Source organism: Macaca nemestrina, chromosome 10, assembly GCF_043159975.1.
Source record: "Macaca nemestrina isolate mMacNem1 chromosome 10, mMacNem.hap1, whole genome shotgun sequence".
NCBI classification, from domain to species: Eukaryota; Metazoa; Chordata; class Mammalia; order Primates; family Cercopithecidae; genus Macaca; species Macaca nemestrina.
Window position 1 is genome coordinate 143776529 of NC_092134.1, and position 70947 is coordinate 143847475.

Consider the following 70947-nt stretch of genomic DNA (forward strand, 5'->3'; position numbering starts at 1 on the left):
GACTCCGTGTCAAAAAAATAAATAAATAAATTTAAAAGATAAATAAATAAATAAGGGTTCATTCTTGGCCAGGCACAGTGACTCACGCCTGTAATCCCAGCACTTTGGGAGGCTGAGGCAGGCAGATCACGTGACGTCGGGAGTTCAAGACCAGCCTGGCCAACAAGGTGAAACCCCATCTCTACTCAAAATACAAAAATGAGCTGGACATGGTGGTGCGCACCTGTAATCCCAGCTACTTGGGAGGCTGAGGCTGGAGAATCACTTAAACCTGGGAGGCAGAGGTTGCAGTGAGCAGAGATTGTGCCACTGCACTCCAGCCTGGGTGCAGAGCAAGACTCCGTCTCAAAAAATAATAAAATAGGCCGGGCGCGGTGGCTCAAGCCTGTAATCCCAGCACTTTGGGAGGCCGAGGCGGGCGGATCACAAGGTCAGGAGATCGAGACCACAGTGAAACCCCGTCTCTACTAAAAATACAAAAAATTAGCCGGGCGCGGTGGCAGGCGCCTGTAGTCCCAGCTACTCAGGAGGCTGAGGCAGGAGAATGGCGGGAACCCGGGAGGCGGAGCTTGCAGTGAGCCGAGATCGCGCCACTGCACTCCAGCCTGGGCAACAGCGTGAGACTCCGTCTCAAAAAAAAAAAAATAATAAAAAATAATAATAATAATAATAATAATAATAAATTAAAAAGAAGGTAGACTTTCGAGTCTGACAATTAAGAGAGGCCAGCCTGGGCAACACAGCAAGGTCATGTGCCTAAAAAAATAAAAATACATTAAAAGTGTGTTGAATTCATTTAAATCGAACAATGTAGATACTTCGACATTTTTGGCCCCATTGTTTTACATTCGTTGGTGCTTAACGGTAGTGAGCAATCGGGACTATTGCTCTCCTCTGTTCTGCACCTCAGACAGCTGCAGTCTGTTCTCCACCCCCTCAGGGGTCTCCAGTCCCAAGAGACTAGGTCAGTCAATGCTGCTTCTCCACAACCTTGTCCTGTTCTTTCCACTCCTTAAAACGAACTTTAAAAATAGAAAACCACAGAAGTATTTTATAAAAATTAGAAAATGTGAATAAGCAAAAAGAAGAAAATTAAAATGCCTAAAGAAGATACTGAAACCAAGTGGTAATTGAATCACTCCAGAGCCACCAGGGTTTAGGATGTGGCATGCATCATTTTATCTCCGCTTTCCACGTGGACTCCTACATCTGTCTTAGAACACAGCGTTCTGCTGTACAATGTGTCACGATCATCAGCTGGGCCCAAGCGACCTCAGCGTCGCTACTAATAACCTTCCAGGGACCCATCCCCTGTCTGAACCTGGTTTATTTCTCAAATCTTCCGCCAGAGACTTGGATTGTTTTCACATCTTCACTGGAACAAACACTGAAATGTTTATCCTGCGTGTCTTATGCATTTACCGACTTTCTTCCTTCCAGTTAGACCTTGACTACCTTTGAAAACCAACTCAAGGCCGGGCACGGTGGCGCGCACCTGTGGTTTGGGAGGCTGAGGCGGGAGGATCACTTGACCCCAAGAGGTTAAGGCTGAAGTGAGCTCTGATTGCACCGCCGTACTCCAGCCTGGGCCACACAGCGAGGCCGCGCCGCTAAACAAACAACTCAAGGTCTTTGGTCTTGCATCGCCGGGTACCTTCCGAACTTACTGTATAAAACATCAACCCCTCCCCCCCAAAAACAAACAAACAAAAAAAAAAAAACACAAACCCACACACACAAAAAAACTATAAACTCCACAACGGCAGAGGATGGACTGTGCCCGTGCCAGGACTTGGGGTGTTCAGTCATCTCCCAGCCACCTTTTGACCAGGTCTGCGAGGATCCCACCCCCGCCGCCGGATCGCCCGGTTATGCCCGGAGCGCCGGGGGTCACGGAGGTCAGCCGTGGTCAGGCTGCTCTAGGCTTCCCCTGAGGGAACCGCCCGCAGGGCCCACCTGGGTGGAGCCCCCGCCAAGGCTGAGGTCGGAACTCCGCCTGGACCCGGGCGCGTCCCCTGGGGGTCTGTTCCAGCGGCGCCCTCCTCCCCCGCGCGGGGAAAGCGCTGCGCCCCGCTGAGCCGCGACCCCAGCTTGACTCGGCTGCGCCTGCGCCGGCGCCAGCACCAGGGCGGGCAGCGCAAGGTCACCCGTGGGTCAGGACTCCCTCGGCTCGGCTGCAGGGCGGGGGTCACGGCGCCCTCCCCCACCCACCCCGCACCCCGCGATCCGCAGGCCTGCTCCTTCCAGCGCTCGAGAACGCAAAGCTCCAGGCCTTTCTGACCCCGCACTGCGCACCCCAGAAACCCCAGGTCCCCCGGGACGCCCGGGACTCCTCGGACCCGCAGATGCCACGTACACCAGATCTCCCACAGACCCCTCAGCTCACCAGGCTTCCGCGGTTGCCCGGGAGGCTGAGGGGCGCGGGTCCCCGGGACGGCTTGTGGGCGGGGCCTCGCGGGGATTGGCCGCGGCCTGGATACTTTGTAGCACCCGCACCTTCTGCGCTGCCCCGCGCCTCCTCGCCAGCCCCGGGTGCGCGCCAAGCACGTGCGCCAGGGCTGAAGGGGTCCCGGAGGGTGAGGGGCGCTCGGGCAGGGGAGGGTCGGGAGGGTGAGGGACGCGCGGGCAGAGGGGTCCTGGAGGGTGAGGGGCATGAGGGCAGGAGTCCCTGAGGGTAAGGGGGCCCCCGGAGGGTGAGGGGGGCGCGGGGGCCGGGGTGAGGCTGAGGGCGGAGCCTCCCGGGCTGGAGCCCCAGGCAGCAGTTTCGGCCTCAGGGAGCCGCGCGCCAGAAAGGTAGGGAGGCGGGGGCCATGGAGGGGGGGGTCCCGCCACAGTCGGGGAGCCACGCAGAGCCACCTCCCGCGACCCTTCCCCTCCATTCAGGCGGAGCCGGGTGCCCCTCAGGGCACTGGGCGGACAGGCCAAGGTACCCCACGGGAACCTTTTTCCTTCCTGAAATGGCAGGAACCCCGCCCCTCCCAGAGCCGGTGGGGGTTGGCGTTGCAGGAAACCCAGGCCTGGGAGCCTCCTCTGCCCTCCTCCAAGGCCTCTGCAGCCTCTGTTCCCCCAAGGGACCCCGGCTCCAGGGCCTCCTGCCCACTGTGGCAGCTGGAAACGCAGAGCCCTGACTCGGGACCTGGGTGAGATGGCGCTAGAGCCCAGGAAGGGTGGAGTAGACGAGGTCGTGTCCCTTGGCGGGGCACGGGAGATGATGCAGGCAGAAAGAACCCCTCGCCAGGGAGCGCACAGCCTAGCTGGTTCTTTGAGGCGTGAGGGTTTACAAACTTTTTGGAATAACAGTGTATTCCGCAGAAGTAAGATCGATTGGGAAAGGTTTTATGTTGGGAAAAGCAGTCACTGGCAGCTGCCTAAATGTCCTCAGGTGAGGCCCCGTTAGAACAAGTCAAGGTTCCTCCTGTGTGGATGCAGGACCAAGCGTGTGATTGCGAAGTGTGTCTTTGACACTGTTTGGATTAAGTATTGGCATAAGCAGTTTCTGCTGTTAAAACAAGTGCCTGTATGTGGATTCAGATGGAAGGCCTTGGCATCTACTGGTGACCCCTGCACACAAGGTCCCTACCCTACTGAGCCCAGAGAAGGAGTGAGATGAAACATAATCATGACGTGTATGACAGCGTGGAGGAAAGGAAGGGCAAGCAGAGCTGAGAGGAACAGGGTGGGCTGTGGACCAGGGTGCCAGGTGGAAGGTTCAGAGAAGTGGAGGAGCTGTTGCAGACAGTACCCAGCCCAGTGCTTGGTGCACAGCCGTGTTTGTTAAGGACTAAAGTATTTTGGGGATTAGAAGGAAATTCTAGAGGATGTCTGCTATGGTGGTGCCCTCTCTCGGAATGTGTGAGGTCTTACTCCTACTCTACAAGTGTCCATGGCTCACGAGCCGTGGCATCACCTGCTTTGCAGAGTGGGTTGGGCGATTGATGGAAAGGACATGGTCAGTGTTGGCCATTCCTGTGACTGTTCTCTGTGTTGGCAGAGTGGCCACGACCCAGCGCAGGATGCAGAGCTTCCTGACTCTGCTGAAGGAGCATGGGGACACCCGCGCACCCCCAGCAGAGCTGGTAACCCTTGCAGGCAGACTGTGCCGAGATTTCCAGGATGACCTTGCCCAAGTGCAGCCTTTGGTCGCAGCCATTCTGGACAGCCCCCTCCGCCTGCACCTGCTGGACAATGCAGATGTGGCCCTGGCGTGTGCTCGTGTCCTGGACCAGCAGGAGCAGCAGCAGGCAGCTTGCCGGCTCCTGGAGGTAGGCCTGGGCTACAGGCGTGGGGTACAGAGAGAAGTAGCAACTTCTCCAGGCAGCCTCCACCCATGCCAGGCACTGCAGTAATACCCGGGAGTTAGTAGGAACCCGTTGGCTGGAGGTCCAACCCCAGGCCTTGGAAAAACGTGGGAGGCGGATTTTATATAAGCTTAGTCCACTCTCATGTTACTGAACTCTAACTAGTTTGGTAATCTGAGTTAAAACTACTCATTCGTCAAATCCCTATTGAGTGGTGATCTGTGACAGGCATGATGCCAACAAAGTGAGTGAATAAAATGCAGTCCTGCCTTTGGAGAGCCAACATCTTAGCAAGGCATTCAGACAGACCCCCTCTCATTCCCTGGCTGCATTGGAGAACTCTGAAAAACAAAAGTATCTTTGTCACTCACCTGCTGGTACCTTCAACCTCAACGCATTAGGCATTGAACCTGACCTGTGCTGATCTGAAGCTATTTACAGTGTTTATTATTCCAACTAATGTGACCACTGAGCGTTTTGTATGCTTGATGACAGGACACTGCCCCAGGTGGTGCTGAGTGGTGCATGTCATGTGCCGGATGCCTGTGTTACTTGCTGAAATCTGAAAAATTCTGAATTGCAGAAAACGTGTGGCCCAAAGGGTTTCCAAAAAGGAATTTGAATGCCTATTTTTCCTTTCTTTGACCCTGTAATACAGTTCATGCATAATTCATTGTGAGTTTACCTTCAAGATACTCAGTTCCTTCCAACACCCCCCCCCCACCAAGCTAGTGTGGTGTCCTCCTGCTCCTCCACCTGTTCACACAGCAGCCAGAGGGAGTTTTTACAATGCAGATGGTGTCATGGTGTGCCCCTGAGCAGTGGCTCCCAGAGCCAGGGCCTGAGCCTGCTGCCGTCCTCTCACCTCTGGCTCCTCCCAGCCTCCTCTGCAGTGGCCATACCAGTCTCCTTGCCATTCCAACTCCCGAGATATTTCCCTGTCCCAAGGCCTTTGCAGGTGTCTTTCCCTCTGTTAGAGGCTGGCGCCTGGCTCTCCGTGTGGCTGGTGCCTTCCTACCCTTCTGGTTTCTACTTTAAATGGCAGCCCATGGAGGTGGTGTCTCCCTCACGCTCCAGTATTGCCCCCTCATTATCCTTTTCTGTCCCTTCTTGTGTTTGTAACTAGAAGGTGGTTTGTCGGCTGGGCGCGGTGGCTCAAGCCTGTAATCCCAGCACTTTGGGAGGCTGAGACAGGTGGATCACGAGGTCAGGAGATCGAGACCATCCTGGCTAACACGGTGAAACCCCGTCTCTACTAAAAAATACAAAAAACTAGCTGGGCGAGGTGGTGGGCGCCTGTAGTCCCAGCTACTTGGGAGGCTGAGGGGAGGCGGAGCTTGCAGTGAGCTGAGATCCAGCCACTGCACTCCAGCCTGGGCGACAGAGCGAGACTCCGTCTCAAAAAAAAAAAAAAAAAAAGAAGGTGGTTTGTCACTGTGCCTTCCATCTGCCTCCCTTACTGCACTGAAGGCCCACAAGGCAGGGCCGCCACAGCCTTTCTCACTGCATGATTGGCTAACACACAGCATGACACCTAGAACCTAGCAGGGCTCAAGGTCTTTCAAATCTGTCAAAATAAATGAAGTAAACAAACGAGGGAGTGCAGAGTTAGAGTTGTAACAACTGCGGTGAAGGCAACCGCTGGCATCAGTGATGAAAAGAGAGGAATTAGAAGCTCAGTCAGGGTGACCCATGAGTATGTCTGAGGAGGTGACTTGTGACTGAGACCTGGGAGGCATGAAGGGACCACCACGTCAAGAACGGGCAGCAACCCCAGCCTGTGCAGGGTGTTCCTGCCCAGTCCTGCCCCCAAGTCAGGGCAGGGGGAGGTTCCCATGCAGGTTCCCTGAAGGCTGCGTGCTGAGAGGAGATGGGGGCACAGAGCCGTCGGCTCTGTGGGGTCACTGCTGAGCAAGACTGGGCCTCTCTGATGCCTCAGAGAGAAAGCTGAATGATTCTCAGCACCTCCCTTGCCAGGATGGTCCAGGCAACACTGTAGTTAAAGGCCAGTGTGGGGCCACAGGGATCACTCCTGTGGCAGATGATTGGAATTGAGGAAATTATGGGAGCCACACAGGAATCACAGGAGACCAGCACCAGGCATCTTCCATCATCAGCAAAGTCTGGTTACGTGGACGGGACCCCTTCATCCCCCTCACCTTAGAATGTGCCAAGTACCCGAGGGGCCAGTACTACTGCTGGGAGACAAAGGTCTTTCACGTAAGACTTGAATCACACATCAGGCCCTCAGATCACACCATGTGGTTATAGCCACTGCTCCACCTCTCCTTTGCTGTTGGCCAAAAGAGAATTATTGGACTTTCCCTTGCCACGTGTGCCTTACCTTTGAGGTACAGCTGGGAGCTGTGCTCATCTTGTGTTTTGGGGAGGGTTGAAGGTTTAAAGGCAGACTGATGTGAGTGCATCTGCCCAAAGTCCGTGAGGTGACCTGGCAGGCCTAGGGTCATACCGCTGAGCCTGCTGAGAATGGAGCAGGGGCCGTCTGACTCACGCCTGCATTGCGTGGCCACACTGGCACTTTGCAAAATCAGTGGATTTGAACCCAGAACCCTGCTCTTCCCATCACTGCCTTCCCCAAGGCTGAGTCGGTTTGGGATGGCAGACGCAGGTCCCAGCAGTGTTCCAGGATGGGCAGGTGGCCAGGGCTCAGTACACTCTTCTTGGCAGGGGTGCCAGGTGCCAGGAGGCAGCCAGGAGCTGGTGCAGCTCTGGAACGACATCCACTACCATCTGGTCATGAGGAGGCTGGGCGTGGCTGCGCTCACCCCGGTGCAGAAGTTCCGCTGCAGGAAGAGGTAACCCAGAAGCCTTTACTTGTGCATATTTCATGGGGATCCCGAGGGATTAGACGGACCGTGCAAACCCCAGAGGGGCTGAAGCAAAGTAGAGGTGAGGAGGTGCGGACGGGAAGTGTCCAGCAGAGCAGTAATAGTCACAGTGTAGTCAGCATAACATGGCTTCAGTGTGGGTCACACCTGTGCTGGATGCTGGTCACTGAGCTGCACTCTCCACCAGCTGCTTCAGTCAGCTGCTGGCTGGAAATGGATGGCTGACCGCAGGGTGACTGAGGCTAAGGCCAGGAGGTGGGCATCCTGATCATCTCCGCCCAGCATCCACCCAGGGACTGGCCAGAAAGGGGGCCCTTGGGCCAGGAACAGTGGAGGTGGAAGGCAGGTGGGAGCGGCACAGCATGTGTCCCCAGGTCATCTAATCCCCACATCTGGGCTCTGGGTGGCCACTGAGGGGCTGCAAGGGCTTTCAAAGAAGTGAGAGTGAGAATGTTGCCAGTGTTAGCACGAGTTACACGCCAGGTGCTCAGAACAGTACCAGGCACATGATAGGCACTAAATAAGTGGTAGTCCTTGTCATCGCCACCATTATCAGCACTAAATCTATGTTACTACTAGTAATTGTTATTATCGCCATCATCACCACTTATGGATGAGGAAACGGAGGCACAGAAAGGGTAACCTGAGGTTCCACACAAGAGAGAGGTGCAAAGCCAGGACTCTAGCCCAGACACTGAGAAATTGGAGCCTTTAAAAAAAATTCAAACAGGGTCTTGCTCCATTGCCCAGACGAGCATGCAGTGGCACCGTCACAACTCACTGCAGCCTCAACTTCCCGGGCTCAAGCGATCCTCCCACCTCAGCCCCCCAAGTAGCTGTGACCACCATGACCGGCTAAGTTTTAATTTTTTGTAGAGACAGGGTCTTGCTGTGTTTCCCAGGCTGGTCTCAAACTCCTGGTAGCCTTTACTCTTCATCTCAGGTGCTCTCCACTGGTCAGGAAAGGGCTGTAGATCTTGCTGTGGACTCCTGACAGCCCAAGTCATGAAAGATTCCTGAGCCACAGGGCCTGGTCGGTAAGAACACTGGTTGCTGGAGGAAGAAGACCTGGGTACCTTTTTGGCCCAGAGAATGTTCTTGTGTGGTACCCATCAAACAGAGTGACGGAGTAAGACAAGTCGTCAGAAGCCCTGCAGTAAATCAGCTGTGGGGTCTTCAGGGGATGTGACTGTAGCCCTCCGTGGGCATGCTGGCAGCCCTCCAGAGTGCAGTGGTGTCATCTTGTCATCTTGTCGACATGTTTGTTAAGTGTCCCCTGCCTGCTGGGTTCTGGGAGGTGCTGGGGATGAAGGCCAGGCTCTGCCTCCATGGAACTGACATTGGGATGTGGACAATGGCCGACAGACGAGGAAATAGAGTAGATCACATAGTTCAGAGAGTGAGAAGTGCTATGCAGAGAATAGGTTCAGAAGAGGGCTGTGCGAGGTTGGCTGCTTTAGATGGGGTGGTCAGTGCAGGCTGGTCCTAGTCTTGGAGGAGAGTCTTGAGTGTGGTGACGTGCCAGCCACGTGCGCAGAAGTTTCCAGGAAGGGGCAGCACATTCAAAGACTTGGGGTCAGAGAAGCTTGGTGTTCAGGGACAGATGGGAAATATTTTGGGGTGTATGTGTTCACAGCCCTTGAAACATGTGAAAACAATTCTTAGCCTGTGACTGTAGGAGAAGGTGGTGGAATGGATTCACCCACCCTGCCTTAGAGGCTGATGAGCAGCAGGAGGACATTGGGCCTGCAGCCATGGTAGCTGCTGGTTTGGGTTATGACCATGCTGATGGTCCCCAGGGGGTGTCAGGAAGGGATGGCATCTGAGTCACACCAGATGCAGATACAGGGATCCGGAGTAGATGCTGGAGTTTCTAAGAGGTTCCAGGCATGGCACAGGGCTGGGATAGTGGCTGGGGAAAGTGGACAGGGTTGTGTCAGGGTAGATTTTGGAGGTGGAGCTGGGGGGTTTGCTGGTGGGCTGAACACATTGAAGGAGGTAAAGAGAGGACTGAAGTAGACTCCAGGGCTCTTGGCCTGTGTGGGAACCACCAGGGGCATGAGGGTTCCTTCACTGAGGTGCACAGGGTCTGGGGAAAAGTTTGGAGAAGGGGGATGGAGTTCTTTTGGGATTCGTGATGTGTGAGACGCATTTTAGATGTCCAAGTAGGCACTGGGATGACACGTCTTCTATAGACAAGTAATATTGGTGCATATGTCATCTTTTTCTTATGAAATATTCAAATCAGCTCAGCACTAGAGAGGAGCATAACCAGCTGGAACACCCCCGGTGTCCAGCTCCAGCACTTCTCAGACATGTGTCCCTTTGTCATCTCTGTGAGTGAACTGATACCCTGGTAGGGCACAGAGAAAGGAGGGGTCCTCTATGCTCAGGGGACAGACCTCTGGGACTTTGCAGCCCAGAGGAGGATAAGGGAGATTTAGCTGAGACATGGCCAGTGAGAGGAAGAGGAAATCCAGAAGTACACAGAGTTCAGAAACCAGTGAGGCTGAGGAGGTGCCAGTTAAGAGGAGAGCTGAGAAATGAACTTTGGGTTTTGTGAACTGGGCCAGTGCTTTTAGTGGTAAGGTGCAGGGATCCAGGCGTGTCACAGAAACAGGGAGACAGTGGCAGTGATCCAAGATCATTGTTTGAGAAGTTCAGCTGGGACGGGAGCAGAGTCATGGGGTAACCACTGGAGGTGAGAAATTTACAGAGCTTAGTAGCTCATGAGAATGACTTACTAGAAGAAATTCTGATGGTGGGAAGCAGGGAGTTAGTTCAGGGGAGCGTTCTTAGTGATGTGAGGGATGAGCAGGTGCCACGGCTGGAGCCCCCCCTCACCAGGGGCCCCACAGGCATTTGGGGAGTGCAGAAGGGCTGGCAGGTTTGGTGGGGGCACAGGTGATGCTTCTCTTCTGAGAACATGTTGGTGAAATGACAACCAGATCACCCAAGGACAGTGAGTCTTGGGAGGAGGTGTTGGGGGTGAGAGAAGAAGGGAGAAAGCTGACGTGGCCATGCAGGGTGGCAGGGGTGTGAGTGCTGCAAGCCTCAGAGGACTCATGCAAGAATGGGGCTGATACCTGGAAACCAGCGATGAACAGAAAGCACTGCATGGGAAAGCACACACAGGGTGGCAGCCAAGTCCTGAGGACAACAGTGTGTGTGTGTGTGTCCGGGAGGGCCATCCACGGGAGCTCCGTGGGCTGAGGACACCTGTGTGTGAGTACGTCCAGGAAGGCCGTGCACGAGGCCTCCATGGGTGAGGATGCCTGTGTGTATGTCCAGGAGGGCCATCCACGGGAGCTCCATGGGCCCAGGAGCACTGCAAGGGCCCACAGAGGGTGCTCCTCACAGCCGCCTATAGGTGTTCTGGAACAGTGTATGTCAGGGCTTGTACATGTCTGTGGGAGACTCTAGTTTTCACTAACTGGAGGCAGAGAGGCAACCCCCAGGAGGAGGCACAGGGAAGGAAGCGTCACCTTCTGCAAAGGGCCAGGCCTGGAGAAGGGAACAGATTTGGAGGGGTCCTGTCCGTTACCACCTCCTCACTGTCCTCACCCAGGAACCCTCCGCCCCCCTCCCTCTGCCCGGAGGGGCTGAAGAGCCGGAACTTCCCCAGAGAGGTGCGTGAGAAGCTGCACGATTTCGCTGTGAGGGTGAACACCAACCCCAGCAAGACTGAGAGGGTAAGAATAGAAGACACCAGGACCCAGGGGGTCCCCGCCTGGTGCCTCCCCCTCCCCCAAGGGGATACCCCCACCCCAGGCTCCTCAGTGGCCCCATCCCCCAGGGTGCTGTTGGCTTCAGCCGCTCCTCTGGACAGGGACCTTGTTGAGAGGGAGCCCCTGCAGACTGTCCTGTCTGCCACATGAAAGGTTTCATTTTCTCACATGGAGTCATAACATCGTGTCTGTGGCCCCACGGCTGCTCACTCAGCACCCACTGTGTGCCAGGCACCGGGACGATGGGTCGAGGCATCCACCGGCCGACATGCTCTCCACTGCACAGTGGGTTTGTGCCAGGCACAGGCAGTGTGGTTCCCTCCACTGGCTTGGGGTGGCCCCGGGCATGTTTTCTGGGTGGACCTAGCAAGGGCCCCACTCAGGGGGACGTGCACGTGTGGCTGTGCAGACAGCCTGACCTGGCCTCACTGCTCAGGGCATGGGGATCAGCCCAGGGAGGTGAGGCCTGCATGTTCTGCTCATGCTCGCTGCTCCCTGCTGTCCTTGGAGAGGTTAGGCTGGACTCTCAGCCCCTTTCTTGGTGTAAATGAGCTGTGAGAGCCACTTCTACACACCCCCTGTCCTCAGGGAATGGAAGCAGGGCTAGAAGTGTTGTTGTTTGGGGGCAGGAGAACTTGGCATTGGAGACAAGCTTGACCCCTGAGCAGGTGTACAACTGGTTTGCCAATTACCGGCGCCGCCAAAGAGCCCTTCCCCAGCACATGGAGCCAGCCCAGCAGGCCACAGCTGAAGACCCTGGTGCAAGGGAGAGGGGTCCTGACCTCCTGCAGCCCTCAGGCAACCCCCATGTTGACTCTGGGTTTGTGGACAGGCCTCAGTGGTCAGGTGAGTGGCCCGAGGGCCCCAGTCTCCTGGTAGTTGGGGAGCTGATTTCTGATGGGCCGGGCCTAGGTAGCCACGCTGGTTACAGGGGTAGCCCTCCCCCAATCAGTAGGTTCCAGGTGTCCCTCTGTGGGAGCAAGATCACAGGGTCTGAGGGTCTGAGGCTCAAGACTGGCACAGGCTGGGCTGTGACTGCCCTTCTGCATTTCGAGGTCACTGTGTGGCCGGGCCAGGAGCTGGGCTGGGGAGGAGGGTATCATGTGGCCAGAGGAGGAGTTGGTGAGTCAGTTTGAGAAGTGAACCAAGCACCAGGATTTGGGGTGTCCTGGGTTGGCAATTAGGGATCGTTGGTTCACACCAAAGATAGGACAAGAAGCAAAAATATTGGGATGGCCCCATGGCAACAACCTTTTCCATCGGCAGGGCTGCTCATACCTGCTGGGAAGGAGGCTGGGAACCAGGGCCTCACTAAGCCTCCCCTCCCATCTCATTACTTTCAGAGGAACGTGAGGAAAAGGGGCCTCCACAGTCCCCACAGACCACCCAAGGACCATGGGAGCCACTGGCCTTAGCCACAGCCTTTCCTGCAGATGAGACAGTCTCAAAGCCAGTGGATGTCAGGTACTATCATCTCCACAGCCATGGAATCATCTCACTTATTCAGTTCCCTTTCCTCAAGTGGAGACTGGGGCATGGAGTAGGCATAGGGGTGACAGGACCCCCACACTGGGATCAGGTCAGACCCCAGGGAGAGGGAAGCCACCAGCAAGGAGCCCACGTCAGGGACTAGGGTGGGGGACAGCCTCTTCTGACCCCACATGTGCTCCTGCCGCCTGACTCATCTCCTGAGTTCATGTCTGTCTTGGATAATGTGGGGACAGACTTAGAAAGAAACACATGCAGGCCGGCCACCTAAAGACAAACCCAGCTGTCCCTGTGGTTTGTTTCTAGTACTTCGTCCGTTTTGATTTTCATTGAGTTAATACTAGCCAGTTGAGTTCCTACTGCACACCAGTGCTGTTTGAGCACCATTGTGCACCCTATGCTCCCTCCTGCCCTGCCCTGAGGGAGGCTCTGCCCACCAAGAGACAGTGTTCTCCATGTCCCCCAGGTCTCTGCCGGGTGGCGAGATGTACCAGGAGGGGCCTGGCCATGATCCTGCCACCCTCCCCGTCTTCTGCCCTGGCCCTGGCCTCTGCCCTCTGGCTGCTGGCAATGACATGCTGGACCCCTCTCTGGCTGCCCCTGAATCTTGGCTGATGTCTCTTGCACTGGCGTCCTCCAAGGAAGTTTCCTTCCAGACTGGGCAGCTGGTCCACAGCCACGGGCTGGACTTCATGATGGGCCCTGCAGACACCGCTGTGGCTGTGTCCATTGCCACCCTTGGAGATCCCAGCCCTACAGGTGGGTCCACTGCAGACAGACCATGAGTTTCAGCACCAGACACTGTGACTACTCAGGTCCTGTTTGAGGGGATAGAAGTGTGGGTAGGGCCACATGGCTTGAACCCATGGTATTTCATTAGACCTGGAACCAATGTAGCCAGAACAAAGACTCTTCCCACAAACATCCCAGATTATTTCTCATCTATTTTAGTGTGTGTGTGTGTGTGTGTGTGGGTGTGTATGTGTGTATGCATATCACTGGAGAGGAAGAGTTAAGTTGAAAGGAAGGAGCTGCCATCCTCTGCTCTCCACTGCAGTCCACTTGATTTATCTGTTAACACCGGGTGCAGCAGAGGAGGCTGAGCTCCTTAGACTCCCCACTTGTCCACCCCCCTTACCTGTAGTAGAGATCCCATGATTTTAGTTTCTAAGTTACTGAAGCTGTAAAATCATTTAAAGAATATGTATTTAGATGTATATTTTGTCCAGAATCGTGTGATTTCTCACTTTGTAAGGAGGAAATTGGCTCTATGAAATTTTTTTTTTTTTTTTCTGAGATGGAGTCTTAGTCTGTCGCCCAGGCTAGAGTACAGTGGCACAATCTTGGCTCACTGAAACCTCTGCCTCCAAGGTTCAAGCAATTCTCCTGCCTCAGCCTCCTGAGTAGGTGGAACTACAGGCACCTGCCACCACACCCGGCAAAATTTTTGTATTTTCAGTAGAGATGGGGTTTCACCATGTTAGCCAGACTGGTCTCAAACTCCTGACCTCAAGTGATCCACTCACCTCAGCCTCCCGAAATGCTGGGATTATAGGTGTGAGCCACTGTGCCCAGCCAAATTCACCTATATTTAATATTCTATGGGTATATACATCTTTTCTCTTCAGCTTTTTTTTTCTTCTTGGAGCCTTTCCATGCCTTTCCTTTTTCTTTTTACATTGTCTGTTTTTATCACATTTTTAACATCTTCCAGCATTTGAAGCATCCCATCTAAAAACTCACTGTTGGGGGCCCTCCATTTTCCTTTTCCCATCCAAGTGACAGCTCCCTAGGCCTGGAGTGAAGCCACTGTCCACAGTGCTCCCATGCTGTGTCCCTGGGTTCACTCCAGGGTGTCCTGAATTTCAGGTCTGGTTCTTTCTTTATTTGACTCCCTTGTTTCGTTTGCCAACGGTTTCAGTTAACTTTGCGAGAAAGAGTGCCTGCAAGATAAATTATCCGAGTCCTCATTTGTTCGAAAAATGTCTTTAGTCTGTTCTCAAGTTTGGTTAACAATTTTGCAAGGACGGAATTCTGAGTTGAAATACTTTTTACCCCTCATAATTTCTTGGAGCTTTTAGATTCTTTTTTTCTTTTTTTTGGTCGTAAAGTTCTGAAATTTCACACTGAGGGTCCGAGGTGTGGGTCTTTTTACTTCATCTTGCTGTTAAGACTTTAATCTTAAAAAATAAGGTCTCCTGACTGGGCGCAGTGGCTCACGCCTGTAATCCCAGCACTTTGGGAGGCCGAGGCAGGCGGATCATGAGGTCAAGACATCGAGACCAACCTGGCCAATATGCTGAAACCCCATCTGTACTCAAAAATATAAAAAAATTAGCTGGGCATGGTGGCGTGCGCCTGTAGTCCCAGCTACATGGGAGGCTGAGGCAGGAAATCACTTGAACCCGGGAGGTGGAGGTTGCAGTGAGCCGAGATTGGACCGCTGCACTCCAGCCTGGGTGACAGAGTGAGGCTCTGTCTCAAAACATAATAATAATAAGGTCTCCTGTAAGCTCTGGGCATTTTTTTCTAATATCCTTTGATAGTATCTTTGATAAGTTCCTGCTTCCATGTTTTCAGCTCTCTCTTTAAAGCACAAGTGTTATTTGGATGTTGGAACTCTGGGACCAGTCTCCCAGAGAATTTACCTTTTATCTTGTATCTTTTTAATTGCATGTGTGTTTTGGGTATTTCTTAAATTCTGTTATCTGATTTTTTTGTTTTAACAGTTGTAGATCTTTTTTTTTTTTTTTTTTTTTGAGACGGAGTTTCGATCTTGTTGCCCAGGCTGGAGTGCAATGGCGCGATCTCGGCTCACTGAAACGTCTGCCTCCCAGGTTCAAGCGATTCTTCTGCCTCAGCCTCCCAAGTACCTGGGATTACAGGCATGTGCCACCATGCTGGCTAATTTTGTATTTTTAGTTGAGATGGGGTTTCACCATGTTGGTCAGGCTGGTCTCGAACTCCTGACCTCCAGTGATCCACCTGTCTCAGCCTCCCAAAGTGTGGGATTACAGGCGTGAGCCTCCGTGCCCGGCCAACAGTTGTATATCTTAAGAGAATTTCAATCCTTCTTTACAGATCTCTGAACTCTTCTTCCTTCATAGATTATGTTACTTTCTATGGATGCAATATCTTATACTTCTCTGAGGTTCCTAATAATAATTTTTTTTAATGTGCTTCATTGACTGAACGCAGGACTGTTGGGACTGTGGATTCTGGCCCTTCCTTGATGCAGGGCCAGAAAGAGGAAGGGATCTTAGGGCTCGCTGCTCTGGAGAGGACTTGTCAGTTTGATCATACTGACCTTTCCTTTTTTGCTGTCCTTTTTATTTAACTGTTGGAGACTCACATGTGCCTGTCTATACTTAACGAGGCTGGAGTGGGGACGGTCACTGGATGTGTTCACACTGGGACAAGAGGAGCTGGTCTTCAAACCTGGGGCCTGCACAAGTGAGGGGGGATGTTGTGTGGGAATCAGCGAAGTCCTCTGTTCTGTCTGTTGAAACCCCTGCCTTCAGGTTCCCTGCTGCTGCCTGGGCACCTGGATGTTCTCCCTCTCTTGAGCTCCTTGGGAATCTCAGCCCCTGCCCCACACCCCAGCTCCCTGCCAGACACCCCATCCCCATGGGCTGCACTTGCAAGTGGACATTGTGCTCATGGCTTTCCCTTGCTCTTGGAAAGAGAATGTGTAATCTATTGCTGTACTATGATGGATGGAACCAGAATGTCCAAACTGGTGCTTGAACATTATTTCTTCTCTCCGGAGTGTCTGTAAGGTCTGCATGAAAGAAGAAATAGCAGAAAGCAGGCACATGGTCAGGAAGGTCCCTGTGACCTAGGAAGGCCCTGGGCAGCTGGGCACCAGGATAGGTGGTCACTCTGCTGTACAGGAAGGAGGACCACATGAGCCTCACCCCGAGGCCTGTTGTTCTGTGTCTTTAGATCAGGGCTATCTTAATGCTTGTTTTACAGCCTAATAGACTCAGGGCAGGAAAAAATCCTGCCTTTTCAGGCCACAACTCTCCTAAATGTCCACCCAGAATTGACCAAATCCACAGTAGCTTGTCTAAGAGCAGGTGATGTTCTGAGATACGCTCTGGAAAGTCACCGGGAGTGGAAACTAGTGACAGCTTATACCTCAGTGGCATCTTGGTAACCTTGGTAGGAGGTAACAGTGGAAACCACCAAGGGCTGGTGGCCGAGCACTCCGTGAACCAGCCACAAAAGGAGACTGAGGGCTCCTAGCACATTCTTCTGCACCAGCAGGGCGGAGCAAGCTGCAGACTCTGACTCTGGCACTGAAGGCACATGAGGTCTGTGATGACAGCAGCGTTTAAAGTCAGCAGAATGCAACCGCATCGTGGTCTCTGGAAGCCTGGAAAGGCTGTTGAGATCGATGGTTGCGACAGTTCCTTCCTCAGAGAGGGAGACTGAGGCCCGGGGACCGTGAGTCTGGTTCACGTGGCCCGGGCTGGTGGGGCCGCAGGCTGCATCTGCTTTGAGGTCTTGGTTGCGTCACACGTGGGCCGTGCTCCTTTCTCCTGCCAGTGTGCTGTGGAATCTCATTACATGCAGGGTTTGCTGGCCCCCCCAGTGGCTATCCCCAGAGCGTGCAGTTGGAGGAGGGTCTGGGCACAAGCGGTGGACAGACAGAGCTACGGGTGGGCAGCTTCCTGGTGACACAGCCCCCACTGCAAGCTCCTGAATTCATCCTCACCCAGAGGTAAGCCCTGAAGAGCCACAGGCCTGGACAATACTTACCACGGGCCACAAGGTATGGTAATGCCCAATTTATAGACTCACCATCCCAGACTGTGCAGATAGGGCCCTTTCCTTTGGATTGCTGAAAACTGTAACAGTCCCCCCCAGCCTACATCTACGAAGAAAAGGGTAGTTTTTCTCTCAAAAGAGCACCCCAAAACATCAGAGCAGATGTGGGCATCCCATTTATTGGTCATCATCAGGGTTCACCCTTCCCCACAAATCACCCTGGACCCCAGCAGCCTCTTGCTAGGGTTTCCTTTTCCCTGAGCAAACACTGTCAGTTTTTGAGCAGAATCAAGATCCCGATTTTCTATTCCGAATTGTAGTTTTAAAGGGACTTGGGGGGTCTGGAACAGCCTCCCTGACACTTGCTGTTGATAGTGTTAGTGCTGTAGACTTCAGAACAGAAGATGACCAGGGCCTTCGGGGCCAGCACAGCAGGTGGGATCCTGCAGAGACAGGAGGGATGGAGGAGTGTGGCAGGGTGGCCTGGGGTCCTCTGGTGGGGAGGCGATCACCCCCACCACTCCTGTTCTAGCAGACGCCCCATCTTCTCTACAGGAGGGCCACCAGGAGCACAGCAGGTCCCGAGGGTGTGGGGTCTCCCTCATCAGGGAGCTGAAACCAGGTTGACTCAAGGCTCGTGCTAGTGAGGGCAGAATTACAGGGGGACAGAGGAGAAAAGGGGGAACGGCCCCTAAATCACATGGTCTGCTTGCTGAAACAGCCAGATTGTGAGAAAATGTACACCACACAGATGGACTCACTTTTCCATTCATGGCTAAGAGCTGACACCAGGCAGAGTCTGCCATGGCCACTGTGTCCCCTGTGTCTTGCCTGACCTCTCCACATGGCCATCTCGACCCCTCCTCTTGCTCCCCCAACTCCCATGCCTCCCCACTCCGATCTGAAGGCCATGCTTCAACCTGAGAACATCAGTTCCTTCTTTCAAAGTGGCTTCGTTGTGGTGTGATTGGCTGTACATGTGTAGATGGAGCACCTGAATTTTCTCAGTGTGACTTTCGCATCCACACGAGGCCACCACTGTGATGAAGGTCTTCAGTGTACCCTTCTGCCCTTCGCCTCTCCCTGGCCACCCAGGACCATGGATCTGCTTCTGTCACTAAGGATTGGCTGCATTTTATAGAATTTCACGTAAATATGGTATACTTTCGGGTCTTTGTTTTGGTCTGGTCTGGCTTCCTTCACTCTGCATGACAACTTTGAGAGTCACTGTGTTGTGGATGCATGAACAGTTCATTCCTCTCTGTGGAGCGGCGTGCCACGGCATGGATGTGCTATAGCTTCTTCACCCTCATCCTATGGATGGGGATTTGGGGGCATCACAGATAAGGCTGCTGTGAACATCCTGTATGTGTATAGTCTGCACACCTGCTTTCATTTCTCATGGTGCATGCCCAGGAGAGCTGTGGCCATGTCACGTGCTAGGTATGCGTTGACCTTGCTGAGGAACCACTGACCCTTGCCCTGAGTGACTGTGCCGTGCATCCCTGCTCTCCCTCCTGCTGCCTGAAATCTTGTCTCCACAGCCCAGGCCTGTTCCTCCTTTGAGGTCTCTGTTTCCTCCACATTTCTGCTCACTGGCTCTTCCATGAGCCTGCTCTGAGCCCTCTATGCAGTTGCCCCTATGACCCACCAGGTGACCCTGCTCTCCGTGTAACATTCCCCTCCTAACACCCTACATACATTACAACCCTGCAGGAAGAGAGTGTTCTGATAAGTCAAGTATTAGAATGGCTCCTGTTGAGGAAGAAAGCACAGCTGGGTGGATTTTGTCACCCAGTGTCCCCTTGAGACAGGGCCTATCCTTACACTGTCTCTTTTCCAGCCCTCTGGAGCTGGCCCCAGCCCCATCTGCCTTCCCTGGCCCTGTGTCTGCCATGGAGCTGAGCCAGGCCCTGCCCTCCAGCCAGGTGAGGCTTCCCTGTGAGCACTAAAGGATTCCCTCTTTACTCCTGGATCTGCAGCTCATGGTGCTGAGGAGGGTTCAGCTCGTGCCACTGGAGGGAATACACCAGGCAAAGATGAACAAGGGACAAGGATGATTTGTGGCTAGACATTACTGGACTGGGAGCTGGGGTGAGGGATGCTGTGGGGCAACGTTCCCTCCTGAGCCCAGACTTGGGGGGGTCTTCCCAAGGTCAGGAGGTGCCCAGGTGGGAAGGCTGATCTTGAGCCTGGAAAGGAAGCCTCTGTGATTAACATTGTGTTTTCTTCCAGGTGCAGTGTTCCAACAGCCAGGCCTCTGGTGATGCCTTCTGGGGAGCCAGGATGCTCCTTGAGTTTTCAGGGAGCAGCCTGGGCTGAACTATCCTCAGGAGCCAGGCGGCACCCCAGGAGGAGCAGGTGTGGATGGTCTGGCTGGTCAACACAAGGAGTTGCAGAGCTTTATCCTGAATACAAAATGAAGGTCCCTAGAGTTCCCCTGGGGGCTCTGCTGAAAAGCATTGATTCTTTCCCACTGCCATGTTTGAATAGTTTGGTTGGCAATTCCCTGTAGTTGAGAAATGTTCATGGGATCAGAAGTCAAAGGTGTCCCACTCAGGCAGCTCTGGATCAGTCAGGCTCCGGGGCACTTGTGGGCAGAGAAGGCCATTCTAGAGAGGGGAGTGTTCCGCTGCTGGCTGCCTTGCCATCTGCCCATGAACAAGGCCAGACTTCTCCACCAAGTTAACTGAGTGAGGTATGAGGAGTGTCCTGAGATTTCTGTGTGTAGGGACTTCGAGTGCTGGGAGGCAGACCTGTCTGCGAATGGCCCAGGCAGGGCAGAGTAGGCTGGGTTTTCCCTTCAGGTTGTAATTCACTGTGTCTATGACACAAATGTTGTCAATTAAAGTTTAATGTTTTGAACTCCCTTGTATTCACTTAACCATGTATCCTGGGCATCTGTCCATGCCAAAGTACAGAGATGAACATCAGCCTTTCCACCCGGGGCCAGCGTTTCATGATGTGGGTGTACATTAATCATGCAGCAGTGTCCGACAGATGGACATCTGGATGGTTTCTAGTGTCTGTTTTATATGCAGCATTTGGGTGGGCAACCCTGTCCTCTGCCCTTTGCCCTTCACCTGGTTATTATTAGGATAAATTCCTGGAAGCTGAATTTCTGGGTCGGTTATGGTAGCCCTAGGTGTGGACTGTGGGTTTTGGAGTGTCTGTGACTGACCTTGTGCTCACCTGACCACGTGCACATCTCAGGGGAGAGCCACAAGTGGTCTGGGCTGAGGTCAATAGCCCTTAACCCAGAGAATTCAGACTCTGGCCCTGCTCTCAGGAGCTCCCAGGCTGCTCTGTGAGAGACAGGAGCACAAATACCAACCTTCCTGTGGGGTCATGGGTGGAACAGGAGGAGGAGCCATGGCTGGGAGATCTGACGGTGGGGGTCGGGGGAACAGGAGAATCTTGACAGAGGTTGGAGAAGGGTATTGTGATAGGAAGGGAATGGGGTAGTGTGGCAAAGAGAACAGGAGCTTTGGTATCTGGCGACCATTGCTCACCTGTGGCCCCATGCATCCCTGGCAATCCCCAGGCCTGGAGAAGCAGGAGGGCACTGGGACCAGCTTCCCAGCCATCCTGAGTTTGAAGAATGTGCTGCCAGCAGGGTGGTGTGGAGTGGAGGGCACAGCTGCTTGCCTACCTGTCGCAGGAGAACCGGCCCCCATGTTCCCCACAGGCCGGCTCCCCCAGACTCAGAGGGCAGAAGCGGCGGCAGTGACTCCTGTGCCTTGGGCTGCTATGGGAGGCACCACCCTTTGGCCCTCCCAGGAAACACACAGAGCCTGGGCCTAACCCAGCCCTGGGCTGGGGCCTTTCCTGCAACCAGCAGGGCCCAGAGACCCAGCAAAGAGGCACTGGGTGCTAGCTGGTCACAGCCAGAGGCCCAGGCTGCACAAGGATCTCCAGGGCATGTTGTTCCCTCCTGTCCTCAGCAGGTCTATCCTGAACGTTCTAGAGTCCTGACTCAGCTGTATCATGTCCATTCTAGAGAAAATGGACTAAAGTCTCTGGAGCCAGCCCTTGGCTAGGACTGGACCTCCTGAAAGGGGATCCCTAGCAGTGGCTGCAGGTCCTGCCAGGATGGAAGCTGGACGCTCCTCACTGTCTCTGTTCACCTGTGAGGAGGAGCTGCTACCCACAGGCCCTTCCTTCCCGTCTCCTTTCTGGCTTTATCCCTGGCCTCTGTGACAATGGCATGTGGCCCCACAGCCTGTTCTGCCCTCACCCCATTAAAGGACCAGCTTGAGTCCAGTGGACACAGGTGAGGCACCATAACCAAGTGGTGTGACCCCTTTCTGTGCCTTCCTGAGGCATCTGTCTAGAGAATGAAGAGACATAATGGCTGTTCCAGTGGATTGACGGCTGGGAGGAGGGGCCAAGAGAGGTATGAGGGGTGGGGTTTGACCAGCCCTGGGCTTTCTGGACTCCAGGGACAGCAAGGTGGGGGCTCAGGGCAGCTCCAGTGACAGCAAGGTAGAGGCTCAGGTGCAGCCCCAGGGACAACGGGGTGGAGGCTCAGGACAGTCCCAGGGACAGTGGGGTGGAAGCTAAAACAGCTCCAGGAGACTGAGAACTGATACCAGGACTTCCAGAGTGGAAATGACCACCCAATAGCAGTGGTGGCCCATGAAGAGCCCTACTTCCCTGACTCGCCCTCTCGGGTGGGCTTAGGAGGCAGCTGTGGTCTGGAGAGAGTGGTGGATGGAGCATGCCTGTGTTCCTTTCCTAGGGCTGCTGTAACAAAGCACCACAAACTGAGAGGCTTAGAGCAATGGAGATTTGTCGTCTCCGAGTTGGGAAATCCAGGAGACCGAGTCATGCTCTCTCTGAAGAGTGGGAAGGATCGCCCCCAGGCCTCTCCCCAGTTCTGCTTGTTTCTTGGCTTGTGACATCGAAGCTTCAGTCTTACAAGCCTTCCTCCTTGTATGCATGTCTGTGTCCAAATTCCCCTTTTTTAATAAGGACACAATCATAGTGGATTAAGGCTGGTTGTAATTACTTCATCTCACATTTATCATCTGCAAAGACCCTATTTCCATGTAAGGCCACATTCACAGCTACTGGGGGTCAGTACTTGAACATATGAATTTGGGGGATATAATTCAATCCCAGCAGTGTCTCTGTCTCTGCCGGTGATCTCCACATCCCTGCTGGTGCCAGGTAACCATGGCCCCTCCCAGGGTGCCCCATCCTTGTACCTGGTGCTCCAGGCAGTTCACCGGAGGGCCTAACTGCTGGATTTGGGGCTGGCATTGGGATCCCTTGCCCAGTAAAGGCTGGACTCAGACTGTTCTGGGGCTGAGGTGCTGGTGTTTTGAAGGCAGGAAAAACCAGAGGCTGGTCCTTCTCTGGATGCTGAGCCACAGCAGGGGACCTCTCCTGGGGGCTCCCATGCCTCCTGTGGCGTAGGCAGAAAGTATTTACAGTCCCAGGCCCCCAAAGGCAAAAGCCCCTTCTGACTCAGATGGCATCCCTCCCACTCTGCTTGCCTGCAGAGCCCCTGAGGTTTTCTAGGGGACCTCAGTGGAGCTGAATCATCAGGGTTGAGGCAGGCCCTAGAGTTGATCTTTAACATACAGAGAGTGGAAGGGGTGTGGATGGCAGCGAGGTGCAGGTGGCCTCAGTTCTAACTAAATATTACAATACTAGCATGATTCCACTTCCTGGAGCTGACCTCCGGGGAGCCCCAGGCTGGTGTATTTATGATAGGGTCTGTGTGGCTCATGAGGCTTCACGCGGAGCCTGAGCCATCTCATGACCAGACAAGCGCCCCCACAGCTGGGTTACCTCTTCTGTGTGGCCTGGACACAGGTTCATACGACTCACAAATTTGAGTGGCACCTGGAGACTGGGTTCTGGGCTGGAACCTGAATGTGAAGCCACTTGGAGGCTGTGTGATTGCAGGGGAATCATTCAGTCACCTGAGCCTGGCCCTCCCCTCTGCAAAAGGAACTAGCCATACCTAGCAGATTGCCGTGAGTCACCTGAGCAAGACACCTGCATGGTGGTGGTCAGAAAACACTGATTTCTCCTTGTTGAAACGGGACAACCCTGGGAGATCATGTGCTGAGGTATGAATTACAGCAAAGCAAGTTTCAGAAGACCCCGTGTGCCCTAAGGAGGCATTGCTGATCACTCGGTGTCTGTGACGGCATCAGAGAGAAGGTGACCTGGACCTGGAATGACGAAACGGCCACAGGTTTAGGAGCTGGCAGATGGTGTGGCTGGAGCACATGTCTGAAATGTGGTTGGCCAGGCCCAGGCAGCACTGGGCTGTGGAGGGGCTTAAACGCGAGGCTAAGAGGGCTCACCCTGGTGAGGGAATGCTGCGGACTAGATTTTTTTATTGAGGTAAAATTTACACATAAAATTAACTTTTAAAAATGTACACTTCTGTGACATTTAGTTCATGTACAACATTGTGCAGCCACCACCTCTTCGTTCCAAGATAGCTTTATCACTCCAAAGGAAATCCTCTCTCCATTAAGCAGCTGTCACACATTCCATCCTCCCTCCGACCCGACAGCCTGTTGTCTCTGGATTTACCCATTATGGGTATTTCATGTAAGTGGTATCATACATTATGTGACCTTTTTGTGTCCAGCTTCTTTCTACACATTGTTTTTATCTTTGTAGAGATGGAGTCTTGCTCTGCTGCCCAGACTGGACTTGAACTCTCAGGCTCAAGCGACCTCCCACCTCAACCTCCCAAGTAGCTGGGATTAAGATGTGTGGCCCTGTGCTGGGTTCTCAGCACAATGTTTTTCCTCCATATTGTAGCAAGGGTCAGCCACAGCAGCTTTGCCATTTTACAGCGGTGTTCACGTTTCTCCACTTCTTTGTCAGCACTTGTTTCTGGTTTGCTTTTAAAATAATAGCCATTCTGATGGGTATGGAATGTTATCTCATTCTATTTTTTATTTATATTTCCATGATGGCTAGTTATGTTGAGCATTGTTTCATATGCTATTTGCGTATCTTATTTACAGAAAAGTCTCTTCATTTTGATCTTGGGCTTTTTGTTGTTGGGTTGTAAGGGTTCTTTATATATTCCGGATACTAGACCCTCATCAGGTATATTATTTTACAGTGTCTTTTCTCCCATATTCACTTTTTTTTTTTTTTTTTTTTTTGAGACAGAGTCTCACTCTGTCGCCCAGGCTGGAGTGCAGTGGTGAGATCTGGGCTCACTGCAAGCTCCGCCTCCCAGGTTCACACCATTCTCCTATCTCAGCCTCACAAGTAGCTGGGACTACAGGTGCCCGCCACCATGCCTGGTTAATTTTTTGTAGTTTTTAGTAGAGATGGGGTTTCACCCTGTTAGCCAGGATGGTCTCAATCTCCTGACCTCGTGATCTGCCCGCCTTGGCCTCCCAAAGTGCTGGGATTACAGGCGTGAGCCACCGCACCTGGCCTTTTTTTTTTTTTTTGAGACGGAATCTTGCTTTCTTGCTCTGTCACCTGGGCTGCAGTGCAGTGGCATGATCTTGGCTGACTGCAGCCTCCACTTGCAGCTTCAAGTGATCTTCCTGCCTCAGCTTCTGGAGTACCTGGGATTACAGGTACATGCCACCACACTCAGCTAATTTTTTTTTTTTTTTTTTTTTTTTTTTTTTTTTTTTTTTTTTAGTAGAGATGGGGTTTTGCCAAGTCGTCCAGGCTGGTCTCACACTCCTGACCTCAAGTGATCCTCCCACCTTGGCCTCCCAAAGTGCTGGGATTACAGGCATGAGCCACCGCACCCAGCCTCTTTTCACTTTCTTGATAGTGTCCATTGATGTCAAAAGATTTCAATTTTGATGAAGTCCAATTTATCTATTTTTAATTTTGTTTCCCATGCTTCTAGTGTCACATCCAAGAAATCATTGACAAATCCAATGCCAACAAGTAGATGAAAAGATTTTCAACATCACTAGCCATTAGGAACATGAAAATCAAAACCACAGTGAGATACCATTTCATACCCATTAGAGTGTATATTATATAAAATATGTAGGCCAGGTGCAGTGGTTCAAGCCTGTAATCCCAGCACTTTGGGAGGTCAAGGTGAGTGGATCACTTAAGGACAGGAGTTTGAGACTAGCCTGGCCTGGCCAAGATGGGGAAACCCCGTCTCAACTAAAAATACGAAAAAAATAGCCGGACATGGTGGCACATGCCTATAATCCCAGCTACTCAGGAGGCTGAGGAAGGAGAATCACTTGAACCTAGGAGGCGGAGCTTGCAGTGAGCTGAGATGGTGCCACTGCACTCCAGCCTGGGTGACAGAGTGAAACTCCATTTCAAAAAACAACAAATAACTATCTGGGTGTAGTGGCATGCACCTGTAGTTCCAGCTACCCAGAAAGCTGAGGTGGAACGATCCCTTGAGCCCAGGAGGCTGGGGCTGCAGTGAGCCATGATCATGCCTATGAAATGAGAGACAAACATAAACTAATTAATATTGGCAAGTATATGGAAAAATTGTAAGCCTTGTGCAGTGCTGGTGGAATGTAAAATGATAGTTGCACAATAATGGGAACGTACTTCATGCCACTGAAGTGTACACTTAAAAATAGTTAAAATGGTAAATTTTCTTATTTTTTATATATGTTTATATTATATTTATTTATATATATATAAAATCACACACACAAGTCTTCCTTGGAACTGGTCCTGAAATAATTTCATGTGTGATGAAAGAAGACCCTTCTCTCCTGGAGTGATAAGTGGCCTTTTTGTTCATGCTGGCATTATACATCCCAGGCTCTTCCACACACACCCAGCATGATTTCACCAAGCAGAGGGAGTACGTTCTCCAAAGGCCCATTTGTGCCTGTTTCTATCATTATATCCTATTCTATTTAACTCACTCCCTGCCCTCTACAAACCACCATCAATCACAGATATGTTTGCTATCTCTGTAGTTTCTGCTCTTCTGTAACACCATAGAAATAGGATCATACAGCCTTTTCACACTGGCCTCTCTCACTTAACAATATCCCTATCAGATTCATCCATGTCCTGCATGGCCTCACAGTTTGCTCTTGTGAACAGGATTCCATTGCATGGATGTACCCCCAGCCTAGTGATTCATTCAACTATTGAAGGTTATCCTGACTCCTTAAAGTATTTGTCTGTTATGAAAAGAGCTGCTGTACACAAGTACATGCTGGGTTTTGTTTAGATCAGACTCCTATGTTTTCAAAGCAGTTATCTATGTATCTAGGAGTGTGATTGTTGGCTCATATTGTGAAGCTTTGTTTAGCTTTGGGGAAAAGTCAAACTGTCTTCCAAAGTGGCTATACTATTATGCATTGCACCAGCAATGAATGACAGTTTCTGTTGCAATTGCAAATTTACTTTTTAGATCGTAGTCACTTTCATAGATGTGCAGTGCTCTCATTGTTATTTTGCTTTTCCCTCATGACAAGTGTCATTGAGCATTATTTGGTATGCTTATTTGCCATCCGTATATCTTCTTTGGAAAGTATATATTTGGATTTGCCCCCATTTTTAATTGGGTTGTCTTCTTGTTCAATTTTAGGTTTTTTGGTACATTTGGCATACACTTTTTCAGATTTTTTTGAATGATTTTTTTCATTACAAATTCCAATTATTCCTATACATTATTTCTAATATATAGGAAATCACTTGACTTTTGTCTATTGGCCTTTTATTATCTCTATCCATTCCAATTAAGGCATGGAATGGTGGGCTCTATTTCAGTTTCATTTTCCAAAATTATGGCATGGAAAATCATAAGACTGAATTTCAGGGGTTCACTGGGACTGCAAGAGGGGGCACATGGCCATCACCAACAGGAAACACTGACCATCCGAGACTGTGCCTAGGTATTAGGAAGGGGTGCACACACACACCTTGTCTAGCCTGCTTGCAGCACCTGCATTCTGCTCACAGACCTCTGGGCTGAATCCAGAGGACCAGACCTTCCCTCTACTCAGGACCTGGGGATCCTTGGGGCTGCATCACAGTAAAGACCAGAGCTGCCTTCTCCTCAGGACTGACCTGGGGACCCTTGGCAGGGGGGAATCCACAGTGACAAACCTTCCTTCTCCTCAGCACCGAGACCCCCGAGGGGCACTTCACAGTGATGACCAGAATTTACCTCATCTCAGGACCAACCTGGGGGGTGCATCACACTGAGAACCAGAGCTTCCTTCTCCACTGGCCAACCTGGGGACCACTGTGGGGCACAACCACAATGAAGACCGGAGTTTGTCTCTCTTCAAGATTGACCTAGAGACCCTCGTGGGGCACATCCACAGTGAGGTTCTGAGCTTCCTTCTCCTCAGGTCCAACCTGGGGACCCCTGGGAGGTAGATCATAGCGATGACCAGAGTATCCTCCTCAGGACTGATCCGGGGACCCCTGGGGGCTGCGTCCACAGTGAGGAACAGAGCTTCCTTCTCCTCAGGACCTGGGGACCTCTGGGTGGGGGTACATCACACTGAGCACCGGAACTTCCTTCTCAGGACCAACCTGAGGGCCACAGGTGGGGGATGCAACCACAGTGAGGACTAAAGCTTCCTTTTCCTCCCAACCTGCGGAGCCCCCAGGGGGCACATCACAGTGAGATCCAGAGCTTACATATCTGAAGACTCCTGTGGGTACACCCACAGCATTTTCCAGACCCATCTGGGGAGATGTCACCTCACCTTTGGGATACATGGGGGCCACAGGAGGAAAAGATGAGGAAAAGCGGGTCCTGCACCCTGAGTGCTGGGGAGGGAGCTTTGCTGTGTGTTTTACTTTGTCCTGTAATATTTGAACAAGATTTATTTTAGGAAATCATACTTCTATTGAGGTTTCCACTAGTCATTTTTATAGCAAGCCAAACTACTTTTTATACATGTGTGTTTGTTTCTGGGGAGAAATCCTGGTACAAAAAAGGGAGAAACACTGAGACAAAACACTAGAACAGTCCAGGTCAAAGCTGGGGATGAACAAGCACCTGTGGGGCCACCCTGGATCCCAACAGGGAAGGGCAAATGTGCACCCTATGTACTTGCTTTTATCAATTTTTTTCCTGACGGAGTCTCACTCTGCCGCCCAGGCTGGAGTGCAATGGCACAATCTTGGCTCACTGCAACCTCTGCCTCTCCAGTTCAAGCAGTTCTCCTGAGTAGCTGGGATTACAGGTGTGTGCCACCACAGCTGGCTAATTTTTGTATTTTTAGTAGAGACGGGCTTTCACCCTATTGGCCAGGCTGGTCTCGAACTCCTGACCTCAAGACATCAATCTGCCTCAGCCTCACAAAGTGCTGAAATTACAGGCATGAGCCACCATGCCCAGCCTTTTTATTATTTATTTATTTATTTATTTATTTATTTATTTATTTATGTATTTTTTGAGATGGAGTCTCGCTCTGTCGCCCAGGCTGGAGTGCAGTGGTGCGATCTTGGCTCACTGCAACCTCCACCTTCCCGGGTTCATGCCATTCTCCTGTCTCAGCCTCCCGCCCAGCCTTTTTATTAATGTTTTAATGGTGTTTCTAACAAGCAGTTGAAACAATATTGAAAATTAAAGAATAGACATGTTAAAACTTGCAACTTTAAGTTTAAATATATCATTTATACCAAAATCAGTATTTAAGATCTATGGCTGGGTGCAGTGCCTCACGCCTGTAGTCCTAGCACTTTGGGAGGCCAAGGCAGGTGGACTGCTTGAGCCCAGGAGTTTGAAACCAGACTGGAAAACATGGCAAACCCCATCTCTACAATCAATCAATTAATCAATAATTCTAACTGGCCCTTTAGCAAAGAATTAAGAAAAATAAGTACAGGCTGGTGGCTCACGCCTGTAATCCCAGCACTTTGGGAGGCTAAGGAGAGCAGATCACGAGGTCAGGAGTTTGAGACCACCTGGCCAACATAGTGAAACCCCATCTCTACTAAAAATACAAAAAATCAGCCAGGCGTGGTGACGGGTGCTTGTAAGCCAGCTACTTGGGAGGCTTAGGCAGGGGAATCGCTTGAACCTGGGAGGAGGAGGTTGCAGTGAGCCAAGATCACGCCACTGCACTCTAGCCCAAGCGACAGTACAAGCCTCCATCTCAAAAATAAATAAATACACAAAATTTGCCAGGTATGGTGGCACTTGCCTGTGGGTCCCAGATACTCCAGAGGCTGAGGTGGGAGGATTACCTGAGCCAGGGGAGGTTGAGGCTACAGTGCGCCATGATCACACCACTGCATTCCAGCCTGGGCAACAGAGTGACTCTGTCTCAAAAAAAAAAAAAAAAAAAATGAGTTTGTGGCTTTAACAGATGTTAACTGATCATTTTTCCTTCTTTTCCTGAGAAAGTCACAGTTAATTGGTTCTATAGCTATACTCGTGCATAAAAGATTGTTTTACAAACACTGACATCATACATTAGAAATATATTAGGCCAGGTGCAGTAGCTCATGCCTGTAATCCTCAGTTTGGGAGGCTGATGGGAGCAGATCACGAGGGTCGAGACCACCTGGCCAACATGGTGAAACCCCATCTCTACTAAAAATACAAAAATTAGCTGGGCGTAGTGGTGCACATCTGTAGTCCCAGCTACTCAGGAGGCTGAGGCAGGAGAGTCACTTGAGCCTGGGAGGCGGAGGTTGCAGTGAGCCAAGATTGTGCCACTGCACTCCAGCCTGGCAACAGAGTGAGACTCCGTCTCAGAAAAATATATAAAATAAAATTGATATTATGCCATAAAATTAATTGAAGTCAACCCTTTTTTTCCCCCAGGGCTTGACCATTTTAAATAAAATCAATTTCTTAAAGGTTAGTTAACACTCAGCTGTGAACCTGTATGACCCTGGGGACTTTTTCAATGGGCGCTCTCGAAGCAGTATTCTAAGCTTTTCTATGCTAATTTTTTAATACTTTCCTTCAAGGTCCTAACATGTGTATTTGTACTAGGAAATCAACCATTTCCTCTAGGTTTCCACTTTGATGCAATAGGTTTCTCTTATTTGACTTTTAATTTTTCCTTTTTCTAGATTTTACACAATTCTTTTTTAGGGGCAGGGTCTCACTCTGTTGCCCAAGCTAGAGTGCAGTGCTGCAATCACAGCTCACTGCACCCTCAACCTCCCAGGCCCATGTGATCCTCCCACCTCAGCCTCTCGCATAGCTGGGACTACAGACACATGCCACCACACCCAGCTAATTTTTTATTTTTTTGTAGGGATAGGGTCTTGCAATGTTGCCCAGACGATCTCAAACTCATAGGCTGAAACAATCTTCCCACTTCAGCCTCCCAAAGTGCTGGGATTACATAAAATTGTTAATCCTATGTACTTTTGCTAATTTTTGTCAACGATATTTTAAAAGTATACTTACCTTGTTTTCAATTGACATAATTGTCATGTTTGACAAAATCTTTCATGACACAGTGACAATCTTAAATGATGTGACATTAATTTCTGCTTAGTAAGATGTCTTTTACAGGACACAGTGGTATTATTTAAGACACACACATACACACACACACAGGGACCTCCAAATCCATGGGCTCTATATTCATGGATTCAACCAACCTTGGCTCAATGATATTTGAAAAACCAATAAATAATTAACAACAATGAAAACATAAATACCAATACAGTATAAGAACTATTTACATATAGCATTTACATTGGATTAGGTACTATTGGTAGGGATGATTTAAAGTATACAGAACAATGTGCATAGAAAATATGCAAATACTGGCCAGGCTGGTGGCTCACGCCTATAATCTCAGCACTTTGGAAGGCCGAGGTGGGTGGATCACGAGGTCAGGAGTTAAAGACCAGCCTGGCCAACATGGTGAAACCCCATCTCTACTAAAAACAAAAATTAGCTGAGCATGGTGGCATAAGCCTGTAATTCCAGCTACTTGGGAGGCTGAGGCAGGAGAATCGCTTGAACCCAGGAGGCGGAGGTTGCAGTGAGCCAAGACCGTGCCACTGCACTCCAGCCTGGCAACAGAGTGAGACTCCATCTCAAACACACACACACATACACACACAATGCAAATACTATGCCATATAAGGAACCTGAGCATCCATGTGGTTGGGGGGTGGGTCCTGGAACTAATCCTCCATGGATGCTGAGTGACAATGGCATACTTGCTATTCTACTGGCAGTTCTAAACATTTGTTTGTGGTTTACTTTGGGTTTCCTAATTACACAATTGCATCTCCAATTCATGGCAGTTTTGTTTCTGCACCCATCCCTAATTCCTTACATTCCTTGTTTTCACACATTGGCTAGATGTTACTCATTTCATAAAAGTGATGCACACTCTTGTAATTTTTTGTTTTTGTTTTGTTTTTTTACAGACAGGGTCTCACTTTGTTGCCCAGGATGGAGTACAAGGGGCATGCTCATAGCTCACTGTAGCCTTGAACTACTGGACTCAAGCTAACCTCCTGCCTCAGCCTCCTCAGTAGCTGGGACTACAGGCACATGTCACTACATCTGGCTAATCTTTTTTTTTGAGATGGAGTCTTGCTCTGTCGGCCAGGCTGGAGTGCAATGGCACAATCTTGGCTCACTGCAACTTCCACCTCCTGGGTTCAAGCAATTCTCCTGCCTCAGCCTCCCAAGTTTATGGGATTACAGGCACATGCCACCTCACCTGGCTGAGTTTTGTATTTTTAGTAGAGACAGGGTTTCACCATGTTAGCCAGGCTGGTCTTGAAATCCTGACCTCAAGTGATCTGCCCACCTTGGCTTCCCAAAGTGCTGGGATTACAGGTGTGAGCCACGGTGCCTGGCCACACCTGGCTAATCTTTTTAAAAAGTTTTTGTACAGACAGGGTCTCCTTATGTTGGCCAGGCTGGTGTCGAACTCCTGGGCTCCAGCAATCCTCCAGCCTCAGCCTCCCCAAGTGCTGGGCTTACAGGGATGAGGAACTGCACCTGGCTGATTTTACTTTAAATGAAATCTTTCTACTATTTTAAGTATGACTTGTGTTTTCAGAACGTATGTTCCAAACATGTGTTTTGGAACATATATTCCCTACCAAGTTACAGGAATTTTTATTCCCAATTTAATAGTATTTGAAAGTCATCTATGGGTATTAAATTCCATCAAGTGATTTATCAGCATATACTGAGACAATCCCTATGAGTTTTATCTGGTAATGAAGTTAATTAAAATATTTTCTAATATTAAATCTTCCAAACCTACTCTCTTATTTTTTGAGACAGGGTCTCGCTCTGTCACCTAGGGTGTAGTAGTGGTATGATCTTGGCTCACTGCAACTTCCGCTTCCTGGATTCAAGTGATTCTCTTGCCCCAGCCTCCCAAGTAGCTGGGATTATAGGCACCTGTTACCATCCTGCTATTTTTTTGTATTTTTAGTAGACAGGGGTTTCATCATGTTGGCCAGGCTGGTCTCAAACTCCTGACCTCAAATGATCCACTCACCTTGGCCTCCTAAAGTGTTGGGATTACCGCCGTGAGCCACCACACCCAGCCCAAACATACTACTTTGTTTCCATTAAGATCAGGTTCAGCCCAATTTAACAGAACCAACTCCCCTCCAATCCCAAAGAGAAAAGGTGCCTTAAGATAGTTCATTTCTCTTTCATGTAAAAGATACCAAGATGTAGGTAGTCTAAAGCTAGCAAAATAGCATCCTGTTTATCAGAGTCACATCACTTTTTCTGCTATACATTCCAGCAGATGGCCTAAATCTTCAGGATGAGTTTAAGTGCTATGATAATTGCTGAATCTCCTACACCATCAGAGATTAAATAATGCAGATAAAAAAGAAAAAATGTTAAAAGGCACAAAGGGGCTTTCCCCAGTTGTCTGCTTACCTTTTTAAGGGACCTTCCCATTAGATCTTCTCAACAACTTCCATTATTCAAAACTTAGTAGCATGGCCACACTTGGCAGCAAAGACAGTAAAAAAAAAAAAATATATATATATATATATATATATATATATGCAGTATATATACACAAATATATGCAGTGTATATACACACATATATGCAGTATGTATATAACACATACATATGCAGTATATATACACACACACATACATACACACACACACACTGCCACCACACATGGCTAATTTTTGTATTTTTAGTAGAGATGGTTTCACTGTGTTGGCCAGGCTGGTCTCGAACTCCTGACCTCAGGTGATCTGCCCACTTCAGCCTCCCAAAGTGCTGGGATTACAGGTGTGAGCCACTGTGCCTGGCCCTATCTCTCTCTTTTTAAGTGGGCATACTGCCATTATAAATAATAGTGATTCTGCTGGTAATGAACAAAGGAAGTTGGATCACTAATAGTCTGTTAAACCTAATAATATCATGACTTTCTTGTTGTTAGCTATACATTGCTTTGCTATAATTCCACTTAGAATTTTCAAATCTATGTTTACAAATATGGTTTGCAAGTCATTTTTTCTCCTAAATTCCTATTTGATGGGGAAGTTGTAAAATACTGGGGTCATCTTTTCCTTGGATTTTTCTTGTAACTAATAATTATTCCTGAAAAGTCTCTGGAATGTCTTTTTTTTTTTTTCTGGGACTGGGGTAGAAAGAGTAGGTAGATTTACAAACCAGTGACTCAATTTCTATTTTGTAAAATTTTCATTTCATTAAACAGTATTAAGTCCTAATCAAGTATTATTCTTTCCCACAGTATCTGAGTGCTGTCCTCAATACTGTCAACACTTCTGGCTTCTACCAAGCAAGGCTGCGTGTAGACTAGCAACAAACTAAAATCTAACCCTAGGTAGTAGTAAGCTGAATATAAATTTTCTCTTATGAATTTATTCTGTCTTCTTTGGTACATCAATAATAATATACACCTTTACAGTATTTCCCGGATTGGGGGATACACTTTAGCAAATATCTGCAATTATTTGTTTATGTAAGATTTCTCTTCCCTTCTGTGAATCATCATTCTTCACCCAAGGTATCTTGAGGTTGGATTCGGTATAAGCAGAACACAACAATAGTTAGGTATTCAGAAACCATTAAAATTCCTCACCTTCAAGGATGAAAATTTCTTTGGGCAAGAGACAGGGTTCCCTCCTCTAATAGAGTACAAAGCAGAAGGTGTTTCAGAAATATTTGCAGTGTTGAATCCTCATATTCCTCCAAGATAGCCCTAATCTAACTGCCAGGGTCGCACTATTCACAGATTAATGCCCACTCACCTAACAAACCTGATGAGGTAGTGAATAAAACTAATTTTGTGAGTAAGCAACTGGCAGAATTTTTCACCACTCTGACTCTACAGCTACACATAACTAAGTAGTATCACTGACGACACGAAATTTTAAATTGAAGTTTTAAGATCATTATATACATGGGTATCAAAAGCAGTCCCTCTTGACCACACTCCAGAATTGTTTAAATTTTTTCAGTGACAACTTATCCATTTCCCCAGAGCCTCAGTGAGCACATGATGCCAACAATTCATGACTTCATAGCATGGGCCAAGTTTCTGCTGTGGAATATAAATGGAGACTTGAAGGACTTCCATCCTGTCTTGGGAAACAGCTGTTTCCAAATATCCACATATCCTTGCAAGCTTCTGCCTACACCTCTCTCTACCACCCATTTCTGAAGCAGTCTGATTTAGTAAGCTACATACACAGATACACAATGGCTAATGCAATCCAACAAGGAATGTATTAAAATCACACCCAATAGCTCAAAATAAAAGACAAGTGAACAAGGTTAAGAAAATGACAGTAACAAAAGCTGTTCTAGGAACCTCTACTGAAATAGCTACTTATTACATCAAGATACCACCATAGAACAAAAGCTCATGTTGCTTTTTCTGAACCTGAAAAACCTGTTAACCATGTACAGTTCTGAGCCTCAGCTGACAACCGTGCTCATGCCAAGTCCCTGGCAGGGCATCTTGAATGGTGGTTCCATCATGACTGCATATACTGTGAGGGAATGTTTCTCTAAGAGGAAATCAAGATGTTCTAACCAGTGACAGTAGAATACATTCCAGGCTACACAAACACATGAAGTATGCCTTATATTGATTACTATAACTAAAGACGTTGCTGCCAAGGCTGCTTCCAAAGGGCAGAAGATACACAACAAAATGTTTGCAGTGTGGAAATGCATTTTTACTAAGTCATTCTAGTAACAAGTTGTATTTGGTAAGCCACAAAGAAACAATGTTGGTATGCAGAGTAGAAATCTCTGGAAGATATTTACTTTTGTCTCACATACGGCATTCACAAGTAAAATGCCAAACTGCCGAATTCATATTATGTAGTACACATAGGAAGATATCTAAATATCCCTGCAGGCTCTGGTATGTAACTTCTTCTTGTTAACCACCTTACTAGATTCACTTGTACAATGAAATAATCTGTATCTTATTTATAATTTACTCAAATCTTTTCCTGAAAATTTGGAACACCTGGAATAAAATTTCTCTTAAAATGATTCCAAAAGGAAATCATTCTTCAAAATTAATATTAAAATATGATAATAGGTTGGGGGTTTTTTTTTTAGAATGAAGCTTCTGATATAAGGTGAGGTTAACAGTCCAGCTGTGGCTTATATGATACATTCATAGATGTTCACGCCTATATTTTTTCCCTAGGGGTCTGTCATTTCCAGATTTAAACTCTCCCTTACAGCATGGTTCCTCCAAGGTATATGCTTCCGATACATAAAATGTTTGTACTTTTGTTAATTCTGCTATTCATTAGCTCAATAATTTCTCTCATTAAAATCCTGTAAACTATGAATTTCAAAGAAGTCTATTACATATTCATCTGGTTCATGAAGTTTCCTCTTTGTGAATCTTATGTTAATAAATGACTTTACAACATTTGTTTAACATGGTTCCTCACCTGTATGAACTTTTTAAAAAAGGTATGACTTGCTGCTGAGAATTTTCAGAGTGGTTACTAAATTCAGTTTTCTGTGTATTTTCTACTATTTTTTCTGTATGTAAAGAACAGCTTTCTGTAGATGCCTTTCCATATGCTGTGTATTCATGAAGTTTCTATTCAGTATGAGTTTTCTGGAAGATGACAAGATGATTCCACTTACAGAGTTTCTCTTTATATATGACTTTGTGATTTCTTGTGAATTCACTTTCTGGAGTTTCATAAAATTATCAATGTTTGTCATCTACATGAGTTCTCTGATGCATAATGAGCTGTGACTTCCAACAAAAGGCTTTCCCACACTCAGTGCACTTACAAGGCTTCTCTCCTGTATGTGTTCTCTGATGTGCACTGAGAATTGATTTTTGAGAGAAGGTTTTCCCACATTCATTGCACCCATAGGGTTTCTCTCCTGAATGAGTTCTCTGATGTACAATGAGCTGAGAATTCCTAATGAAGGATTTTCCACACTCACTGCATTCATATGGTTTCTCTCTTGTGTGCATTCTCTGGTGTACAAGAAGGCGTAGCTTCCCACTGAAGGATTTCTCACATTGACTGCATTTATAAGGGTTTACCCTTGCATGAGTTCGCTCATGTACAATGAGTAGTGACTTCCAAATGAAGGCTTTCCCACATTCATTACATTCATATGGTTTCTCACCTGAATGAGTTCTCATGTGTATAATTAGGTATGACTTGCTGCTAAAAGCTTTCCCACATTCACTGCACCCATAAGGCTTTTCCCCCACATGAGTTCGCTGATGTGAAATGAGCTGGTCTTTCCTATTAAAGGCTTTTCCACATTCACTGCATTCATAGGGATTTTCTCCAGTGTGAATTCTCTGATGCACAATGAGTTGTGAATTGAAACTAAAGGATTTCCCGCATTCCCTGCACTCATGTGGTTTCTCTCCTGTATGAGTTCTCGTATGTATAATAAGGTATGACTTGCTCCTGAAGGCTTTCCCACACTCACTGCATCCATATGGTTTTACTCCTGTGTGACTTCTCTGATGTACAATGAGCTGGGACTTCAAACTAAAGGTTTTTTCACATTGACTGCATCCATAGGGCTTTACTCCAGTGTGCACTCCTTGATGTACAATGAGCTGCGATTTGAACGTAAAGGCTTTTCCACATTCATTACAACCATAGGGTTTCTCTCCTGTATGAGTTCTCTGATGTACAATCAGGTTTGACTTTGTATTAAAGGCTTTCGGACACTCACTACATTCAAATGGTTTCTCCCCTGTATGAGTTCTCTGGTGTATAATAAGCTGTGACTTTAAACCAAAAGCTTTTCCACAGTCAGTGCATTCATAAGGCTTCTCTCCTGCATGAATTCTCTGGTGTGAAATAAGCTGGTATTTCCGACTGAAGGCTTTCCCACATTCGTGGCATTCATAGGGGTTCTCTCCTGTATGAATCCTCTGATGTATAATGAGCTGTGATTTAAAACTGAAGGCTTTCCCACAATTGTTGCATTCATGGAGTTTTTCTCCTGTATGAGTCCTTGTATGTATAATAAGGTAAGACTTGCTCCTGAAGGCTTTGCTGCATTCGTTGCATACATAAGGTTTCATTCCTGTGTGACTTCTCTGATGTACAATGAGCTGTGATTTCAAACTGAATGCTTTCCCACACTGAATACACCCATAGGGCTTTACTCCTGTGTGAATCCCCTGATGTACAATGAGCTGTGATTTGAATGTAAAGGCTTTTCCACAATCACTACAAACATAAGGTTTCTCCCCTGTATGGGTTCTCTGATGTACCATAAGGTTGGACTTTGTATTAAAGGCTTTCTGACATTCATTGCATTCATATGGTTTCTCTCCTGTATGAATTCTTTCATGTATAATGAGCTGTGATTTTAAACCAAAAGCTTTCCCACATTCATTACACACATATGGTTTCCGTCCTGAATGAGTTTTCTGGTGTGAAACAAGCTGGTCTTTCCTACTGAAGACTTTCCCACATTCACAGCACTCATAGGGATTCTCACCTGTGTGGATTCTCTGATGCATAACAAGTTGTGAATTGAAACTGAATGTTTTCCCACATTCACCACATTCATGCAGTTTCTCTCCTGTATGAATTCTCTGATGTACAATGAGGTATGATTTACTACTGAAGTCTTTCCCACATTCATTACACCCATAGGGTTTCTCTTCTGCATGAGTTCGCTGATGCACTACAAGGTATGACTTGCTGCTGAAGGCTTTCTTACAATAGCTACATCCAAAGGGTTTTTCGCCCATATACACTTGTTGGCACATAAGTTGCGATTTCTTATTGACAGCTTTTCCAGATTCATTACTTTCACAGTATTTTATTCCTATAACACTTTGCTCCTGTTTAGAATGGAAGAATGATTTTCCATGTACCTGAAACCCATTAGGATTTTTTCCAGCATAATTACTAGTGAAATCTATATATTTCAAACCCTTTCCATGCGTGCCACATTTATGAGGCTTTTGTCTTGAAAGATAATTTGTACTAAGAAGACATAGTTTTCCAAATGTAGTGCATTCAAAGCTTTTTGCCGTACTTCCCAGCTTGTCTTTATTTTCCTGATGCCATTCCATAAGATCATCAATTTTCCAGACTGTGTCTAGAAATGAGAACAATTAGTCATATGTTATAAATAACAACATGATTGTAGTATACTAGAAAGTTGCCTATGAAATGCCATATCATGAGGTTTTTTAGTTTCAGATATCAGATCTGAATATAAATAAATTCTCAGGTGTAAAAACACTCAAACTACTGGATACTGAGAAAAATAAAAAAAAAACCAAACTGAAGATAGGCATAGTAAACTGATAAGAAGTTAAAAAGTTTTGCATATTGGATAAAGAAGGCAAAATAGGCACAAGGAACAATGAAGATAATATAAAGATGTCATTAGGGATCTATGAACATTAGATTTATTCAAAAAATAATTATTAAATGCCTACTATGTGCCAAAAACTATGCTACCTTCTAAAGAAATGGCAGAGAATAATGCAGATTACTGCCCAGTCCTCCCGGGAATAACATCTCAATACCTAGCAAATGGATAAAAATAAACTGAGAGGGAACATTATTCCCTAACAGGACAAGAAGCAGTTCTTAAAACTATTCAGAGAAATCAAAACCGAAACAAAAAGCTTCCTACAATGTAACAAAAATTAGAATGCCATCAGACTTCTCATTAGGAAAACTAGAGGACAGAAAACAGAGCAATGAGGAATAAAGTCAAAACATTTTCAGATACAGAGGTCTCAATGTTTCTATCACCCTTTTCCAGGAAGCTACTCGAGTTGCTCCAAGAAAAGAAATGACAGAGGATATAGAAAATAAAATCAAAGGCCGGGCGCAGTGGCTCAAGCCTGTAATCCCAGCACTTTGGGAGGCCGAGACGGGCGGATCACGAGGTCAGGAGATCGAGACCATCCTGGCTGACACGGTGAAACCCCGTCTCTACTAAAAAAAATACAAAAACTTAGCCGGGCGAGGTGGCGGGCGCCTGTAGTCCCAGCTACTCGGGAGGCTGAGGCAGGAGAATGGTGTAAACCCGGGAGGCGGAGCTTGCAGTGAGCTGAGATCCGGCCAGTGCACTCCAGCCTGGGCGACAGAGCGAGACTCCGTCTCAAAAAAAAAAAAAAAAAGAAAAGAAAATCAAAAAGGAGATCCTAGGATAAAAATTGCACAGAAGGTCTTAAGAAAAACTAAGCTACTCTGAAGGAAGTCAGAAAAACTTAGCAGTCAGTATCACTAGGAAGAAAAAAGGAATACAATTAATAATTTGGCTGAAAGTATCAGCCAAGAATATTCAGATACTGAAAGGAAAGTCTGCAGTTAAATATATGATTAATAACGTAATGATAACAAAATTAAACAAGCAAAAACTTAACTACAGAAAAAAATACAAATTTAGAAACAAAAATAAATCACTGTATACTTTCATGATTTACCTATAAACAGAAATTACAGTCATACCAACATAAAAATTGAAGACAGATCTAACCAAAAACATGAAATAACTGTATCAGAATGATGGAGGTATGGGAACACGTGAAGAGACATGTCTCCATCATAAGTGTGCATATGGTGGGAAGGTATGGACGGAGAAGAGTGAAAGAGAAGTAAATCACCTTTCTATACTGAGCAATCATTAGGGGAGAAAGCCAAGGTGTAGCAGAATAAGCTGGTTATTTAGAAATATGGAGGCAACTACCACAAGAGTTAAAAAGACACTGAAGATGTTTTCTCTAGCAGTCATAGAAAAGAATGGGCACAGGGTAGGCAAACAGCTGTTTGATACTGAAGCCATCCTAACTATCAAATCCTGTATTTTATCCTTCCATTCCTTCTGTTGCTGGTAACATACCCATCCTTATCTTTGCTTGGTTCCTATAGCTCTGCTTTCATTATTTGAAATCTAATGTATCTTCTCTACAGCATGCTCTTTGTAACAATAATGGCAAAAATAGGATTATACTTGACACCCCAAGGTGGAGTTCAAAGAATTTAAAAAATCAGGGAATACCAAACCCAGTAACTAAAAGACAGGCTTTTTTTTTCTTTAGATGGAATCTCACTCTGTCACCAGGCTGGAGGGCAGTGGTGTGATGTAGGCTCACTACAATCTCCACCTCCCAGGTTCAAGCAATTCTCCTGACTCAGCCTCCCGAGTAGCTGGGATTACAGGCATGCATCACCACATCCAGCTAATTTTTGTATTTTTAGTAGAGATGGGGTTTCACCATGTTGGCCAGGATGGTCTTGATCTCTTGACCTCATGATCCACCTGCCTCAGCCTCCCAAAGTGCTGGGATTACAGGCATGAGCCAGAGTGTCTGGCCTTTTTTTTTTTTTTTTTAAAGAGACAGGGTTTGCCAGGCGCAGTGGCTCATGTCTGTAATCCCAACGCCTTGGGAGGCTGAGGCGGGCAGATCACCTGAGGTCAGGAGTTCGAGACCAGCCTGACCAACATGGTGAAACCCTGTCTAAAAACACAAAAATCAGCCAGGTGTGGTGGCACGTACCTGTAATCCCTGCTACTCAGGTGAGGCAGGAGAATCGCTGGAACCTGGGAGGTGGAGGATGCAGTGAGCCAAGACTGCACCACTGCACTCCAGCCTAGGCAACAGACCAAGACTCCATCTCAAAACAAAACAAAACAAAACAAGAGACTGGATCCCTCTCTGTCACCCAGATTCAAGTGCAGTGGTGCAATCATTGCTCACTGCATCTTCAACCTCCCAGACTCAATTGATCCTCCCACTTCAACATCCCAAGTAACTGGGACCACTGGCAACAGCCATCATGACCAGCTAATTTTTAAAAATTTTTGGTAAAGCTGGGGTTTCACTATATTGCCCAAGCTGGTCTTAAGCTCTTGGCCTCAAGTGATCCTCCTACCTTGGCCTCCCAAACTGCTGGGATCACAGACAAATGCCACTGCACCCGGCCCAGGCATTCTAAAGCTTGAAAATTATTTAAATATGATTCAAGACCATATTAAATATGGTTCCTGGCTGTGGTCCAAAGGCAATCACTGGGAACCCAAATAAACACCAAGAGAATTGAGATTCTGAAGCTACAGAAAAGCAGTCTCCCCAGTGACCATCTTGAGTTTAATCACAGATGATGATGGAAAAGGAAATTATGCTTGCAGAGCAGAAACAAAGGTTCCTCAGGTAGCTTATTTCACTGCCACAGAAAGAAATCCTGACAAAGCCTACAGTGTAAACCAGTGGCTACCATGTGGTGTTCACTGCTGCTGCCCTCCTGGAACTGGGGGACCCTAGACTTGTCTCTATCCCGCTACATTTGGATGACTGGATGTGTTTAATTTATCTTTAATTGTAGGTCTATAGACCATAGATAACTACTCCCAGCTCTGAATGGGAACAGGATCCTAGACTTGTATTAATGTAGTATAAGAATAAACATATGGGTTGCAGCAAATATTTGAAGATGGATGGTTGGGAAGAAGGGTGTGACAGGTGCTGCCTGGCCAAGGAAGGTGAAGGCAGACAGTGCTGCTTACCCAGTGGTTCTTCTGCCCTGTTCCTGGCTGGCAGTAACCTGATTCTTTTCCACCCCCATCCTTACGGTGATGTGCTTCAGTCAGGGAAGTGAGGACCCATTTCTATCCCCAGCCCGGCTTCCAAAAGGTAAAGCATAATTTATCTAAGCCAACAGAGATAGCCCCATTTGCCTTTCCAGAGCCTTCCTCAGACAGGGGCATGTGACAAAAATTTAGCCTGTTGAACACGATCAGTCTGCTTGAGACCTCCTGGGATGAGTTTTCTTGTCTGACAGACTCATGTGTGAAGAAACAGCCCTTTTTATTTCACTAGCCACTGGTATATCCACAGGCATCAACTAGAACTGCAAGAGCCATTTGAGGATCATTAAAGAAGATAACCTAAGGAAAATGCCAACATACCTAGATGGGCCCTTGGTGATTGAGTGAGTCAATCACTTAGTTGATCCTGGAGCTGCCCCACCTCAGGACTTTTTGTGATGTGTAATAATAAATCACTTCTTAAATTAGTTGGTCTGGGATTGACCAACAACTGCAGCTGAAGCAATCCTAGTAATACAAGGACTAACTGTTGATTTATGCTGTCAAGCTAGTGATAGAATAAATGGGGTGTTCAGGGAAACATATCTGACAGTAACACCAAAGATGAATTAGTATAAAAAGAGTAAAATGAATAAATTTAGTTAAGTACAACAATCCAGACATGACAATATTGGCCTCTTTTTGAGTGGGAATTAAGACAATGAGGGTTTTAAAAGACCTCTTTTTAAAGGAACAAAATGCTAACAGACTGTACCAAAACTAGTAAGGGAGCCCTGCACAGAAAGGAAATTCAAGCTGACTTATCCAGTGTTAGGAAAAAAACCTTAAAATGGAAGAAACAGCAGGATGAACAAAAAGAAAGATGAAAAGAAGGTGGTATGTAGGTGGCTATGGAGCAGTGGGAGAGACAATTTCAGTTTCTGAAAATGAGGCCAGGGAGTGGTACAAGGAAGATGCCAGTGAATCAATCTAAACCAGGACCAAAGGGCAGATAAAAGACCATTGTGGCTATCAATTACCAGTAGAGGAAAAGAACTTAAATCTTCCGAATGGAAGTTGTTAAGGTCTGAATGTGTCCCCTCTAAAATTCACGTTGAACCTTAATCCCCATTGTGGTGGTATTAAGAGAAGAAGACAAAGTCCTGCCCTAATGAATGGATTAGTGGTTTCTAAAAGGGCTTGAGGGAACGATCTTAGGCCTGTTTTGCCCTCTTTCTGTCCCCCAGTGTTCCTCACCTCCAGAGGATGCAGCAACAAGGAGTCATCTTGGAAGCACAGAGCAGGCCCTCACCAGACACCAAACCTGCCAGCACCTTGGCTTTGGACTTTCCAGCCTTCAAAACTGTGAGAAATAAATTTCTGTGCTTTATAAAATTACCTAGTCTGTAGTATTTTATTATAGCAACACAAATGGACTCAGACAGAAGTCTTCTTTGAGATGAGATCTCGCTATCACCCAGGCCAGAGTCTAGTGGCACAATCATAGTTCACTGCAGCATCAACTTCCTGGGCTCAAGCAATCCTCCTAGCTCAGCCTCCCAAGGAGCTGGGACAACAGGTGCACACCACCATGCTCAGCTAATATGTGAGCCTTTTAAAAGTTACACTATATGAAGGAAATGAAGAATAAAGACCCCTTGGATTCAGAAGAGCAAGAGAAGCCCAGGAGAACATGAAGGGAAAAAGTGCTTGGTCATGCAGCACAAGAGCAGGATCAACAGGTGTCACTGCAGGATCATGGACACTATCAAATGACAAAGGAATGTGCTCAGAAGGTACAGAGTGATTAATGTTAAAGCCATCAGCAAGGCTGGGCGCGGTGGCTGATGCCTGTAATCCTAGCACTTTGAAAGGCTGAGGTGGGTGGATCATGAAGTCAGGAGATCGAGACCATCCTGGCTAACATGGTGAAACCCTGCCTCTACTAAAAAGACAAAAAATTAGCCAGGCTTGGTGGCGGGCGCCTGTAGTTCCAGCTACTTGGAAGGCTGAGGCAGGAGAATGGCGTGAACCCGGGAGGCAGAGTTTGCAGTGAGCCCAGATCGTGCCACTGCACTCCAGCCTAGGCGACAGAGTGACACTCTGTCTCAAAAAAAAAAAAAAAAAAAAAAAAAGGCCATTAGCATAGAGAAGCATAAAAGGGGTAGAATCTACTAACAGGTTTCAAAAAGAAGGAAGATGGGACTGTGGCTGTTGAATTTATGTGTAAGGGATTTAAACGTAATTTTCAAACTATAGAAAGGAAAGAGAAGGAGTATGAGAGTCACATCAAGTGAAGGAAAGAGGAAAGGTTTGCTAAAATGCATCATGAAGTGAGTCTATCACCAAGACAGAGTAAGGAGGGAAATAAGGACGCCAACCAGAAGATTAAGAGTGGATGGTAAGGCTGGGCGTGGTGGCTCATGCCTGTAATCCCAGCACTTCAGGAGGCTGAGGCAGGCAAATCACTTGAGGTCAGGAGTTCGAGACCAGCCTGGCCAACATGGCGAAACCCCGTCTCAACTAAAAATACAAAAATTAGCTGGGCGTGGTGGCGCACAACTGTAATCCCAGCTACTCAGGAGGCTGACGCAGAAGAACTGCTTGAACCCAGGAGGCAGAGGATGCAGCGAGCCGAGATCATGTCACTACACTCCAGCCTGGGAAACAGAGTGAAACTCTGTCTCAAAAAAAAGAAAAAAAAAAGAGCGCATGGTATTACGTGAGGCACAGTACAAACAAGAGGAGCACATCACATTAGAATTCATGCTAATTCTGAATAAAGAGGAAAAGATTTGTCTCCATCACTCACTTGGACAGGACTGATTTGGAATTTGGGCCTGCACCACACACAGCTCTTCTCCTTGTTCCAACTTGAAGATGATATCAGGTTTGGTGTGTTGATACCCTATAAACAGAAAATCACAGACAACCTGGAACAAACAGGTTGGGATTCAGAGATTCTGAAGAATGGGGAAGATTTGGTTTGGAGGTAGCATGATGAAGCTGCCTTGTTGCAATTTGGCAAAATAAAGACCATTCAACTGGCATACTCTGCTGCCAACAGGGAACTAAGAAAATCTGGCCTTAAAATCTAAGTCCAAAATCACTAAGTATTTCACAGAAGGCCTCCAGTTTTCAGCAACCAAGAAGAAGCCTGGAGATCAAGCACACACCTCCTCAGGGAGGCAGCACTTACCTAGGGACACCAGGTTGCTATAGTTCTCCAACATCACATTCCTGTACAGGCACTTCTGTGCTGGGTCTAGCAGCTGCCACTCCTCCCAGGTAAAATCCACAAACACATCCATGAATGACAATGGTCCCTGAAATACAATACTCTCATCCAATCTCAAGTTATTTTACTAGGTTTGTGGAAAACTAGCTGCTTAGGGTGTCTATTACTGATGTTCAACTTTGTGAGAACAAAAATTGTACTGAAAACATGCATCAATGTGCATTAAATCAGTCATCTTTCTTTTTTTTTTCTTTCGTTGAGATGGAGTCTTGCTCTGTTGCCCAGCCTGGAGTGCAGTGGTGTGATCTTGGCTCACTACAAGCTCCGCCTCCCAAATTCACGCCATTCTCCTGCCTCAGCCTCCTTAGTAGCTGGGACCACAGGTGCCCACCACCACACCTGGCTAATTTTTTGTATTTTTAGTAGAGATGGGGTTTCACCGTGTTAGCCAGGATGGTCTCGATCTCCTGACCTCATTATCTGCCCGCCTGGGCCTCCCACAATGCTGGGATTACAGGTGTGAACCACCGCGCCTGGCCATAAATCAGTCATCTTTCATTTAACATTTGACAACTAGATAAACTCTCTTTAACAAATGCAATAAACTCTCTTTAAAGTTTTAAGCTATCCTAGAAACCATCTATACAAGGGTCCTCAGACATGGGACATTCAGTACTAAAGGCAGGACAGTCAGACAAAGAAGTTCGAATGATCACTCCTACATCTGCAATACAGTTACCGACCTCTAGGTGCCGGGAATATAAAAATGAATGAAATAGAGTCCTGCCCCCAAGAAGCATTCAGCACTGCACAAGGAAGGAAAGCTACATATGCAAATGCAACTGGAAGTCAACGAAGTTAAAATAAAAGAACACAGATTACAACATGGGCACAAAGGAAGAAGTAAGCAATGCTATTTGACAGGGTCAGGTGGAATCTGTGAAAGGGTACTATAGGTACCTAGAAGAAAAGACACATTAAAACTTTATGGACTAAAAAGGTAACTGCCGTAAGTAGCAGCCACTCTGTGGGATAAAAGACCTAGACATGAAAATATACAGATGGTAAATGAGCATACAAGGCATGCTCAATGCCATATGTCATTAGGGAATTGCAAATCTAGACAAAAGTAAGACACCACTACACATCTACGAGAATGGACAAAATCCAAAAAACTGACCACCAAATGCTGGAGAGGATGTGGAGCAACAGGAACTCTTATTCATTGCTGGTGGGAATGAAAAGTGGCAGAGTCTCTTTGGAAGCCAGTTTGGCAACTTCTCACAAATCTAAACAGTCTTACCATATAATCCAGCAACTACGCCCTAGGTATTTATACAAATGAAATGAAAACTTACGTTAAAACAAAAAGAGAAGACATACATGGCAAGTATCATATATGAAAAGAAGTTATCATTACTGAAACCACAGACATGAAAAGACAAACTACTCTATGCACATAAATTTGGTAAGTTAGATGAAAAGGACATATTACTTGGAAGACACAAATTACCAAACTTACTCAAGAACAGATAAACGGGCCAGGATGGCTCACGCCGGTAATCCCAGCACTTTGGGAGGCCAAGGCAGGCAGATCACGAAGTCAGGAGAACAAGACTATCCTGGCTAACACAGTAAAACCCCGTCTCTACTAAAACTACAAAAAAGTAGCTGGGCATGGTGGCACACACCTGTAGTCCTAGCTACTCAGGAGGCTAAGGCAGGAGACTCACTTGAACCCGGGAAGCAGAGGTTACAGTCAGCCAAGATCGTGCTACTGTATTCCAGCCTAGGCGACAGAGTGAGACACCATCTCAAAACAACAAACAAACAAACAAATAGATAAGCTTAATAATTATATATTAATTATTAATATATAAGCTTAATTAATAATTATATATCTATATTAAAGGAATAAAATTTGGGCCAGTAGCAGTGGCTCACACCTGTAATCCCAGCACTTTGGGAGGCCGAGGCGGGTGCATCACGAGGTCAGGAGATCGAGACCATCCTGGCTAACACGGTGAAACCCCATCTCTACTAAAAATATAAAAAATTAGCCAGGCATGGTGGTGGGCACCTGTAGTCCCAGCTATTCAGGAGGCTGAGGCAGGAGAATGGCGTGAATTTGGGAGGCGGAGCTTGCAGTGAGCCAAGATGGTGCCACTGCACTCCAGCCTGGGTGACAGAGTGAGACTCCATCTCAAAAAAAAGAAAAAAAAAAGAAATAAAATTTGCAGTTAACATCATACAGATTGGATAGAAACAAAACTGTCCTTTTTTACAGAGAGAGTAAGAAGGAAACTGACGATGTCAACAAAAAGATTAAGATGACATGACTGTTTACACAGAAAATATCAAAAAATCTAAGAAAGTTCCTAGAACTAACTAGTGAATGTAGCAAGGTCACAGGATACATGGTCAATACATAAAAGTTGGCTGTATGTCTATATAACAGCAATAAATCATTTTATTTTGTAATTAAGAAACTGGCTGGTGCCATGGCTCACACCTGTAATCCCAGCATTTTAGGAGGCCGAGGGAGGTGGATCACTTGAGGTCAGGAGTTTGAAACCAGCCTGGCCAACATGGCGAAACCCCGTCTCTACTAAAAATACAAAAATTAGCCGGGTGTGGTAGTGCGCACCTGTAGTCCCAGCTACTCAGGAGGCTGAGGCGGGAGAACTGCTTGAACCCAGGAGGCGAAGGGTGCAGTGAGCCCAGATCGTGCCACTGCACTCCAGCCTGAGTGACGGAGCAAGACTCCTCAAAAAAAAAAAAAAAAAAATTTAAGATACTGATACTGTTTACAACAGCAACAACGAAACAGAAAGAACTTACATATAAATCTAAAATATCTGTGTAGGATCTGTATGCTCAAAACTATAAACACTGACTTTTAAAAATCAAAGATCTACGCCGGGCGCGGTGGCTCAAGCCTGTAATCCCAGCACTTTGGGAGGCCGAGACGGGCGGATCACGAGATCAGGAGATCAAGACCATCCTCCTGGCTAACATGGTGAAACCCCGTCTCTACTAAAAAAATAATACAAAAAACTAGCCAGGCGTGGTGGCGGGCGCCTGTAGTCCCAGCTACTCGGGAGGCTGAGGCAGGAGAATGGCGTGAACCCGGGAGGCGGAGCTTGCAGTGAGCTGAGATCCGGCCACTGCACTCCAGCCTGGGCGACAGAGCGAGACTCCGTCTCAAAAAAAAAAAAAAAAAAAAAAAATCAAAGATCTAAATAATGGGAGGACCCTGTGTTCATGGATTTGAACTCAATCCCAAACGTACGGTAAATCTAAAAGTTAAAGGTAAGGTAATAAAGTAACAAAAAAAAAGATCTTTATGAGCTTAGGATAAGAAAAAAATAGGACACAAAAGTCATTAGCAATAAAAGAAAAAAATGTGCAATACAGACTCAGTAAAAGTTAGAAATACCTGTTCATCAAAAGTAAGCATTAAGAGAGTAAAAAAGCAAGCCAATATTGGAAGTAAAACAAGCACCCCAGGTAAAAATTTGAATATAGGCTTCATATAAAGTTTGTTTTAAACTTTAATGTGCATGAATCACTTAATCTTGTTAAAATGAAGAGTCTTATATTAACAGCATTGAGGTGAACTCTGATATTCTGCATTTCTAACAAGCTTCCAGAACAATACATATTTTGTAATCACACATTTTTTTGAAAATAGGATACAAATAAAACACAAAATAACTTTTTAGGGATGGGGAAGGAGATGGACATTGATGATGAGGAAATAAGAGAATATATAAATAAAGGCAGAAAGGACCTTACATGAACCAATGATAAAAGGGCCACAGGCCAGGCACAGTGGCTCATGACTGTAATCACAGCACCTTGGGAGACTGAGGCAGGGGGACCGCTTGAGCTCAGGAGTTGATGACCAGCCTGAGCAATATAGGGAGACCTTCTCTCTACTAAAAATAAAAAACCTCAGCCAGGCATGGTGGCACTTGCCTGCTGTCCCAGCTACTCAAGAGGCTGAGGCTGGAGGATCACCTGAGCCTGGAGTTGGAGGCTGCAGCGAGTTATGACTGCACCACTGCGCTCCAGTCTGGGCGACAGAGCAGGACCCTGTCACAAAAAAAAAAGTTGGGGGGGGGCTTGACCTGAACTGAGGAGTGATTAACTTAACCCTTTGACCTAAGGATCTCCATCCCTCTCCACACCAAAAAAAAAAAAAAAAAGTAATAAAGAAAACACTAGGAATAAACAAATGAGAAGCTCACCCAGGACGTGGTGATTTTTGGCTGCTCTTGGGAAATAAATAGCCACTCTAGGACTTTCTCTGTTCTGCGACTCTTCCGCTTCTGCCTGGGTGCTCCAGGGAGGTGTTGCAGGCCCAAGAGGGATTCCTGACCTTGGAGCTTTCTGATCCTATCCCATGAACTGTTTCGTTCTTGGAGAGGTGGGACCTGTGGGCTCAAGAGCAAATTTACTTTAGGGAGCATAATTTACTTCTGGAAAAAGGAAATAGGGGTCACATCACATAAACGTGAGAGAAACACATTAGAAAACAAGGCAGGTTTAACTTCAGGAAATGCAGGGTTAGAGGTAGAAAAGAAATGGCTTCCTGACAAGGCTTAGCACCAAGAGTTCAGGCCGTGTTTTGAGCCCTTCATGACAAAAACAGAGGCAGGGCCCTCAAACAGCAAAGCTACAGAAAGATCCTGGCTCATCCTAGCTCCAAACAGGGACTTCCTGCCACAAACCAAATGGCGTCTTAATAGGCTGGTTTGGGAGGGCAGTGGGAATATAACATTATTATGAGGGAAAAAGGAACCAAATGAGGCTCTGACAGACAATAAAAACATAACCAAAATATCTGACCACATAAAAACTGTTACACAACATTTCACAATGAAGTAAAAGAAATCAGAAAGGCCGGGCGCGGTGGCTCAAGCCTGTAATCCCAGCACTTTGGGAGGCCGAGATGGGCGGATCACGAGGTCAGGAGATCGAGAGACGATCCCGGCTAACACGGTGAAACCCCGTCTCTACTGAAAAATACAAAAAACTAGCCGGGCGAGGTGGCGGGCGCCTGTAGTCCCAGCTACTCGGGAGGCTGAGGCAGGAGAATGGCGTAAACCCGGGAGGCGGAGCTTGCAGTGAGCTGAGATCCGGCCACTGCACTCCAGCCTGGGCGACAGAGCGAGACTCCGCCTCAAAAAAAAAAAAAAAAAAAGAAATCAGAAAAACGAAACTTTGAGAGGACAGATTTACAAAAAATAAAAGAGCCTAGAAGGTAGATGCTTAGACATCTGGAAAATGTGAAATGAGAAATATCAGAATAAATTAGGAAATAAAATTCAGAAATAAAGATTAAATTAGGAGGAACACAAAAAAGTAGCAATGACCTAGAAGGCAGCAGAGGTGAAAAGTAGGGAAAGCCTAAAAAAAGGGAATAAAAAATTAGAAAAAGAGGCCGGGCGCGGTGGCTCAAGCCTGTGATCCCAGCACTTTGAGAGGCCGAGACGGGCGGATCACGAGGTCGGGAGATCGAGACCATCCTGGTTAACACGGTGAAACTCCGTCTCTACTAAAAAATACAAAAAAAAACTAGCCGGGCGAGGTGGCGGGCGCCTGTAGTCCCAGCTACTCGGGAGGCTGAGGCAGGAGAATGGCGTGAACCCGGGAGGCGGAGCTTGCAGTGAGCTGAGATCCGGCCACTGCACTCCAGCCTGGGTGACAGAGTGAGACTCCGTCTCAAAAAAAAAAAAAAAAAAAAAAAAATTAGAAAAAGAAACAATGAAACGACATGAAAAGGCTGTTCACCGAGGCATTTTTATAACCCAAATATCTATAACTACATAACTGGTTGAAAATGCTATGGCCATCTATACAGCAGTAAATGGTGACAGAGACAGGGAAGAGAGAACAACCTCTATGCACCAGTATTGGTATAATACAATGATCAATACATACTCTGAGGGATGACGACAAGGGGAAGAATACTACATACAGAAAGCTGGCTTTTGGGCCGGGCGCGGTGGCTCAAGCCTGTAATCCCAGCACTTTGGGAGGCGGAGGCGGGCGGATCACAAGGTCAGGAGATCGAGACCACAGTGAAACCCCGTCTCTACTAAAAATACAAAAAATTAGCCGGGCGCGGTGGCGGGCGCCTGTAGTCCCAGCTACTCAGGAGGCTGAGGCAGGAGAATGGCGGGAACCCGGGAGGCGGAGCTTGCAGTGAGCCGAGATCTCGCCACTGCACTCCAGCCTGGGCAACAGCGTGAGACTCCGTCTCAAAAAAAAAAAAAAAAAGAAAGCTGGCTTTTGTGTTAAAAAAAGAAGGGGCATTGCTAGTATATGTATATGCATGCGTTTGCCATAGAAATGGGATAACATAGTATCTAGTCTTTTGTGTCTGGTTTCTTTCACTTCGCATAATGAGGTGTATACTTGTCATAGCACATATCGATAGTTTATTCCTTTTGTTGCTGAATAGTATTCCATCACATTTCATCATTCACCGTTAATGGACATTAAGATTATTCCCTGGAGGCTGGGCGTGATGGCTCATGCCTGTAATCCCAGAACTTTGGGAGGCTGAGGCGGGTGAGTTGCCTGAACTCAGGAGTTCGAGACCAGCCTGGGCAACACAGTAAAACCCCATCTCTACTAAAATACAAAAAAAAAAAAAAAAATTAGCCAGGCGTGGCAGCACACACCTGTAGTCCCAGCTACTTGGGAGGCTAAGGCAGGAGAATTGCTTGAACCTGGGAAGCAGAGGTTGCAGTGAGTGCCACTGCACTCCAGCCTAGGCAACAGAGCGAGACTCCGTCTCCAAAAAAAAAAAAAAAAAGATTATTCCCTGGAAACCAACAGCTTATCTCTCAGAGCCTTCTCTGGGTACACTGGGCACTATCCACCCACTCTACATTTTGCTCTACATTTCAAGATCGAGGATTCTAGAATCTCTGCCTCTTAAGAAATCCTCAACCTGTATCCAGAGACTAAATAGAGTACACAGGCCAGGAAAATGCACATAGAGCCGGACTATCTGGTTTTAAGTCCTGGCTCTACACTGACCAGGGGTGCCACCTGGTCTCCAACTAGCCCTTTCTGGGCCTCAGTATCCTTACTCATCAAAGGAGAATAACAGTATTCACCACCACCTGGGGCTAGGACTGCTGTGAGGTTTTGTTTTTTATTTATTTTTTTGGAGATGGAGTCTTGCTCTGTTGCCCAGGCTGGAGCGTAGTGCCACGATCTCAGCTCACTGCAAGCTCCGCCTCCCAGGTTCACGCCATTCTCCTGCCTCAGCCTCCCAAGTAGCTGGGACCACAGGCACCCACCACCACGCCCAGCTGATTTTTTTGTATTTTTAGTAGAGACGGGGTTTCACTGTGTTAGCCAGGATGGTCTTGATCTCCTGACCTGGTGATCCACCCGCCTCAGCCTCCCAAAGTGCTAGGATTACAGGCGTGAGCCACCGCGCCTGGCCACTGTGAGGTTTTAACGTGGTAATACCTAATAAAAGATTTAGCACAGAACCTCATACGTAGTAGACACTGAGCATTAACATTTGGTTGAAATGGCAAAAGAAAACAAAACCAAAAACCAGGAATACTTAATGAAAATAAACCACACTACAAAATGACAATCACCAAGATGAAAAGCATATGCTGGTTCTTAGAAAAGAGGACTCCACCTTCAAACATCCCCCAACTCTAACTAGTGTCTCCATTTCTACCACACTACACAAAATCCCTGCTACCTCTTGTCTGAACCACTGTAGTCACCTAATCAGTCTCGTTTCCCCCTTTCTGTGTTTGTCCACCTACAACCTGTTCTCTACTCAGCACTCAGAAGGGTCTTTGGAAATCCTAAGCAGATCATGTTGCTCCCTTTCTTAGCACCACACCCTCTCCTGGACCCCATGGTTTCCTAGCCTGATCTGGCCTCTGGCCACCTGTGTTCATCTGCTCTCCTCTCTCTCACTCCCTACCCCCAGCCACAAAGACCTTCCTTCCAGGTTACAAAGGCGTCAAACTTCTCCTGCCTTACAGCCTTGGCCCTGGCTGTTCCCATCCTGGATGATCTTCTACCTGCTCTTAACAAGGCTGGCTTGCTATTGTAACTCAGACTTAGATGTCACTTCCTTAGTGGGGGCCTTCCCTGAGAACCCAAGCTAAAGTAGCCACCAGTCATTTCTTTTTTTGTTGTTTTTGAGACGTAGTCTCGCTCTGACACCAGGTTGGAGTGCAGTGGCGCAATCTCGGCTCACTGCAATCTCTGATTCCCGAGGTTCAAGCGATTTTTCTGCCTCAGCCTCCCGTGCAGCTGGGATTACAGGTGCCCAACACCACACCCAGCTAATTTTCATATTTTTAGTAGAGACGGGGTTTCGCCATGTTGGTCAGGCTGGTCTCGAACTCCTGACCTCAGGTGATCTGCTCACTTCGGCCTCCCAAAGTGCTGGGATTACAGGCGTGACCCACCACACACAGCCCATCACCACTAAATTCAATTTAGGTTTTTATGACTGCTATGGTTTGAATGATTGCATCCCACCAAAATTCATGTTGAAACTTAAGCCCCATTGTGATGGTATTAAGAGGTGGGGCCAATTAGCTGGGTGTGGTGGCATGTGCCTGTAATCCCAGCTCCTCAGGAGGCTGAAGCAAGAGAATCACTTGAACTCGGGAAGCAGAGGTTGTGGTGAGCAGAGATTGCCATTGCACACCAGCCTGGGCGACAGAGTGACCCAGCCTCAAAAAAAAAAAAAAAAAGGGGGGGTGGGGACTTTTAATAGTGATTAAATCATGAGGGCTCTCCTTCAGGAATGGGATTAATACCCCTTAAAAGAGGTTTCAGAGAGCCGTCTGGCCCTTGCATCTCTTTGGCCATGTGAGGACACAGCAGTCTTCTCTTTTTGCCCCCTGCCATCATGTAAGGATGTAGCAAGAAAGTGCCATCTTGAAAGAAGAGAGCAGGCCGGGTGCGGTGGCTCAAGCCTGTAATCCCAGCACTTTGGGAGGCCGAGGTGGGCGGATCACGAGGTCAGGAGATCGAGACCATCCTGGCTAACACGGTGAAACCCCGTCTCTACTAAAAATACAAAAAGAAATTAGCCAGGCGTGGTGGCGGGCGCCTGTAGTCCCAGCTACTCCGGAGGCTGAGGCAGGAGAATGGCGTGAACCCAGGAGGCGGAGCTTGCAGTGAGCCAAGATCGCGCCACTGCACTCCAGCCTGGGCGACAGAGCGAGACTCCGTCTCAAAAAAAAAAAAAAAAAAAAAAAAAAAAAGAAAGAAGAGAGCAGAGCCAGGTGTGGTGGCTCATGCTTGTAATCCCAGCACTTTGGGAGGCCAAGACGGGTGGATCACAAGGTCAGGAGATCGAGGCCATTGTGGCCAACATGGTGAAACTCCGTCTCTACTAAAAATACAAAAAAAAAAAAAATTAGCTGGGTGGTGGCGCACATCTGTAGTCCTAGCCATTTGGGAGGCTGAGGCAGGAGAATCACTTGAACCCGGGAGGCGGAGGTTGCAGTGAGCCAAGATTGCACCACTGCACTCCAGCCTGGGGACAGAGAGAGACTCTGTCTCAAAAAAAGAAAAAAGAAAACAGACAGCAGACCTCATCAGATACCATATTTACCAGCACCTTGATCTTCAACTTCTCAGCCTCCAGAATCATGAGAAAGTAGTATCTGTTATAAGTTGCCCAGTCTGTGATATTTTGTTACAGCAGCACAGACTAAGACAATGATCTAATATTACTTGATCTCCCTCATACATGTCACTTGACAAGCATTTTTGAGGTTTCCTTTTCTTTAAGTGTGAATTACATGTATCTATTTTGTCTCACTTTTCTTGGATTCCACCTCAGTCTCCAACACCTCTTCCCCTGCTTTCTCTTGTCATTTCCCTGACCACTGTCCTCAGTTATCTTCTTATGGTACACATTCTCCCTGAGCTACTTTGGCCACACCTAATTGGTGCAACCTCATCCAGACCTTTCTCTTGAAACACATGCCTGCCCACCTGCCCACTAGCAACCTCTACCTAGAGGAGCCAATCCATATAAAACTGAAATCTCCCCCCTCTATCAATCACAATTCTGATAGTCTTCCCTTATTCAGCAAATGGTGACATTCCCAACCAGGCCCACAGAGTACGACTCTAGTTGTCATCCCTGGCTTTTCTGCCTCTGTTACCACTGCACCCAACTAGTTATGAAATCTAATTTCTTCTGCCTCTTTACCTCTTTTTTTTTTTTTTTTTTTTTTTTTTTGGGACAGAGTCTTGTTCTGTCGCCCAGGCTGGAGTGCAGTGGCACAATCTCGGCCGATTGCAACCTCTGCCTCCTGGGTTCAAGTGATTCTCCTGTCTCAGCCTCCTGAGTAACTGGGATTACAGGTGTGAGTCACTGCACCCAGCTACCTCCTCTCTTTTCTCAAAACCACTAATTTACTTAAACCCTTATATTCTCTTACCTGCTGCAGACTAGACTGTTCTACCCTCAAACTCTTTGTGAAAACACTTAAATAAGTAAACTCCTTCCCCTATACCATCAGTCCCCAACGAGGGACCGGTTTTGTAGAGGACAATTTTGCCATGGACAGGGAGTAGGGAGTGGCAATGGCTTCTGGATGAAACTGTTACACTTCAGATCATCAGGCATTAGTTGAGAGTCCCATAAGGAGTGCGCAACCTAGATCTTTCGCATGTGCAGTTCACAACAGAGTTTGTGCTATGAGAAGTTAATGCAGCCTCTGATAGGAGGCGGGGCTCCGGCAGTCATGCTCACTAACCCGCCACTCACCTCTGATAGGAGGCGGGGCTCAGGCGATCATGCTAACCCGCCACTGGCCTCCTGACATGCACCCCAGTTCCTAACAGGCCACAGACTGGTACTAGTCTGAAGCCTGAGGGTTAGGGACCGCCTGCCCTATATGATAAAATCCAAGTTTTTAATGGGGTCCTCAAAGCCCTCTATGATCTTAGGCCTACGGCTCTAGCCTCATTTTTTAATATACACTTCTACTATCACCATTAAACTCTACATTTCAGCAACCCTTAAGTGCCCAAAGTTCACCATATGAGGTCATTTCAAGCCTAATTTGCATGTTACTTCTTTTTCCCAGGCTAGTTTTAATCCTTTGTCTACTTTAGGTATGTCATCTTTCAAACCCAAGTTTAAGACTCTCTGAATCATTGAAGCATCTGGGAGTAAGGGGTTAGCGGGTGTCCTTACTTCCAAAATTGATTCATTCCTGCATGCCCCCGTGTATTTCCACAGCCTGCTCCCAGAGCGCTCATTAACTTGTCATTGTGTCTTTCTTATGCGCCATTCCTAGACCACTGTTCTTCAAGACAGGGATAATGAGCAACCCATCTTTACATTTTTAGCACCTGCCCCAGGGTCCAGCAAACAAAATAAAATAAACAAAAATGTTGAACAAGTGAATAAAAAAGTCTGTAATTTCCAAAATAAGGTTCAAAGATCCCAGATACAGAAGACCCTCAGTAAATGCAGGGTGAAAAAACTGAAAGAGGTTAGTATCCCTTGTTTAACTCAGACGTTCAACGTACAAAGTTGTCAGAAAAGAGACTGAGGAAAGGAGGAAAAAAGGAAGTCGGATGACAAGAAGCATTTCTGAAAAGTCTAACATGCTCTAAACGACAATCCAGTTGCCTAAAAGAGCGGTAGGGTGAGAAAGCTCCCCGCACATTCAGACTTTGGAGTAGATGGAGTGCGCGCACGTTGGCATTCAGGGAGAGCTTTTCAAGAATGAAAGAAGGCCGGGCGCGGTGGCTCACGCCTGTAATCCCAGCACTTTGGGAGGCCGAGGAGGGCGGATCACAAGGTCAGAATATCGAGACCATCCTGGCTAACACGGTGAAACCCCGTCTCTACTAAAAATACAAAAAAATTAAACGGGCGCAGTGGCGGGCGCCTGTAGTCCCAGCTACTCCGGAGGCTGAGGCAGGAGAATGGCGTGAACCCGGGAGGCGGAGCTTGCAGTGAGCCGAGATCGCGCCACTGCACTCCAGCCTGGGCCACAGAGTCCGTCTCAAAAGAAAAAAAAAAAGAATGAAAGAAAACCCCTACTCACCCAAATAGAGGCTGTTCGGACCCTGGTGGCCATCCCTACGGTCACTTTTGTGTGCTTCGCTGGAGGTGACAGGACGCAAGGGATACTAGAAGAGAGAGCACAGTGAAGAAAGCGGTCTCCCAGCAGTCCCCAAACCCAGGCGGGTCCGAGGCACCAGGGCTGCCTGCCATTCTCGGAGCTGAGGCTCCTTCCCGCCCACAGCCACGGGATTCACCATCTCCACCCCCTCACCAACACACAGGTTAGGGTCAGGCAACCGCCCCGGGTCTGCAGCAGGAGAGAGTTAAGGCAGATTAGTTCTGTCCCGTCCCGCCGCCTTGGAACTGGAGGAATTCCGCGCCTCCGGTTCCTCCAAACCCTGAAGGGGCGGCAGGATAGAGTCCGGGGTACTGCCTCCACCTCCGAATCTGCAGCCAGAAGGGTTCGCAACCACTCCAGACTCGGGTAACCCGGTGACCACGACGGGTGATGAACGCTATCTGCGGAACAAGGGTCTCACCGTGGGCGCAGAGCAATGGCGGCCGTTACGTGTGTCGCACAGGAATTGCGTCATTGAGAGTCGAAGGCGAAAAACTACAACTCCCAGAGGCCTCTGCGAGGAGTTACTCCGTCACCGGAGGGCCCAGGCCAAGGGCCACCGGGAGGGGGCGTGCTAAAGTGACCCGAAAGCTCAGGCCCTCCTGGCCCAGTCCCTGAGCTCCCATACTTGGGAGTTTTAAATTATAAAGGGAATCAAAATACTTGACACCAATTGCTCAACGGTTAGAGGGATGTAAATTAGGTTACAAGTATTCTAACCCATGCTTTACTGAAATGGTAAAAGTCTTATTTTGCTTCACATTTTAATAACAAAGATTCATAAAATTCCCATTACATGTTAACATAAATAATATTTTAATGAAAATTACATATATTTTACAAAAGAAAAAATTTAGTAAGGAGTGGCTTCGTTTTATGTTTAAGTCTTTTCTGACTTACTAGAAAGCTGGATTCTCATATCTGCTTCTATGTTTAATCTGTTGCATATGTTGTTTTTGTTAAAGTATATAAAGATACAAGTCGAACAAGAGATAGGTTTGTTAGTGTACAATCTTAAGCCATGCAGATGAACTTTTTCTACTCTATTACATAAAATCCATTGGTCTACATTGCACTTTGAATGGATTCTTTTATCATGCATGATTTCATAACATCATGCATTGCCCAGTTGGAAAATATCAGTTTAGTGAGCTTTGCAGCTCTTGCAAATGTCAACACATTTCATTATACAAAAAGAATTATTAGGCTGGTACAAAAGTAATTGCGGCTTTAATGGCAAAAGATGCAATTACTTTTGCACCAACTGAAAATATCCACTAACATCATTATTGATCTTAAGTATTGGGAAGGGGTGACATTCACAAAGGCAGATACAAGTTTTCTAAAATTCTTTTGTTTTTGGCTTTTAAAAACTTCTATAAATTTATGGGGTACAAGTGTAATTTTGTTACATGCATCAATTGTGTAGTGGTGATGTCAAGGCATTTAAGGTATCCATGCCCTATTGTACGTTATATGCATTGTACCATTTAGGTAATTTATCATTGTCCCTGAAACCCCCCAACACCTTTTGAGTCTTCATTGTCTATCATCCCACACTCTTCATCCATGTGTACATATCCTTTAGCTCATACTTAAAGTGAAAACATGTATTTTTCTTTCTGTGCCTGAGTTGTTTCACTGAAGATAGTGGCCACTAGTTCCATCCATGATGCTGCAAAAGACAATTTCATTCTTTCTTATGGCTGAATAGTATTCCATTGTGTATATATAACACTGCAAGCTCCGCCTCCCAGGTTCACGCCATTCTCCTGCCTCAGCCTCCCAAGTAGTTGCGACTACAGGCGCCCACTGATTTTCTTCAAAAAATCAGAGCGCATCTCCCCCTCCAAAGGAACACAGCTCATCGCCAGCAATGGAACAAAGCTGGACAGAGAATGACTTTGACGAGTTGAGAGAAGAAGGCTTCAGTTGATCAAACTTCTCAGAGCTAAAGGAGGAACTATGTACCCAGCGCAAAGAAATTAAAAGCCTTGAAAAAAGAATGGATGAATGGATAACTAGAATAATCAATGCAGAGCAGACCATAAAAGAATTGATAGAGATGAAAACTATGACATGAGAACTACATGACAAATGCACAAGCTTCAGTAACTGCCTTGATCAACTGGAAGAAAGAGTATCAGTGATTGAAAATCGAATGAATGAAATGAAGTGAGAAGAGAAGTGTAGAGAAAAAAGAGTAGAAAGAAATGAACAAAGCCTCCAAGAAATATGGGACTATGTGAAAAGACCAAATCTACATCTGATTGGTGTGCCTGAAAGTGACAGGGAAAATGCAACCAAGGTGGAAAACACTCTGCAGGATATCATCCTGGAGAACTTCCCCAACCTAGTAAGGCAGGCCAACATTCAAATTCAGGAAATACAGAGAACACCACAAAGATGCTCCTCGAGAAGAGCAACTCCAAGACACATAATTGTCAGATTCACCAAAGTTGAAATGAAGGAAAAAATATTAAGGGCAGCCAGAGAGAAAGGTCAGGTTACTCACAAAGGGAAGCCCATCAGACTAACAGCAGATCTCTCGGCAGAAACTCTACAAGCCAGAAGAGAGTGGGGGCCAATATTCAACATTCTTAAAGAAAAGAATTTTCAACCCAGAATTTCATATCCAGCCAAACTAAGTTTCATAAGTGAAGGAGAAATAAAATCCTTTGCAGACAAGCAAATGCTTAGAGATTTTGTCACCACCAGGCCTGCCCTACAAGAGATCCTGAAGGAAGCACTAAACATGGAAAGGAACAACCGGTACCAGCCATTGCAAAAACATGCCAAAATGTAAAGACCATCGATGCTAGGAAGAAACTGCATCAACTAACGAGCAAAATAACCAGCCAATATCATAATGACAGGATCAAGTTCACACATAACAATATTAACCTTAAATGTAAATAGGCTAAATGCTCCAATTAAAAGACACAGACTGGCAAATTGGATACAGAGTCAAAACCTATCAGTTTGCTGTATTCAGGAGACCCATCTCACACGCAGAGACACACATAGGCTCAAAATAAAGGGATGGAGGAAGATCTACCAAGCAAATAGAAAACAAAACAAAACAAAAAGCAGGGGTTGCAATCCTAGTCTCTGATAAAACAGACTTTAAACCATCAAAGATCAAAAGAGACAAAGAAGGCCATTCCATAATGGTAAAGGGATCAATTAAACAGGAAGAGCTAACTATCCTAAATATATAGGTACCCAATACAGGAACACCCAGATTCATAAAGCAAGTCCTTAGAGACTTACAAAGAGACTTAGACTCCCACACAATAATAATGGGAGACTTTAACACCCCACTGTCGGCATTAGACAGATCAATGAGACAGAAAGTTAACAAGGATATCCAGGAATTGAACTCAACTCTGCACCAAGTGGACCTAATAGACATCTACAGAACTCTCCACCCCAAATCAACAGAATATACATTCTTGTCAGCACCACATTGCACTTATTCCAAAATTGACCACATAGTTGGAAGTAAAGCACTCCTCAGCAAATGTAAAAGAACAGAAATTATAATAAACTGTCTCTCAGACCACAGGGCAATCAAACTAGAACTCAGGACTAAGAAACTCAATCAAAACCGCTCAACTACATGGAAACTGAACAACCTGCTCCTGAATGACTACTGGGTACATAACGAAATGAAGGCAGAAATAAAGATGTTCTTTGAAACCAATGAGAACAAAGATACAACATACCAGAATCTCTGGGACACATTTAAAGTAGTGTGTAGAGGGAAATTTGTAGCACTAAATGCCCACAAGAGAAAGCAGAAAAGATCTAAAATTGACACCCTAACATCACAATTAAAAGAACTAGAGAAGCAAGAGCAAACACATTCAAAAGCTAGCAGAAGGCAAGAAATAACTAAGAACAGAGCAGAACTGAAGGAGATAGAGACACAAAAAACCCTCCAAAAAATCAATGAATCCAGGAGCTGGTTTTTTGAAAAGATCAACAAAATTGATAGACTGCTAGCAAGACTAATAAAGAAGAAATTAGAGAAGAATCAAATAGACGCAATAAAAATTGATAAAGGGGATATCACCACCGACCCCACAGAAATACAAACTACCACCAGAGAATACTATAAACACCTCTATGCAAATAAACTAGAAAACCTAAAAGAAATGGACACTTACACTCTCCCAAGACTAAACCAGGAAGAAGTTGAATACCTGAATAGACCAATAGCAGGCTCTGAAATTGAGGCAATAATCAATAGCCTACCAACCAAAAAAAAGTGCAGGACCAGACGGATTCACAGCCAAATTCTACCAGAGGTACAAGGAGGACTGGTACCATTCCTTCTGAAACTATTCCAATCAATAGAAAAAGAGGGAATCCTCCCTAACACATTTTATGAGGCCAACATCATCCTGATACCAAAGCCTGACAGAGACACAACAAAAAAGAGAAGTTTAGACCAATATTCCTGATGAACACCGATGCAAAAATCCTCAATAAAATATTGGCAAACCTAATCCAGCAGCACATCAAAAAGCTTATCCACCATGATCAAGTGGGCTTCATCCCTGGGATGCAAGGCTGGTTCAACATACACAAATCAATAAACGTAATCCAGCATATAAATAGAACCAAAGACAAAAACCACATGATTATCTCAATAGATGCAGAAAAGGCCTTTGACAAAATTCAACAGCCCTTCATGCTAAAAACTCTCAATAAATTCAGTATTGATAGAACGTATCTCAAAATAATAACAGCTATTTATGACAAACCCACAGCCAATATCATACTGAACAGGCAAAAACTGGAAGCATTCCCTTTGAAAACTGGCACAAGATAGGGATGCCCTCTCTCACCACTCCTATTCAATATAGTGTTGGAAGTTCTGGCTAGGGCAATCAGGCAAGAGAAAGAAATCAAGGGTATTTAGTTAGGAAAAGATGAAGTCAAATTGTCCCTGTTTGCAGATGACATGATTGTATATTTAGAAAACCCCATCATCTCAGCCCCAAATCTCCTTAAGCTGATAAGCAACTTCAGCAAAGTTTCAGGATACAAAATCAATGTGCAAAAATCACAAGCATTCTTATACACCAGTAACAGACAAACAGAGAGCCAAATCATGAATGAACTCCCATTCACAATAGCTTCAAAGAGAATAAAATACCTAGGAATCCAACTTACAAGGGATGTAAAGGACCTCTTCAAGGAGAACTACAAACCACTGCTCAGTGAAGTAAAAGAGGACACAAACAAATGGAAGAACATAACATGCTCATGGATAGGAAGAATCAATATTGTGAAAATGGCCATACTGCCCGAGGTAATTTATAGATTCAATGCCATCCCCATTAAACTACCAATGACTTTCTTCACAGAATTGGAAAAAAAAACTGCTTTAAAGTTCATATGGAACCAAAAAAGACCCCACATTGCCAAGCCAATCCTAAGCCAAAAGAACAAAGCTGGAGGCATCACACTACCTGACTTCAAACTATACTACAAGGCTACAGTAACCAAAACAGCATGGTACTGGTACCAAAACAGAGATATAGACCAATGGAACAGAACAAAGCCCTCAGAAATAATACCACACATCTACAGCCATCTGATCTTTGACAAACCTGACAAAAACAAGAAATGGGGAAACAATTCGCTATTTAATAAATGGTTCTGGGAAAATTGGCTAGCCATAAGTAGAAAGCTGAAACTGGATCCTTTTCTTACTCCTTATATGAAAATTAATTCAAGATGGATTAGAGACTTAAATATTAGACCTAAAACCATAAAAACCCTAGAAGAAAACCTAGGTAATACCATTCAGGACACAGGCATGGTCAAGGACTTCAAGACTAAAACACCAAAAGCAATGGCAACAAAAGCCAAAATTGACAAATGGGATCTAATTAAACCAAAGAGCTTCTGCACAGCAAAAGAAATTACCATCAGAGTGAACAGGCAACCTACAGAATGGGAGAAAATTTTTGCAATCTACTCATCTGACAAAGGGCTAATATCCAGAACCTACAAAGAACTCAAAAAAATTTACAAGAAAAACACAACCCCATCAAAAAGTGGGCAAAGGATATGAACAGACGCTTCTCAAAAGAAGACATTCATACAGCCAACAGATACATGAAAAAGTGCTCATCATCACTCATCATCAGAGAAATGCAAATCAAAACCGCAACGAGATACCATCTCACACCAGTTAGAATGGCAATCACTAAAAAATCAGGAAATAACAGGCACTGGAGAGGATGTAGAGAAATAGGAACACTTTTACACTGTTGGTGGGACTGTAAACTAGTTCAACCATTGTGGAAAACAGTGTGGTGATTCCTCAAGGATCTAGAACTAGAAATACCATTTGACCCAGCCATCCCATTACTGGGTATATACCCAAAGGATTATAAATCATGCTGCTCTAAAGACACAGGCACACGTATGTTTATTGCAGCACTATTCACAATAGCAAAGACTTAGAATCAACCCAAATGTCCATCAGTGACAGACTGGATTAAGAAAATGTGGCACATATATGCCATGGAATACTATGCAGCCATAAAAAAGGATGAGTTTGTGTCCTTTGTAGGGACATGGATGCAGCTGGAAACCATCATTATCAGCAAACTATAGCAAGAACAGAAAACCAACCACCACATGTTCTCACTCATACATAGGTGGGAATTGAACAAGGAGATCACTTGGACACAGGAAGGGGAACATCACACACCGGGGCCTATTGTGGGGAGCAGGGAGGGGGGAGGGATAGCATTAGGAGATATACCTAATGTAAATGACAAGTTAATGGGTGCAGCACACCAACATGGCACATGTATACATATGTAACAAACCTGCACATTGTGCACATGTACCCTAACTTAAAGTATAATAATAATAAAAAAATTTAAAAATAAAACATAAACACCTGAGACTGGGTAATTTATGAGGAAAAGAGGTTTGATTGGCTCACAGTTCCACAGGCTGTACAGGAAGCATGATGCTAGCATCACTTAGCTTCTGAAGAAGCCTCAGGAAGCTTACATTCATAGCAGAAAGTAAAGGGGTAGGTGGCATTTCACAAGGCCAGAACAAGAGCAAGGCAGAGTAAGGGCGGGGGGAGGTGCTACACACTTTTAAGTAGCCAGATATCATGGGAAACCACTCACCACCTCAAGGACAGCACCAAGGGGATGGTGTCAAGCCATTCATGAGAAATCTTCCCCCATGATCCAGTCACCCCCCACCAAGCCCCATCTCCAACATTGGGGATTACAAAGTAACACAATATTTGGTGGGGACACAGATCTAAACCATACCACTTATTCTCATTCCTAAGTGCTGTGCTCTTGTAGGAGGAGTTGTTTCAGTGGGCTGTGTGGGCCAGCATCCAGGCCAGTAGGTGGTACTTCTAGGTATGAGCTAGCTACAATAGTAGCAGTGGGATTTCTGCCCAACCTTGGTTCCTTGGAAGAAGTACTTGGGTGTCCCAGGTGGTGGATTGGGCCATGAAACCCCCAGGGACCAGGATCCCACATGCCCTCTCAGAGGGATGGCAAGGCTGGATAGAGCTGGAACAAGCAAGACTGCACTGAGATCACCGATGACAGGTGCATGCACTAACACTGACAAGGCTGGTGGGGCAGTCCTCAGGCCCACAGTGAAATGCCCAGCTTAGGGGCAAGTGCTCCTGTGTCAGCGGCTCAGCATGGAGAGAGTAGGGCAGTCTCAGCACTGCAGCCATGGCAGGCAAGAGTGGGGCCTGCTTCCCTGTCACATCTCAGTCCCAGTAAGGCTCACTCCCCAACCCAGACTGTGTCAGCAAATCTGGATATTTATTCAGTCACTGCAGTTTCCTTCTACTCTGCAATGCAGCCCCAGGCAATAGGAGTCATTGCCTGGCTCAATACCATGCCTCCCGAGAAGTTCTCCCCCTGCTCCAGTCAGAAGGTGGGGACAGCCCAGTTCAAGTGCCAGCAGTTGGAGCCCACACCATACCCGATTCTCCATTCTGGCTGTAGGAGTCCCTCACCAACTTGAGTCCCAGTTCCCTGAGTCCCACCAGGAGTCTCAAGCACAATCAACTGATGCCACTGCTAGCTCCCTGGACTCAGCACAGTTTTATAAGAGCTAGGATTGAGAATAACATCCTATTATTGTAGACGCCCAGGTCTTGGGGAGCGCGTGGGATACTTCCCAAATCAGCTCCTACTCACAGTCTACTGACTGCTCCCAAGTTAGATCCAGGGCTTAGGAGGATCAGAGTGCTCTCCTGTGGCCTGGATTGCACAATTCCCTAGAGGGAAAGTGGACCACAGAAAGGCACTCAGTTACCCTCTCCCATATCAGGATTCACTCCCGGTTTTTGGCCAGTTGCAAACATGCAGGCTGCTTGCCCTCCTTCTCTTTCCCAGATTCTGGAGTTTCCCTTTGCTTTTCTTTTGAACTCCTATGTTCCCTCTTGGATAATATGTTCAAAGTGTGATTGCCCAGACACTATTTTGGTTCATGGAAGTGGATAAGGTGACCTGAAAAAGCCCTAGTCAGCCATCTTGGGGGAAAAAAACCAAAATTGTATTTTTCTCTTGAAAATTCTACTTTTATATTGACAAATAAATAAATAAAAAAAACCCTGTCATTTGCCTTCCTTTAAGTGACAAGTTTATTTGGTTGACTTTTTTTTTTTTTTTTTTTTTTTTTTTTTTTTTTTTTTTTTTTGAGACGGAGTCTGGCTCTGTTGCCCGGGCTGGAGTGCAGTGGCCGGATCTTAGCTCACTGCAAGCTCCGCCTCCCGGGTTCCCGCCATTCTCCTGCCTCAGCCTCCCGAGTAGCCGGGACTACAGGCGCCCGCCACCGCGCCCGGCTGGTTTTTTTTTTTTTTGTATTTTTTAGTAGAGACGGGGTTTCACCGTGTTAGCCAGGATGGTCTCGATCTCCTGACCTCGTGATCCGCCCGTCTCGGCCTCCCAAAGTGCTGGGATTACAGGCTTGAGCCACCGCGCCCGGCTAGGTCCTTCTTTAATGCAAAGTTCAGCTCCCAATGCAAATAATCACACAAATGCTGTTTCTTGAGACAACTACGGAACTTCAGTATACAGCACAGAATGTTCATTGCACAGATATTAAAAAGAGATGTATTTAGGCTGGGCGCAGTGGCTCACACCTATAATCCCGGCACTTTGGGAGGCTGAGGCGGGTGGATCACAAGGTTAGGAGATCGAGACCATCCTGGCTAACACGGTGAAACCCCGTCTCTACTAAAAGTACAAAAAATTAGCCGGGCACGGTGGTGGGCACCTACAGTCCCAGCTACACAGGAGGCTGAGGCAGGAGAATGTAGTGAACCCGGGAGGCGGAGCTTGCAGTGAGCTGAGATCCGGCCACTGCACTCCAGCCTGGGAGACAGAGCGACACTCTGTCTCAAAAAAAAAGAAAAAAAAAAGATGTATTTCAGAGTTGTTATTTAATAAAATGACTCTTTACTGCTTTATCAAAGACATCCTGAAGTTAAATCGACTTCCTTTAAAAAATACAAATCTGGCCGGGCGCGGTGGCTCAAGCCTGTAATCCCAGCACTTTGGGAGGCCGAGATGGGCGGATCACGATGTCAGGAGATCGAGACCATCCTGGCTAACACGGTGAAACCCCGTCTCTACTAAAAAATACAAAAAACTAGCTGGGCGCGGTGGCGGGCGCCTGTAGTCCCAGCTACGCGGGAGGCTGAGGCAGGAGAATGGCGTGAACCCGGGAGGCGGAGCTTGCAGTGAGCTGAGATCCGGCCACTGCACTCCAGCCTGGGCGGCAGAGCGAGACTCCGTCTCAAAAAAAAAAAAAAAAAAAAATACAAATCTGGGTGGAATGGTTCATCTCTGTAATCCCAGCTACTTGGGAGGCTGAGGTGGGAGGATCACTTGAGGCCAGCAGTATGAGACCAGCCTGGATAACATAGCGAGATCCCATCCATGATAAAATAAACTTGGCTGGGTCCGGTGGTGAGCACCTGTAGTTCTAGCTACTCAGGAGACTGAGGCAGGAGGACTGCTTGAGCCCAGGAGTTTGAGGCAGTAGTGAGCTATGACCATGCTACTACACTCCAACCTAAGCAACACAGCTAGACCCTGTCTCAAGCAAACGAACAAAACTATGAATGTGTAGTGATGAAGAATACAATGGCTACTAATAAATATCTTTTTTTGCTATTACCTTGATTCATGCTGAAGTGCCAGCAGTTTTACCTACCATCGTTTTGTACCATCAGTGCAAATTTCAACACAGTAGATAACCGCTAAAAATTGGGAATATCAGTGTTTACTGTAAAATTATTTAAACTCTTCTCTAAGTTTGAAATTTTTCATAAGAAAATATTAGGGGAAAAGTCATTATGGAAAAGATAAACTTTTCAATAAATTGTATTGGAACAACAAAGTAGCTATATAATAATATAATAAAGATGACTGTCTCACAATATATTTAAAATAAATCTCAGGTAGATTAAGTATGTCAACTAGGCTGGGTGTGGTGGCTAATGCCACCACAGCACTTTGAGCAATTTGAGAAGACCTCATCTCTAAAAAATTTGTTTAAATTAGCTGGGGTGGGGGTGCACACCTGTAGTCCCAGCTACTCAGGAGGCTGAGGCAGGAGGATCCTTTGAGCCAGGAGTTCGAGGCTGCAGTGAGCTATGATCATGCTACAATACTCCAGCCTATGTGTCTCTTGAAAAAAAAAAGAAGTATGTCAGGCTTTAAAAAATCAGACTTTAAAACATTTTATATATTTTATTTTATTTTTATTTTTAGGGACATGATCTTGCTCTGTTGCCCTGGATGAAGTGTAGTAGTATAATCATAGCTCAATGTAACCTCAAACTCTTGGGTTCAAGTGATCCTCTCAACTCAGCCTCCCAAGTAACTAAGACTACAGGTATGCACCACCATGCCTGACTTTTTTTTTTTTTCTTTTTTTTTTTGGAGGGATACAGTCTCACTGTGTTGCCAAGGATGGTCTCAAACTCCTGGCCTCAAGTGATCCTCCAGCCTCAGTCTCCCAAAGTGCTCTTTAGCAAAGCTCATTACCCAAGATAAATGAAATGATATCCAGGTATGGTGACATGCCTGTAGTCCCAGCTAGTTGGGTGGTTGAGGTGGGAGGATTGCTTGAGCCCAGGAGTTCAAGGCTTCAGCGAGCTATGATTACACCATTGCACTCCAGCATGGGTGACAGAGTGAGACCTCCAACTCTTAAAAAAAAAGAAGAAAGACAAAGAAATGTTCACACAAAGACATGTACATAAATGTTCCCAGAAGCATTATTCATAGTAGCCAAAAAGTGGAAACAACCCAAATGTCCAACTGATGTTTGAAAAACAAAATGAGACAAATCTATACAATGTAACACTATTAGGGGCAAAAAAGGACTTAAGTACTAGTACATGTCTGAGCAAATAAACCTCAAAACATTATACTGAATGGAAGAAGTATGTCTTACAAGACCACATATTGTATGATAGTATTTACATGAAATGTTCTCAGAAGGCAAATCTATAGAAACAGTAGAATATTGGTTGCCTAGGTCTGATAACTAGTGGATATGAAGCTTTGGGGAGGGGGGTATATGAAAATGTACTAAACATTAATATTTTTTTTGAGACAGAGTCTCACTGTCACCCAGGCTGGAGTGCAGTGGTGCCATCTCAGCTCACTGCAACCACTGGCTCCCAGGTTCAAGCAATTCTCCTGCCTCAGCCTCCCGAGCAACTGGGATTACAGGTGTGTGCCACCATGCCCATCTATTTGTGTGTGTGTGTGTGTGTGTGTATTTTTTTAGTGGAGGCGGGGTTTCACCATGTTGGCCAGGCTGGTCTAGAACTCCTGACCCCAGGTGATCCACCCACCTCGGCCTCCCAAAGTGCTGGGATTACAGGTGTGAGTCACCATGGCCGGCCCTAAAATTAAATTATAGAGATGGTTGCACAATTCTGTAAAAATAGTTTTAAAATGAAATTATATACATTAAATGGTTACATTTTATGATATGTAATTTGTACCTTATGTTTTCACTTATATTAGTGCAATGAGGGTCGGGGGGAGTCTCTGCTAAACTGAATCATTCAGAGACCCATGTTTACAGAGTCTACTGTTTTCAGTATGTGATTCTGAAAGATTTCTTACGTTAAAATCCAGCTTGCAAATGGTGGATGGGAGAGAGAGTGGAACTTATACAGGGTGTTTAATAAACTGTCATAAGATTTTTAAAAATATAAAATCAGCTGGGCACAGTGTCTCATGCCTGTAATACTAGAACTTTGAGAGGCCAAGATGGGGGGATTGCTTGATTCCAGGAGTTTGAGACCAGCCTGGGCAACATAGCATGACCCCCTGTCTCTACAAAAAAAATACCAAAAAAAAAAATTAGCCAGGCATGATGGTGTGCCACCCATAGTCCCAGCTACTCAGGAGACTGAGGTAAGAGGATCACCTGAACCTGTGAGGTCAACACTGCAGTGAACCATGATCACGACACTGCAACTCCAGCCTGGGTGACAAAGCAAGACCCTGTTTCAAAAAACAAGATAAAGTCACGACTCTCATACAAACATAAACATGTGCCAAATATTTTAATTACCTTCTTAATTAATGAGTGTACCAGTAAGCTGTTGTATAGTCCAAAGAAGAATTCAAAGAACCACAGATATATAGGAAAGAAATACTAGGATGAATTTACGAAAAGATGCAAAACTAAAGAATTGCATTCAACTAGACATAATATATTTGCATTTCTATAAAGAATAATAACTTGTATTATGAGTTTTTGATAAAGTATAGGGTTGTAAAATATCTCAAAGACAATGAAAAGCAGATATAATATGGAAGAGTGCGTTAAATAATGCTAGACTTACACTGAAAATACAAAGTAATATTTTTATTCATGTCTAATTATTTTTCAAGTTTCCCTGACAGTCTTTCCCACTTTATGTAATAATTTTAAGAATGTTTATTCTTCATCACATGGGACAGGACTGAAAGCAGTATATCCCATTTTAGCCCATATTCCACGGCCAGAACTTGGTCACTTGACTCCATGTAACTTAAGGTGTGTTTGGAAAGAGTTGCTAATGAGGAAAAAGCAAACAGTTTTGATGAACACTGGCAGATCCTCTACTACAGAAAGTTGTCACAGTAATCAAGCTGGAATATGCTTATGTCTCAAGCTATCTATTTAAGACATTTAGATTTTCCTGTCGAGTTTGCCATTTATTATTATAAAATTTTCCTCTTTATCTCTCATGATATTTCTTGCCATAGTCTGATGTTAATATAGACATGCAAGCTTTTTTTTTTTTTTGGTTACTGTATGCATGGTATATATTTTTTTCTTCTCCTTACATTTCACCTCTATTTACCCTTATATTTAGAAAGTCTTTCTTACTCTGTCTCAAAAAAAAAAAAAAAAAAAAAAATTTT

At 46.5% G+C, this 70947-nt stretch overlaps 2 protein-coding genes across 12 annotated transcripts; one reads left to right on the forward strand and one right to left on the reverse strand.

Annotated features, from left to right (window-relative positions):
- Positions 1–2506: 2506 nt before the first annotated feature.
- On the forward strand, positions 2507–20026 carry LOC105490584 (anomalous homeobox). Of its 3 annotated transcripts, none has more exons than XM_011756382.2 (10): positions 2507–2576; positions 3992–4262; positions 6987–7114; positions 10716–10839; positions 11505–11721; positions 12219–12339; positions 12830–13122; positions 16942–17089; positions 18980–19064; positions 19372–20025. In XM_011756382.2, exons 2-10 carry the CDS (start codon positions 4014–4016, stop codon positions 19456–19458), a joined length of 1452 nt encoding a protein of 483 aa, XP_011754684.2. In that variant the 5' UTR covers positions 2507–2576; positions 3992–4013; the 3' UTR covers positions 19459–20025. The 3 variants fall into 3 exon arrangements, with proteins under 3 accessions (XP_011754684.2, XP_070928522.1, XP_070928523.1); XM_071072421.1 differs by having other exon boundaries at positions 2511–2576; positions 11544–11721; positions 19372–20026; XM_071072422.1 differs by lacking the exons at positions 2507–2576; positions 6987–7114 and having other exon boundaries at positions 3996–4262.
- A 14732-nt stretch (positions 20027–34758) lies between these two features.
- LOC105490583 (zinc finger protein 268) lies at positions 34759–57952 on the reverse strand. Of its 9 annotated transcripts, XM_071072425.1 has the most exons (7): positions 57803–57900; positions 57404–57488; positions 49568–49753; positions 45276–45402; positions 44889–44984; positions 43334–43439; positions 38460–38629 (listed from the first exon to the last, which is right to left on the reverse strand). In XM_071072425.1, exons 2-7 carry the CDS (start codon positions 57434–57436, stop codon positions 38611–38613), a joined length of 567 nt encoding a protein of 188 aa, XP_070928526.1. In that variant the 5' UTR covers positions 57437–57488; positions 57803–57900; the 3' UTR covers positions 38460–38610. The 9 variants fall into 9 exon arrangements, with proteins under 9 accessions (XP_011754677.2, XP_011754674.2, XP_011754678.2 ...); XM_011756375.3 differs by lacking the exons at positions 43334–43439; positions 57803–57900 and adding an exon at positions 57903–57952 and having other exon boundaries at positions 34759–38629; XM_011756372.3 differs by lacking the exon at positions 43334–43439 and having other exon boundaries at positions 34759–38629; positions 57803–57893.
- Between the last annotated feature and the right edge of the window lie 12995 nt (positions 57953–70947).

What these genes read in the sequence shown, in the direction of transcription:
- LOC105490584 (XM_011756382.2), top strand. Translation starts at nt 4,014, where the DNA reads ATGCAGAGCTTCCTGACTCTGCTGAAGGAGCATGGGGACACCCGCGCA. An exon ending in CAGCTTGCCGGCTCCTGGAG is followed by an intron (nt 4,263 to 6,986) that starts GTAGGCCTGGGC and finishes TCTTCTTGGCAG; the next exon opens with GGGTGCCAGGTGCCAGGAGG. An exon ending in ACCCCAGCAAGACTGAGAGG is followed by an intron (nt 10,840 to 11,504) that starts GTAAGAATAGAA and finishes GTTTGGGGGCAG; the next exon opens with GAGAACTTGGCATTGGAGAC.
- LOC105490583 (XM_011756375.3), bottom strand. Translation starts at nt 57,436, where the DNA reads ATGGCCACCAGGGTCCGAACAGCCTCTATTTGG. An exon ending in TCCGAACAGCCTCTATTTGG is followed by an intron (nt 49,754 to 57,403) that starts GTGAGTAGGGGT and finishes TTGAGCCCACAG; the next exon opens with GTCCCACCTCTCCAAGAACG. An exon ending in CAAAAATCACCACGTCCTGG is followed by an intron (nt 45,403 to 49,567) that starts GTGAGCTTCTCA and finishes ATTGTATTTCAG; the next exon opens with GGACCATTGTCATTCATGGA.